Source organism: Stegostoma tigrinum, chromosome 5 (assembly GCF_030684315.1).
Source record: "Stegostoma tigrinum isolate sSteTig4 chromosome 5, sSteTig4.hap1, whole genome shotgun sequence".
Taxonomy (NCBI): Eukaryota; Metazoa; Chordata; class Chondrichthyes; order Orectolobiformes; family Stegostomatidae; genus Stegostoma; species Stegostoma tigrinum.
Genome location: NC_081358.1, coordinates 101,166,602 through 101,238,690, shown reverse-complemented (window position 1 = coordinate 101,238,690; position 72,089 = coordinate 101,166,602).

The following is a 72,089-nucleotide window of genomic DNA, read 5'->3' as shown; positions in this document are numbered from 1 at the left end:
ATCAACTTTTTTGCGCAGAGGGTGGTGCATGGATAGAATAAGCTGCCAGAGGAGGTGGTCAAGGCCGGTACAATTAAGACATTTAAAAGGCATCTGAATGTGTATATGAATAGATGAGCTTAGACAGATATGGGTCAAATGTTGGTAAATGGGAATAATTTAGGATATCTGGTCTGTGTGAGTAAAGGGTCTGTTTCTGTGCTGTACATGTGTATGACTCTATGACTCTAAGAAGGTGTAATATATTTGGATTTCCAAAAGTTATTTGATAAGATAATGCAAAACAGGTGCGTAATTTGGTAAGGGTTTATGATGTTGCAGTTAATATATTAGCATAGATAGAGATTTAGCAAACTAATAGAAGAAATGGAGTTGGGAAAAGCGAGGCATGTTCAGAATGGTAATCTGTAGTTAGTGGAGTGTGACAGGGATTAGCCCTGCAGTCACAATTATTTATAATATTTAATCATGACTGGACAATGGATGTGAATGTAATATTGCCATGTTTTCAGACGGATCGAAAATAGAACTGGTCTTTGATATGTGCAGCTGCTTGACAAAATGGTTATTGTGGCCTGGCAGAACAGAAAACATAGTTTAAATGAAAAAAACGTTGACATATAATCCATAGAAAAACTGACATTATAATAATTAATTTGGTCTTGGTGTAGTGGGGTAAGGTGAAATTTAAAGTAAAATGAATTTTGCTTTGGGACAATTGGAGAATGAGTGGGTAAATACTTAAGAAATTACCACATGATGTGTACGAGTAAAAGGAGAGCTGGAGAATATTTTCAATGCATGCCATTATATTTGAAGGTACTATAATCAGCTAAGCATGAGCTCTAAAGTCCTCAAAGGATAATAATATAATTTCAATGCAGAATGAGGGAAGAGATGGATGATTCAAACAATTCAATGAAAGATAAAGGAAAAACAGAAAAAAGGGTCCAAGGGGTGAGATATTTGCCCCATTTGGAAACCTAACTTCTGCTTCCACCTCACAGAGACAACAATGATAGGAGGTTCCATACATAACATTACAGTGCTGATGGTCTAAATCTCCATGCACTCTTCTCTAAATTTGTCACCCAATTTTCCTTTCATCTCTAAACCACAGATCAATCCTAGAAAAGGCCAGACCTTGGAAAAACATCTGGTAAAAATGGTCCAGCCAACTAAGAAACAGAAGAAATTCAAAATCGAGGACAGCCTGCCTAATATGAGCTAGTATGTAATACTTTTCAGATCACACAGTTGAGGATGCTGACCTTGTATTTATTAGCCATTTAAAGCTTGATACTAACATTTCTAGTAGCTTTATTATAAGTTATCTGCATTATATGATCAAGAAAATTGGGAACCAAACTTGTACCTCAGAAATAGATATAGTAGTTAAAAATTAGTTATGGTAAGTCAATAAGGACATTTCTTTTGTCTTTACGTATTCATGCGATGTGGGCATCGCTGGCTGGCCAGCATTTATTAACCATCCCTACTTGCCTTTGAGAAGGTGGTGATGAATTGCTTTCTTGAACCACTGCAATCCATGTGCTGTGGGTTGACCCCTAACATACTCAGGGAGGGAGCTCCAGGATTTTGACTCTGCAACGGTTAAGGAACATTGATACATTTCTGAGTCAGGATGGTGAATGGCTTGGAAGGAGCTTGAAGATGGTGGAGGTCCCATGTATCTGCTGCCATCTCCCCAACAGCTCTTGTCGCACCCTCACCTCTTTCTCCCTCAACTTCCTGACACATCACAATGGCTAATCTGCTTTTGTCTTCACTTCTCCCTGTTCTTTTAGATATATGGTTGAGATTATGTTTCATCAGTGGATCTGGTAATAATATTATTAAGAGGACCTGCTTGTTTTGTTGAGGAAACAGAGAGGCTTGGAAGAAACATTCTTCTGAACTTTCTGTGAAAGTCTGGTTTAGTAGATAGCATAAAAAATGAATTAAAAAGATCATTCACTTGCACGGATGCATCAGAAAGGAAAAAGTAGCTCAGGAAAAAATAAATAAAACATGGGAGGACAGCCCCCCTCAATGGACTACTTAGGGAGAGTTTATTTATCACTGTCGGCATTGAGCAAGTTTTTGAGCTGTCAGAGTGGGAGGGCAGACGATGAGATGCATTCATTGATGAATGAGGCACACTGAGGGGTCAGGCCCCTGGGACCTGGATCACAGCATGGGACATTCCATTTTATTGCTATCTTATCACGAACCTAAGAATGTTCTTTATTTCAGCACATGTCTACTGGAGAATCATATTGAAATCTGTGTCTGATTCAGCTTCAGCTGAAAGCTGACAAGCTCAATCCTATTTTCTTTTGTGCTATGGGACTCGACTGTGTTTCGGTACTGAGGCCACTATCCATTGACACCTAGTGCTGCATACTTGGCTTGACATTGTTTCTTGTGCAGCAGCACATCCAATCAATTGAGTGAGTTAAATACGACTGAAGAGCTGTTATTTGAATCACATAACCATACAGTACAGTGGAGGCCTTTTAGCCCATCATGTTAGCACTGATAAAAACATGCTAAATCTACACCAGTCCCATTTTCCAGTGCTTGGCTCATATCATTCGTTGTTATTTCACATCGAGTGCTCATCCAAGTAATTTTTAAATGTTGTGTGCTTACCTCCCTCAACTATCCTTCCAGACAGTACATTCCCAGAGCGACCACCTTCCGGATGAAAAACACATTCCTCAAGTCTACTATAAACCTTTTGCCTTTTTGTAATTTACATCCCCTGTTTTTGACCCCTCAACAAAGGGGGAACAACTGCTTTCTATTCACCCGTCATAATCTTACTTCTATCGGCTCCCCCCTCAACATTCTCCGCTCCAAAGAAAACAATTCAAGCATGTCCAGCCTCTCTTCATAGCTTGGATGCTCCATCCATTCAATATCCTGATGAATCTCCTCTACACACTCTCCCTGTCGTCACATCCTTTAAGAATCTGTAAATGGATGAGTGAATAGGACAAGCCATTGAGAATGGAGGTTTAATTTTTTATACTCAAACAGATACAGCAGTGATGATATTTCATGCAAGTACACCTCCCTTTATGAAATCTGAAAACAAGTGTGTTATCATACTAATATGAATGTCACATCAGTATTTTAGTACATTTTCTTTTAAAAGGGGCTTATAAGAAAGCTTGAGACAAGAAACAAGTATTAGGGCATCTGCAGATGATGTTGAGTTTGCTGAATTATTGGTTGTATCTAATCTATGTCATCAATAGGCTGCGATCACCTTCACAGAATGGTGCACATCATGGGCTCATCAGTTGTTTAAAGACTTCTTTTAAACTTGATGGGGAAAACTTTTAAACTAACTATTGCTACAATTTCTGGTTTGACTCTCCATCTTCCATGTTGCACAAATGTGAGTTTTCCAAAGCTCTTAATGAGCTTGCTCTGAGGAGGATTCGCCTATCCATTCACCCATTCCTCAACCGACTTAGACACAATCTGATGGACATCTGCACGACATTGGCTGCAGTGAGAAATATGGTATAACTGAGTGAGAAGTTAGACAAGGTCTTTCTTGGAAGCAACTTGTTTGCATTTTCAACCAGCATTCTGGATGTCAAGACAAGGCTCTTGTGAGAAAGCAAGTTGAGGGGATTATTAATTGTGAACAGCCTCATTAACAATGTATCTCACTTCATTAATGTACTGCATCTTATTTTGCTGTTGTCAAAACTTCCTGGTGTCTCTCCAATCCACATGCAGGACACTTCTGTACTTTAAATCTGCACTTCAGGGCTCACTGTAGTATCATTGGAGTGTTGCAACAGGGATGCTTTTCTGTCAGGGGCAGGCATGCAGCTCAGGATATAGACCAGGCTGTGACTCAGGGCTGTTTGCTTGTTCTCTTAATGTTCACTCAAATAACATCTACCTTCATGCAGACTGCAACCCTGCCTTGCCTTGCCTTTTAGCACAATAGTGTTTTGGTCAGATCCTAAAGATCATAAAATTGCATATTGACTTGCTGTTTAGTGCAGACACAGAGCCAAGCAGCTTGTCAGTAGTGATCACTCTGAAGAATGGGTGGATACGTTTCTGAATAGCGCAGCGATACGTCAATTTCACACCTACTGGATGTGCCAGCCACCTGCACTGCAAACACATTGTATGATTTTCCAACCAAATGGCAATGTCTCATGAGTAATGCTCCATCAAGTCAAGAGAGCTGCTGTCACTCAAAGGATTCAGGTACCACCACTCAAGGACAGGGTTCACACACAGTCAAGGGGCTGGTCGTGGTCAGTCATCAGTTTGGTGTAGTTAGATTCAGGGAAACATCAGGATACAGTCCAAGGCAGCAGGATTCAGAAACATGACTGGCCTCGGATGCCACTGACTGCACAGCATATTGACTGGAGAGGGCCGTATAACAATACAGTGGAGATCATCAATTCTATTAATGTGTAGGTGATCTGTGATCCCTGTTACCACTTCCTGCAGGTGTGTGTCCACTACCCTGCCAGCTGCCACCACCCCTACACCCAGGAGCTCTCTGATGTACCTGGTGCATTTGAGGGTCCAGGTGTCTTACATGGCTGATTACTCGGGGAGGGGCAAGGGGAGCCATAATGACCATGGCTAATAACATTGACCAATACACAGCACCCTAACTGATGCGAAGTGCAAGTACATGTTTTAGCTAGGGCTGTGATGGAGGAGCAGAAAATGGGGCCATTGAATTTATGGTTCCACTGTTTGGATAGGTCAGTGAGGCAGGGGGCAGCAGCAAAAACTCCAGACAGAATGTGCTGCATGTTCCTGGCAGTGCACTGTATAAAAAGAGTGAATAAACAGCAAATATTGACTGGGAGAAATATAGTTTGAGTACGATAGATGGATCAGTTTTTGTCCAGTGTGTGCAGCAGAGCTTCCTGACACAGTATGTAGACAGGCCAACATGGGATGATGCCACATTAGATTTGGTACAGGGTAATGAGCACGGCCAGGTGTTAGATTTGGAAGTAGGTGAACAGTTTGGTGATAGCGATCACAATTCTGTTATGTTTACTTTAGGGATGGAAAGGGATAGGTGTATACCACTGGGCAAGAGTTATAGCTGGGGGAAAGGCAATTACGATGAGATTAGGCAAGATTTAGGGAGCATAGGATGGGAAAGGAAACTGCAGGGGATGGGCACATTAGAAATGTGGAGCTTATTCAAGGAAAAGCTCCTGTGTGTCCTAGATAAGTATGTACCTGTCAGGCAGGGAGGAAGCTGTAGAGCAAGGGAGCCATGGTTTACGAAGGAAGTTGAATCTCTGGTCAAGAGGAAGAAGAAGGTTTATGTTAGGATGAGATGTGAAGGCTCAGTTAGGGCACTTGAGGGTTACAAGGTAGCCAGGAAAGACCTAAAGAGAAAGCTCAGAAGAGCCAGGAGGAGACATGAGAAGTTGTTGGCGGATAAGGCTTTCCATAGGTATATAAGGAATAAAAGAATGACGAGACTAAGATTAGGGCCAGTCAAGGATAGTAGCTGGAAGTTGTGTGTGGAGTCACAGGCAATAGGGGAAGCACTAAATGAATATTTTTGGACAGTATTCACTCTAGAAAATGACAATGTTGTCGAGGAGAATACTGAGATATAGGCTACTAGACTAGGTGGGATTGAGGTTCACAAGGAAGAGGTATTAGAAATCCTACAGAGTGTGAAAATAGATAAGTCCACTGGGCCAGATGGGATTTATCCTAGGATCCTCTGAAAAGCCTTTGACATTGATCTTTAACTCGTCATTGTCTACAGGAATAGTGCCAGACGACTGGAGGTTAGCAAATGTGGATCCCCTGTTCAAGAAGGGGAGTAGAGACAACCCTAGTAATTATAGACCAGTGAGCCTTACTTCAGTTGTTGGTAAAGTGTTGGAAAAGGTTATGAGAAATAGGATTTATAACCATCTAGAAAAGAATAATTTGATTAGGGATAGTCAGCACAGTTTTGTGAAGGGTAGGTCGTGCCTCACAAACCTTATTGAGTTCTTTGAGAAGGTGACCAAACAGGTAGATGACAGTAAACCGGTTGATGTGGTGTGTATGGATTTCAGCAAGGCCTTCGATAAGGTTCCCCACAGTAGGCTATTGCACAAAATGCGGAGGAATGGAATTGTGGGAGATATAGCAGTTTGGATCAGAAATTGGCTTGCTGAAAGAAGACAGAGGGTGGCGGTTGATGGGAAATGTTCATCCTGGAGTCCAGTTACTAGTGGTGTACTGCAAGGGACGGTGTTGGGTCCACTGCTATTTGTCATTTTTATAAATGACCTGGATGAGGGCGTAGAAGGATGGGTTAGTAAATTTGCAGACGACACTAAGGTCGGTGGAGTTGTGGATAGTGACGAAGGATGTTGTAGGTTACAGAGAGACATAGATAAGCCGCAGGGCTGGGCTGAGAGGTGGCAAATGGAGTTTAATGCGGACAAGTGTGAGGTGATTCACTTTCGTAGGAGTAACCAGAATGCAAAGTACTGGGCTAATGGTAAGATTCTTGGTAGTGTAGATGAGCAGAGAGATCTCGGTATCCATGTACACAGATCCTTGAAAGTTGCCAGCCAGGTTGACAGAGCTGTTAAGAAAGCATACAGTGTTTTAGCTTTTATTAATAGAGGGATTGAGTTCCGGAACCAAGAGGTTATGCTGCAGCTGTACAAAACTCTGGTGCGGCCGCACTTGGAGTATTGCGCACAGTTCTGGTCACCGCATTATAAGAAGGATGTGGAAGCTTTGGAAAGGGTGCAGGGGAGATTTACTAGGATGTTGCCTGGTATGGAGGGAAGGTCTTATGAGGAAAGGCTGAGGGACTTGAGGCTGTTTTTGTTAGAGAGAAGAAGGTTGAGAGGTGACTTAATTGAGACATATAAGATAATCAGAGGGTTAGATAGGGTGGATAGGGAGAGCCTTTTTCTTAGGATGGTGACGGCGAGCACGAGAGGGCATAGCTTTAAATTGAGGGGTGAAAGATATAGGACAGATGTCAGAGGTGGTTTCTTTACTCAGAGAGTAGTAAGGGAATGGAATGCTTTGCTTGCAACGGTAGTAGATTTGCTAACTTTAGGTAGATTTAAGTCGTCATTGGATAAGCATATGGACGTACATGGAATAGTGTAGGTTAGATGGGCTTCAGATTGGTATGGCAGGTCGGCACAACACCGAGGGCTGAAAGGCCTGTACTGTGCTGTAATGTTCTTTGTTCTATGTTCTCTGGACAATAAGGCAGTGTGATGGATGTTGAGGAATTGGGTGCATGGGGAATAGTATTCAGAAGATGAGGACATGGAGCTGGAGGATACACTTCTGGTATATACCAGAACTAGACAGGACAAGATTGACACCAGTTCTGAGGAAGGGTCACCAGACCCGAAATGTTAACTCCGTTTTTTTACCTTCACAGGTGCTGCCAGACTGCTGAGTTTTTCTAGCAACTTTGTTTTCACTCCTGATTTACAGCATTCGCAGTTCTTTCAGTTTTTTTTTGTTCCAGTATAGGTAGGCTGTGTTTAGCAGGCAATTGGGTTATATGAAATACTGTTGGTCATCCTGCCAACTTTTCATTTTCATTGTAGAGGTGAACTCTATAAGCTTTATGTTCACTTTTGATGACAGTAAATAAAAGCTCATTTTGGAAATGTCCAAATTCTTGCCTGTCTGTTGTAGTCCCACACTGGGCAATAGCAAGGTGCAGTCTCTGTTGGACATTGGGGATATAGTAGCAGTGTATTAGGGGTTGGTGGAATGCTACATAGTAAAGGTCAAGTAAACTGTATGGCCTGGTGGTTAGGCAGCACATGGGACCAGAAAGTAGAGATGCAAGTGCCAGGAAGTGACAGCCATGACAGCAGGTATTTGTGGCTGCAGTGCCATTACATTGTCTGTAAAGGGCAGAATGCCAATGCTTGACCAGGTGTTTGGCTGGGATTTGAAAATGGCACTGGCATTCCAGGATATCCAGCTGGTGAGTGATGAGTTCTCTGCCTGTGATGATATGGTAGAATGAGGCCAGAAATGGACAAGAGTGGCATAGTAGGCAGTTAATGAAGCACATTTGAGATCCAATGGTGAGACATCCTGCCATGCCTCTTGGAGAAAAATCAACCAGAGGAAACCTCAATGAAACACAATGAAATTGTTACTGAGACTAAAGGTTCTGGACTTTGATTTAAAAATTTCTCATCCTTATGTTCAAATACATTCACTGCCTTGGCACTCTGTCATCTCCTCCAGCCCTTAACTTCCAAGCTGAACTCCACTAATTGATTCCTTGTCAATCTCCCATTTCATTTCCATTCCCTTTGGCGATGAGACCTACACTTTCATTCTTAAATTCATTTGCTCTTAAATTCTAGTATTCTTCAGGGAAGCATCAATAAATAGATAATAAAATGTGAGGCTGGATGAACACAGCAGGCCAAGCAGCATCTCAGGAGCACAAAAGTTGACGTTTCGGGCCTAGACCCTTCATCAGAGAGGGGGATGGGGAGAGGGAACTGGAATAAATAGGGAGAGAGGGGGAGGCGGACCGAAGATGGAGAGAAAAGAAGATAGGTGGAGAGGAGAGTATAGGTGGGGAGGTAGGGAGGGGATAGGTCAGTCCAGGGAAGACGGACAGGTCAAGGAGGTGGGATGAGGTTAGTAGGTAGATGGGGGTGTGGCTTGGGGTGGGAGGAAGGGATGGGTGAGAGGAAGAACCGGTTAGGGAGGCAGAGACAGGTTGGACTGGTTTTGGGATGCAGTGGGTTGGGGGGAAGAGCTGGGCTGGTTGTGTGGTGCAGTGGGGGGAGGGGATGAACTGGGCTGGTTTAGGGATGCAGTTGGGGAAGGGGAGATTTTGAAACTGGTGAAGTCCACATTGATACCATTAGGCTGCAGGGTTCCCAGGCGGAATATGAGTTGCTGTTCCTGCAACCTTCGTTTGGCATCATTGTGGCAGTGCAGGAGGCCCATGATGGACATGTCATCTAAAGAATGGGAGGGGGATTGGAAATGGTTTGCGACTGGGAGGTGCAGTTGTTTGTTGCGAACTGAGCGGAGGTGTTCTGAAAAGCGGTCTCCAAGCCTCCGCTTGGTTTCCCCAATGTAGAGGAAGCCGCACCGGGTACAATGGATGCAGTATACCACATTGGCAGATGTGCAGGTGAACCTCTGCTTAATGTGGAATGTCATCTTGGGGCCTGGGATAGGGGTGAGGGAGGAGGTGTGGGGGCAAGTGTAGCATTTCCTGCGGTTGCAGGGGAAGGTGCCGGGTGTGGTGGAGTTGGAGGGCAGTGTGGAGCGAACAAGGGAGTCACGGAGAGAGTGGTCTCTCCGGAAAGCAGACAGGGGTGGGGATGGAAAAATGTCTTGGATAGTGGGGTCGGATTGTAAATGGCGGAAGTGTCGGAGGATAATGCGTTGTATCCGGAGGTTGGTAGGGTGGTGTGTGAGAACGAGGGGGATCCTCTTTGGGCGGTTGTGGCGGGGGCGGGGTGTGACGGATGTGTTGCGGGAAATACGGGAGACGCGGTCAAGGGCGTTCTCGATCACTGTGGGGGGAAAGTTGCGGTCCTTGAAGAACTTGGACATCTGGGATGTGAGGGAGTGGAATGTCTTATCGTGGGAGCAGATGCGGCGGAGGCGGAGGAATTGGGAATAGGGGATGGAATTTTTGCAGGAGGGTGGGTGGGAGGAGGTGTATTCTAGGTAGCTGTGGGAGTCGGTGGGCTTGAAATGGACATCAGTTACAAGCTGGTTGCCTGAGATGGAGACTGAGAGGTCCAGGAAGGTGAGGGATGTGCTGGAGATGGCCCAGGTGAACTGAAGGTTGGGGTGGAAGGTGTTGGTGAAGTGGATGAACTGTTCGAGCTCCTCTGGGGAGCAAGAGGCGGCGCCGATACAGTCATCAATGTACCGGAGGAAGAGGTGGGGTTTGGGGCCTTTGTAGGTGCAGAAGAGGGACTGTGCAACGTAACCTACAAAGAGGCAGGCATAGCTGGGGCCCATGAGGGTGCCCATGGCCACCCACTTAGTCTGTAAGAAGTGGGAGGAGTCAAAAGAGAAGTTGTTGAGTGTGAGGACGAGTTCAGCTAGGTGGATGAGGGTGTCGGTGGAGGGGGACTGGTCGGGCCTGCGGGACAGGTAGAAGCGGAGGGCCTTGAGGCCATCTGCATGCGGAATGCAGGTGTATAGGGACTGGACGTCCATGGTGAAAATGAGGTGTTGGGGGCCAGGGAATTGGAAGTCCTGGAGGAGGTGGAGGACGTGGGTGGTATCACGGACGTAGGTGGGGAGTTCCTGGACCAAAGGGGAGAAAATGGAGTCCAGATAGGTGGAGATGAGTTCGGTGGGGCAGGAGCAGGCTGAGACGATGGGTCGACCAGGGCAGGCAGGTTTGTGGATTTTGGGAAGGAGATAGAAACGGGCCGTGCGGGGTTGGGGAACAATGAAGTTGGAGGCTGTGGGTGGGAGGTCCCCTTAGGTGATGAGGTCATGAATGGTGTTGGAGATGATGGTTTGGTGCTCGGGTGTGGGGTCATGATCGAGGAGGCGGTAGGAGGTGGTGTCGGAGAGTTGGCGTCTGGCCTCGGCGATCTAGAGGTCAGTGCGCCATACTACCACTGCGCCACTCTTGTCTGCGGGTTTGATGGTGAGGTTGGGGTTGGAGCGGAGGGAGCGGAGGGCTGCCCGTTCTGCGGGGGAGAGGTTGGAGTGGGTGAGAGGGGTGGAGAGGTTGAGGCGGTTAATGTCTCGACGGCAGTTGGAGATGAAGAGGCCGAGGGAGGGTAGGAGGCCTGGGGGTGGTGTCCAGGAGGAGGACTTGTGTTGGAAGCGGGTGAAGGGGTCAGTGGAAGGAGGGTTAAGTTCCCGGTTGAAGAAGTAGGCATGGAGGCGAAGACGGCGGAAAAACTGCTCTATGTCCAACCGTGACTAGTATTCGTTGATGTGTGGTTGTAGGGGGACAAAGGTGAGCCCCTTACTAAGGACTGACCGTTCGTCCTCAGTCAGTGGGACGTCTGGGGGGATGGTGAAGATGCGGCAGGGTTCAGTGTGGCTGTCTGCTCTGGGGTTGCAGGCTGTGGAGGTAAATCAATAAATACATTGGAGGCCGATCCCTGCTCATCGTTTGCTCTTACAAGCGTTATTACCAGAGATAGTTAATACCAACTCCGTTACTGGCATGTGCCAGTTTACAACCATAAGCAGAGGTACCATTAACAGCATACTATTTGATACAAATGCAGTAAACACAATCCATGGGATTAATGTTGTTGAATAAAAATAGTTAATAAAAAGTAGTGTGAATTATTAATCTAAAGTGTTTACATTTGTGGCCCTTATTCACACCTCAGCAATTTGTTGCCACACTTCTTAATAGTGCACATTAAAAAAAAGAGAATAAAAGTACTTACTTTGGGTTGTAGGCCCCACAGGAACCATTAGTTTATCGACTATTTCACTTTATTAAAATAGTGATGCAACAGGACCCCTGGCAAATGAGCAATTGCTGGGTTTTCTACCGCTGAGATTTCCTTGCACGCTTTTCAGAGTTTCCCAGCAACATATCACCCTGTGTCAGTTCTTTTGTTTGCTGTTTTTAATTCCTTGACACAGTCTTCACTTATTCCCAACTGCACACGTGTAGCTGGATGTTAACAACCGAGGTGGGAAAGCCAGAGCAAAAAAATTGGAAGTATAAAATAACAAGAGCACTTCCATTGCATGAGCTATGATGTAAAATCACAAAATTATGTGAACAGGTGGACAGCTGACAGATAATAGGGAAATCAAATGGTCAAAATAAATGAACTAATGGCATAATAGGGGGTAATTTATATGATCTTATAGTCATTATATAGACATGGTTACAAGGAGATCAAAACTAGGAGCTAAATATTCATGAATATGTGAGTTTTTGAAAAGACAAGCAGAAGGGAAGGATGGAGGGCAGTTTTACTAGTACGAGATAGCGGTATGGTGGCAGGAAATGATCTAGGATTGGACAATGTAAAATCCATATGGGTGGAGATAAGAAATAACAAAGGGAAGGGGTCATTAGCTGACAGCAACCGTTGTGTAGAACAGAGAATAAATCATCGGGTAATGAGAAAGACGGTATACTTATCATGTGGGATGAATCTTCAGCTAAATTTGGCCAATCAAGTTGGCAAAAATGACAATTATGAAGAATTAATATCGTGCATGTGGGACAGTTTCCTGGAACAATATGTGTGGATCCAAACAAGGTTAAGGTTACATTGGAGGTTTGGTGCCACCTTGTGCTCCCAAGAGGAGCTCGAACAGTTCATCCATTTCACCAACACCTTCCACCCCAACCTTAAGCACACCTGGACCATCTCCAACACATGCCTCACTTTCCCGGACCTTTCTGTCTCCATCTCAAGCAACCACTTACAAACCAATGTCCATTTCAAGCCCACCGACTCCCACAGTCACCTGGAATACACCTCCTCTCACCCACCTTCCTGCAAAAATTCCATCCCATATTCCCAATTCCTTCGCCTTCGCCGTATCTGCTCCCAGGATGAGGCATTTCACTCCCGCTCATCCCAGATGTTCTTGTTCCTCATGGACCGCCACATTCCCCCCCCACCCCGCAGAGACTTAGAACGCCCTCAACCATGTCTCCCGCATTTCTGCATCTCATCCCTCACACCCCGCCCTCGCAATAACCGCCAGAACAGAATCCCCCGAGTCTTCACATACCACCCCACCAACCTCCGGATGCAACGTATCATCCTCCGACACTTCCGCCATCTACAATCCGACCCCACCACTAAAGGCATTTTTCCATCCCTACCCTTGTCTGCCTCCCGGAGAGACCACTCTCTCCGCGACTCCCTTGTCCGCTCCACACTCCACTCCAACCCCACCACACCCGGCACCTTCCGCTGCAATCGCAGGAAATGCTACACTTGCCCCCACACCTCCTCCCTCTCCCCTGTCCCAGGCCCCAAGATGACTTTCCACATCAAGCAGATGTTCACCTGCACATCCGCCAATGTGGTTTACTGCATCCACTGTACCCGGTGCGGCTTCCTCTACATTGGGGAAACCAAGCGGAGGCTTGGGGACCGCTTTGCAGAACACCTCCGCTCAGTTTGCAACAAACAACTGCACCTCCCAGTCGCAAACCATTTCCACTCCCCCTCCCATTCTCTATATGACATGTCCATCATGGGCCTCTTGCAATGCCACAATGATGCCACCCGAAGGTTGCAGGAACAGCAACTCATATTCCGCCTGGGAACCCTGCAGCCTAATGGTATCAATGTGGACTTCACCAGTTTCAAAATCTCCCCTTCCCCTACTGCATCCCTAAACTAGCCCAGTTCGTCCCCTCCCCCCACTGCACCACACAACCAGCCCAGCTCTTCCCCCCAACCCACTGCATCCCAAAACCAGTCCAACCTGTCTCTGCCTCCCTAACCGGTTCTTCCTCTCACCCATTCCTTCCTCCCACCCCAAGCCGCACCCCCATCTACCTACTAACCTCATCCCACCTCCTTGACCTGTCCGTCTTCCCTGGACTGACCTATCCCCTCCCTACCTCCCCACCTATACTCTCCTCTCCACCTATCTTCTTTACTCTCCATCTTCGGTCCGCCTCCCCCTCTCTCCCTATTTATTCCAGTTCCCTCTCCCCATCCCCCTCTCTGATGAAGGGTCTAGGCCCGAAACGTGAGCTATTGTGCTCCTGAGATGCTGCTTGGCCTGCTGTGTTCATCCAGCCTCACATTTTATCATCTTGGAATTCTCCAGCATCTGCAGTTCCCATTATCTCTGTACATCCTGGGCCTCCTGCAGGGCCATAATGATGCCACCCGTAGGTTGCAGGAACAGCAACTCAGGAACCCTGCAGCCCAATGGTATCAATGTTCACCAGTTTCAAAACCTCCCCTCTCCCCACTGCATCCCAAAGCCAGCCCAGCTCGTCTAGGTTCTAGGCCCGAAATGTCAGCTTTTATGCTCCTAAAATGCTGCTTGGCCTGCTGTGTTCATCCAACCCCACACTTTGTTATCTTGGATTCTCCAGCATCTGCAGTTCCCATTATCTCTGATCACAACAAGCCCCTTAGAAAATGAGGTTGGAGAAATAAATAATGGGGAACCGAGAAGTGACAGAAGAGTGAAGTAAATACATTGCATCAGTCTTCATGATAGACAATATGAATAGCTTTCCAAATATACTAAATAATTAAGGCAGCTAAAAGGTGATTGGGATGGGTGAGGAAATCAACAATAATTTAAAGGCTGATAAGCCCTCTGCACCTAATAGTCAAATCCTGGAGGATAATGCATTGGTAGGAATGATAGCATCAGACAGTACAGAGGAGACCCTTCGGCCCATCAAGTTTGAACCCAAATGAACTACTTTAAATCTATACTAGTCCAGCATTAACCCATAGCCTTGAACATTATGACACTACAAGTGCTCATCCAACTACTTTTTAAAGGCTTTAAAGTTTCCCGCTTCAACCAACCTCTCTGGCAATGCATTCCAGGAATTGAGCACTTTCCAGGTGATCATTTTTTCTTCAAATCTCTTCTAAACCTCTTATCTTTCATCTTAAAATTACACCCCCTTGTTATTGACTCTTCAAGAAAGGAGAGCAGCTCCTTTCTATGTGTCCTGTGCGTGCCCTTCATAAAACTGTACACCATTATCAGGACTGGCCTCAGCTTCCTCCGCTCTACAGAACATAACATGAGGTTATTTAATAAAAATCTGCCTTCACTCAATTCACAACGCTGTTTTGCTACTCATATTTTCCCTTTTTAGTAACAAACTGAAAATGTATGATATTGTGGTCAGTATTGCTGAAGTGCTCTCTGACTGCCTCCTCAAACACCTGATCTTTTTCCTTTCCCAGAATTTGGTTAAGCACTACCTCTTGTTCGTCCTTCCACTTTTCAAGATATCAGCCCCTCTAAACTTTTTACACTATGATTATTCTAATAAAGGTTGGGAAGTTAAAGTCCCCTCATATAATTACCTTTTTTTTTACACCTCTCAGTGAATAATTTATATAACTGCTCCTCTGTGGCCTGCTGATTGTTTGGGGCTCTACAATGCACATTTCAAGCAATGTGTTAGGCCACATTTTATTTCCTAAAATCTACCCACAAGGCCTCATTTGAAGACCCGTCCAAGATAACATTCCCTCCTCACTGTAGTTACTGACTCCTTAATTAGTAATGCAACACCACATCTTTTTCACCTGCCCCTCTCCTGCCTGAAGATTCTATATCCCAGAATGTTGAGTTGCCAGTCCTGCCCCTCCTTCAACCACATCTTTGTGATGGCAATAACGTTGCAATTCCACATCTAAATCCATGCCCTTAACTCATCTGTCTTAACTGTATTACTTCAAGCATTAACATCGAGGCCTTGATTTACTCCCTTGAAACTCAACATGCTGAACTCCCTCTGCCTTGGCTTCTTTACTAATCTATGCTGTGCCCCTACTGCACGATCACGCTGTGTCTCATCACTCTGTTGACCTGGTTTAAGCTTTTCTCAAGAGCAATGGCAAATGTATCCACAGTGATATTGATTCCATACTGGCACAGGTGCAGGATAGCAAACCTCGCCCCACCCCGCCATTTTATAGGTCCCACCTTCCCCCAAAATTTTCTGGGAATCTAAAACTCTCCCTCGCTAACCAATTCTTGAACCATGCCTTCATCTGACCTATTTTGCTATTTCGGTACTTGCTAGCACTAGGAATAATCCAAAGATTACAACCTTTGAGATCCTGCTCTTTAGCTAGAGCCAAGCTCCACAAATTTTTGATGTAAAACCCCATCCCTCATTCTACCTACACTGTTGATACCAACGTGTACCACTATCTCTGTCATGGCATCCTGCCGCTTCGGAATGCCCTGCCAATCACTTAGTGACATCCTTCATCCTGGCTCCAAGGAGGCCACAGACCATCCAGGAGTCACGTCTGCAGTTGCAGAAACCCCTGCCTGTTCCCCTAAACAATAAATCTGCTCCTAAGATGCTGCTTGGCCTGCTGTGTTCATCCAGCTCACACGTTGATATCTCGGATTCTCCAGCATCTGCAGTTCCCATTATCTCTCATTACTATTGCTCCTGCGTTCTTCTTCCTCCCTCATTTACAGTCTGACTGTCTTGAGGAACCAGCACCTCATCTTTCAAAATGAAAAAAAAAGCTGTGTGAATAGGACCCTGGGAAACTCCTGCCCGACCTTCCTGATTCCCTTTAACCACCTAGTTGCCACCCATTTCCTCCTTTCCTCCAGTCCCTTAAGCTATGGAGTGATTGCCTCTTGAAATATGTTATCCATGTTTCTCTAAGCCTTGTATATACGCAACAGTGCCTCCAGCTGCCACTCAGATTTTGAAACATGGAGCTCAGATTTCTGTACTTAGGAGCATTTCTAATATATGTGGTCATCTAGGATCTGGTAAGGTCCATGACTTCATACATTTCGCTTGACCTGCCATGACTTTGACTTGAACTTACTTAGTCTTACTCGCTGACTTTTCTAATTACTTAATCTTAACGATTTACCTGAACTTTAGTCTCTGCCTCTTATTGTCTGACTTTTATTTTTGCCTGTAGCTTCTCAGTTAACCTGTTATTAATTTTCTATCTCTTAGACATTGGTCTGCTCCTGCTTCCATTGATCTGTGAAAACAAGGCAGCAGAAAAAAAACAAACCTTCCTCCCGCACTTCACCGAACCCCAACACTTACCAAGCTGCCACACTCCACTCTCTGCAAATTACAATCTGCCTGTAATCTATAATCTAGTCACTCTCTGCAATCTTCCAATGATCCACTTGTTCTGGAAATGTCCAAGAGAATTGGGAAACTACCCATGGAGCACACTTATTCAAACATGGAAGAAGACAAGTATAAAATAGCTAACTCGGGGCCAATGTGTTTAATACCTGTTATTGGGAATACATTAGAGTTTATTTTAGAAGTTGTAAGAGCAGACAATGTAGAAATAGATAAGCGAAAGGTGGGAAAAGCGTAGAATGTGGCCTGGGTGAGGCTTCAAATGTTCTTCACTTACGTGATAGCTAAAATGAGCTGGCAGATTCCTGAAAGGCAAAGTTCCAATCTGAGTTTATAAAGGGTTTCAGGAAAGGAACACAAGAAAAGAAAAATGTACTTGACTTCATTGTCACCAATCTACATGGCATCTGTCCATGGGAATATTGGTAGCTCACAGACATTGTAGAGTTAGAGGCCTCTCTTCACACTGCATTTAATGAGCTATATTAAGAACAAATGTAACAAGTTAAAATTTGACATTTATAAAGTATTGTGAACCATCAACAGCTGAATCATAATCCACCCACAATCTGTAATCTCATGACCCAGTTTATCCCACACTCTACCACAAAACCGATGTGGTGAATGTTCTGCCAGTATAGTAAAACTGCAAATACAGACATGTTAAACAAAAATAGTAGCATGCAATATGGTCACACAATCAACCCATCAAAACAAAGATCCAGTGTCCTACCACATCCGCTTGTGAGTGGCAGTGAACAACTGATGTGATGACACAGCTGCCTGGAAATCTTAGCCCTAACAATGGCACAGCTCAACATATAAGTGCAAAAGACAAAGCTAATGTAATCAGAACCATCATCAGACAGAAGTGGCAATTGAATGATTCACTTTGGATTTCTCCAGAGGTTTCCCGTTATATAGATGCCAGTCTTTCACAAATTTGATTTACTCCACATATTATCAAAAAAGATTTCAATGCATTGGCTACAGGAAAGGCTGCAGTGTTTGGATACTTGTACTGAAGAACTGCAAGTGTATCTCTAACCAAGCTGTTCGAGGACATCAGCAACACTGGCATCACACCAGTGGAAATGAAAATTTTCTGTAAAGTATGTCCAACCCAGAAATCAAAAGGAAAATCCAATCCAATCAATTATACTCAGTCGGTTGTTTCTTAATCATCAACAAAGTGATCGATAGTACACTGACAATCAGCACTCACCAATATCAGCTCACTAATGCTTAGCCTGGCTTGGGCTCTTGTGGTGCAGCTGTAATGTTCCAACCTCTGAACCAGGAGGCCTAAGTTCAAGCCCCACATGCTCCAGAAGTGTATGATAACTTGAATGAACAGCTTGATTAAAATATCTGCTTAGTCTGGGTTCTGTCAAGACCACTCGGTTCCAGAAATTATTATAATCATAGTCCAAACATATAGCAATACTGAATTCCAGAAATGAAGTGGAAGTGGGGACCCATAATGTGAATGCAGAATTTGACAAGTGCGGTTTCAAGGGGTCCTAGCAGTGTAAAAACACATAGGATTTAGAGGTTAAATTCTTTACTGATTTAAGTAATAAATAATACAAAGGATGATTGTTGAGGTTATTGGTGGCCAATAACATCAGAATAGGTCATTACTGTATGGGCCCTGAGTTCAACCACTACCAGCTGCTTCATGATTGACTATCTATCCTTGGTAGGCTCAGAAGTGGGATGTTCACTTGTGATAACACAGTTCCATTCACGAATCCTCAGATAATTATTTAGTTGGTGCCCACATTAAGATACTATGGAGGCTTAGGCTGATAAGTAAAATTCTTGCTGGGCAATGACAATCTTTAACAGAAGAAAATCTAAACATTTCCTCCTCACGTTCAGCACCATTAGCACCATTGAATACCCCCCCCCCACCATCAATATCCTGGAGGCCACCATAGTTCAAAAATTTAATTGACCCATCTCATATACGCTTCTTCTACAAGAACAGATCAGAGGTTTGAAGCTCAGTGATTGCTAACTAACCTCCTTGTCTTTCCAAAGCCATTATATCCCAACCAGGTTTAGGTTCCATTGTAGTGGAATTTTATTTTAATTTCATGGATGAGTGTATCTCTAACAACACTAAGGAAGCCCAACAGCATCTTGGATAAAGATACTTAATTGACAGCGTATGCACCACCTTCAATATTTAAGATCTCCTCCAGTTCCAGCCAACAATCAATGTAGCATTTACCAAGTATATGCTCCACTTTAGCAACTTAATAAGGTTCTTTGACATCCAGGCTTCATTCATTTAGCATTGGACAGGTTTTCTACATTGAAGATATCATATAAGTGAAAATGATTGCTGTAATTTTGTAACATTTCAAAACGAGATGCAAGGTAAAGAAAACGTCACAAAAAAAACACAGGAAGATTGGTAATCACAGGCCTGAATAAAGAAAATCAACAAAACTCTTGTTAATTTGAATGGACAGATTTTCTTTGTACCTTATTCTGGTCATGGCCCATAGAGGGTGTTGTTGCATAACAAATATGGGTTACCAATCTCTGTTACAAAAAGTAATTCGGTGAACCCGGAACTTCCCGTGAGGAGATGAACGTACTGGTAACTAGGAATACAAGTAACCCGACTACTTCTCACTATTCTGGCACACTTCCAAAATGTCCCAGAAACTCAGTTTTCATCTTGTCCAGAATAATGGGCGCTCAGTCCAGATGTAAATACGTATAAGTCAGGAATGACCACTGAAAGAACCTGAATTTTGAAAAGATCCTAGATATTTTGATTGTCATCTATTAAACATTCAAGCATGCAATGTTATACTTAGAAAATAATTAGGAGCAACCAAGGCATTATTCACATGACAATATTCTCCCTCCATTGATGGATGGCATATGGATTGCATGGTATGGTGCAGAATGCTGCACTGCTCCAGTGAATCACAGCGCAAACTGGAGGAACAGTATCTCATCTTCAGATTAGCCACTTACAATGTTACTGAACTTAATATTGAGTTCAACACCTTCAAATTGTGAACCACCTCCCATTCCTTTTCTTTCTTTTAGTTTTCCTTATTGAGTTCTCTGTTACCATGTCCTGTCGCCAATCACCACCCCCCCACACCACCCCACCCGCCAGCGTCCCCACCATCACCGTCCCCCCCACCCAAAAACAGGCCTGTCTGTCCTTTCCACTCTGGCAGTTAGACACACTATTGCTCTGTCATTCTCACATTCCGATCACTTAATCTGCATGATAAGCATCCTTTAACCCTTGTACTCCAACAACCACTCCCACACACCACTCCCACACACCACTCCCACACACCAAACCCTCCCCCCCGCCACACACACACACACACACACACACACACAATTGAATAAGTGCGGTCCCTTCCACACTTTGGTGAAGACCTTTCGTGAAGAGTCATCTCGACTTGAAACACTAGCATGCTTTCTCTCCATGGATGCTGCCTGATCTGCTGTGATCTCCGTTATTTTTTGTTAGAGTACAGATTCCAGCTTTCGCAATAATTTGTTCCCACATGGTCTGAACCAGTCAGATTAGTTAACTAAGATAACAAGTGTGGAGCTGGATGAACACAGCAGGCCAAGAAGCATCTCAAGAGCACAAAAGCTGACGTTTCGGGCCTAGACCCTTCATCAGAGAGGGGGATGGGGTGAGGGTTCTGGAATAAATAGGGAGAGGGGGGAGGCGGACCGAAGATGGAGATTACAAGAGAGTTGCAGTGGGATAGAGATTCCCTGAGGTTGGTCCGGAGGGTAACTTCTTCAGGTTAGGCATCCCTGGAAGAGGCTTCGCAGTGAGGTTAAAATTGTATCAGTGATAATGGGAACTGCAGATGCTGGAGAATCCAAGATAATAAAGTGTGGAGCTGGATGAACACAGCAGGCCAAGCAGAATCTCAGGAGCACAAAAGCTGACGTTTCGGGCCTAGACCCTTCATCAGAGAGGGGGATGGGGAGAGGGTTCTGGAATAAATAGGAAGCGGGGGGGAGACGGACCGAAGATGGAGAGAAAAGAAGATAGGTGGAGAGGAGCGTATAGGTGGGAAGGTAGGGAGGGGATAGGTCAGTCCAGGGAAGACGGAGAGGTCAAGGAGGCAGGGTGAGGTTAGTAGTTAGGAAATGGAGGTGCGGCTTGAGGTGGGAGGAAGGGATAGGCAAGAGGAAGAACAGGTTAGGGAGGCGGGGACAAGCTGGGCTGGTTTTGCGATGCAGTGGGGGGAGGGGACGAGCTGGGCTGGTTTTGGGGTGCAGTGGGGGTAGGGGAGATTTTGAAGCTAGTGAAGTCCACATTGATACCATTGGGCTGCAGGGTTCCCAAGCGGAATATGAGTTGCTGTTCCTGCAACGTTTGGGTGGCATCATTGTTGCACTGCAGGAGGCCCATGATGGACATGTCGTCTGAGGAATGGGAGGGGGAGTTGAAATGGTTCGTGACTGGGAGGTGCAGTTGTTTATCGCAAACCAATCAGAGGTATTCTTCAAAGCAGTCCCCAAGCCTCCGCTTGGTTTCCCCAATGTAGAGGAAGCCACCCCGGGTACAGTGGATACAGTATACTACATTGGCAGATGTGCAGGTGAACATCTGCTTAATATGGAAAGTCATCTTGGGGCCTGGGATGGGGCGAGGGAGGCGGTGTGGGGGCAAATATAGCACTTCCTGCGGTTGCAGGGGATGGTGCCGGGTGTAGTGGGGTTGGAGTGGAGTGTGAAGCGAACAAGGGAGTCACGGAGAGAGTGGTCTCTCCGGAAGGCAGACAAGGGTAGGGATGGAAAAATGTCTTGGGTGGTGGGGTCGGATTGTATATGGCGGAAGTGTCGGAGGATGATGCGTTGTAACCGGAGATTGGTGGGGTGGTATGTGAGAACGAGGGGCATCCTCTTGGGGCGGTTGTGGCGGGGGCGGGGTGTGAGGGATGTGTTGCGAGAAATGTGGGAGACACGGTTGAGGGCATTCTCGACAACTGCAGGGGGAAAGTTGTGGTCCTTGAAGAACATGGACATCTGGGATGTGTGGTAGTGGAATGCCTCATCCTGGGAGCAGATGCGGTGGAGGCGGAGGAATTGGGATTAGGGGATGGAATTTTTGCAGGAGGGTGGGTGGGAGGAGGTCTATTCTAGATACTGCAGGAAGGTGGGTGGGAGGAGGTGTATTCTAGGTATTCCACTCCTGAGATGCTGCCTGGCCTGCTGTGTTCATCCAGCTCCACACTTTGTTATCTTGGATTCTCCAGCATCTGCAGTTCCCATTATCTCAGATTAGTTAACTACACTGCCTCAGTTTGATCTTTGAATGCATTGAGCCAGTCAATCACAAGCAGGGGTGTTTGTACTACAGTGTTTACAGATAGGAGAAGGACAGTTTAAAAAATAGGATTCACATTCAATCACTCAGAGATTTCTACCAGAAGTTAGAACATAGAACATAGAACATAGAACAGTACAGCACAGAACAGGCCCTTCAGCCCACAATGTTGTGCCGACCATTGATCCTCATGTATGCACCCTCAAATTTCTGTGACCATATGCATGTCCAGCAGTCTCTTAAATGACCCCAATGACCTTGCTTCCACAACTGCTGCTGGCAACGCATTCCATGCTCTCACAACTCTCTGCGTAAAGAACCTGCCTCTGACATCCCCTCTATACTTTCCACCAACCAGCTTAAAACTATGACCCCTCGTGCTAGCCATTTCTGCCCTGGGAAATAGTCTCTGGCTATCAACTCTATCCATGCCTCTCATTATCTTGTATACCTCAATTAGGTCACCTCTCCTCCTCCTTTTCTCCAATGAAAAGAGACCGAGCTCAGTCAACCTCTCTTCATAAGATAAGCCCTCCAGTCCAGGCAGCATCCTGGTAAACCTCCTCTGAACCCTCTCCAAAGCATCCACATCTTTCCTATAATAGGGCGCCCAGAACTGGACGCAGTATTCCAAGTGCGGTCTAACCAAAGTTTTATAGAGCTGCAACAAGATCTCACGACCCTTAAACTCAATCCCCCTGTTAATGAAAGCCAAAACACCATATGCTTTCTTAACAACCCTGTCCACTTGGGTGGCCATTTTAAGGGATCTATGTATCTGCACACCAAGATCCCTCTGTTCCTCCACGCTGCCAAGAATCCTATCCTTAATCCTGTACTCAGCTTTCAAATTCGACCTTCCAAAATGCATCACCTCGCATTTATCCAGGTTGAACTCCATCTGCCACCTCTCAGCCCATCTCTGCATCCTGTCAATGTCCCGCTGCAGCCTACAACAGCCCTCTACACTGTCAACGACACCTCCGACCTTTGTGTCGTCTGCAAACTTGCTGACCCATCCTTCAATTCCCTCGTCCAAGTCATTAATAAAAATTACAAACAGTAGAGGCCCAAGGACAGAGCCCTGTGGAACCCCACTCACCACTGACTTCCAGGCAGAATATTTTCCTTCTACTACCACTCGCTGTCTTCTGTTGGCCAGCCAATTCTGTATCCAAGCAGCTAAGTTCCCCTGTATCCCATTCCTCCTGACCTTCTGAATGAGTTGTGCATATGTGAATGTCAATTAATGGATTACTGTCCCCAATCAATTAGGCAGATAAAACCCTCTAATATTTACTAAGAATGGAAGAATAAAAGGGAAGTTTACAAATTCAACATCACATTATTAACTCCATTTCACTTGTCCAAAGCACTGTATGACGTTGGGTCAAAATTCTTTCTAAAAATGCATTCCTGTACAAAGCAAAATGTAATTCAGCAAGTTGCATATATACTGCTGATACATATGGAAATATCTGGGCATGTGGTATATAGATGTAACTGGAGCTAATATACAGCTTCTTGCTTCAATATCCCTACAGAAGATATATGTAGGATATCATTTAAATTGATGCTACTATGCTGTGAATACATTATTTCAATTAAGCAGTCAGTAATGTGCTATATAGTTGGCCTTATCCTTCTCGCTTGACAAATGTTAGCTCCTGATGACAAATATTAATCCACCTGCCCACTATTTTTCACTGGAGGTCTATGACATTGAAGAGATTTAACTTCTGGAATCAGAGTTGAACCAATTCAAGCAGACACGATGAAAATACTCTATGTCATATATGAAATATACAAGAGAAGTTTCAATGTGGGAGACACACCATCTCAGCACAAGTGCCACATGTGCAATGCTAGTTCACACTGAGGATATGGAAAGCAACATATGGTGTATTATGCTTTGAACTTTGGACTAGAGAAACAAACTCTCAACAATCCACTACATTCTCCTGCTTCTACATTAATTCTCAATCTCAATCTTCCTTAGACAAGCTACAAGGTAACTGATGGAAAATGGACATGTTGGATTAGGAACTGTTTCTATGACGATACCGATGGTATTTTGAAAAAGTCAGAGGTCTTTACACAGGGCATGGGCTGTATGGACTTGGCTGAGTTGAGTGTTGAGATCAAGTACATTCTAAATAAGATCTCCAGCACTTGCACATCTCTGGCAGGAAGTTAAAGAATCATCCCCTTTAAAAAAAAGCCTTTCTTAATCTGGTTACTTCATTTGAGGTGGCGCGGTGGCTCAGTGATTAGCACTGCAGCCTCACAACACCAGGGACCTGGGTTCGATTCCAGCCTTGGGTGACTGTGTGGAGTTTGCACATTCTCCATGTGTCTGCATGGGTTTCCTGCGGGTGCTCCGGTTTCCTCCCACAGTCCAAAGATGTGCTAGCTAGGTGGATCGGCCATGCTAAATTGCCCATAGTGTTCAGGGATGTGTGGGTTATAGGGGGATGGGTCTGGGTGGGATGCTTCAAGGAGTGGTGTGGACTTGTTGGGCCAAAGGTCCTGTTTCCACACTGTAGGTAATCTAATCTAATCTAATTATTTTGGCCGTTTTGAGGAGGAATCTGCCAGTCTTTAGACAGACATCTGATGGGAGAAACCCCTCCCTCCTTGCTGAATTTCAGAGGCTGACTTTCTGGAGTGTGATGTGTTCCCTTCCCCAGCATAACAATTTGACCAAAATGAAAGGATATTATGGATGATAATGATTTAGCATTTCAGATCAGATCTTCACAAGTTAGGGAAATTAATGGAGGTTAGCACTTTATTATCATAAGGATCATATAATCAGATATAGGAGCAGGAAAAGGCAATTAAGCTGCCTAAGGTGGCGCCACCATTCAATAAGATCATGGATCCTCTGATTGCAGCCTTAATTTCGTAGAATATACAACAGAGAGCACAGAACATAGAACATAGAACAGTACAGCACAGTACAGGCCCTTCGGCCCACGATGTTGCGCCAACCTATTATCCTACTAAGATCAAACTACCCTGCATACCCTACATTTCACTATCCTCCATCTGCCTATCCAACAGTCGCTTAAAAGTCTCTTCACTTTTCTGCTAGTCCTTGACTCTGATGTCAATCAAAGTCTGTTTAACCCAACCTTGATGCTTAAAAATGGCTCAACCCCCATTGCTCATTGTGAAAGAAAATTCCAAAGACTATCTAACCTCTGAGAAATAAAATTCATCCTCATCTCAGTCTTACATGGAGCCTCATTCTTTGCGAACTGTGCACCCTGGTTCTAATTTCTCCCGCAAGGGAAACATCCTGCCCCTTCCATCCTGTCAAGGTTCCTCAGAATCTTCCATCTTTCAATAAGATCATTCCTTAATTGAGAAGATTAAAACTGCGCACAATTCTCTTGATGGGTCTCGCCTATGTCCTGATAGTTGCAGCAAGACTTTGGCATAATGAGAATGGAAATGATAATGAGAGGATGACGTGGTATAACAGTAGCATCAGGAGCCATTTGAAGAGACTGTGAAGGGATGGAATAATCTGGACTAGCGAGGGATGTACTTGCAATAATGTAATTAGTAGAATTTGCAGAAATCTGCCAGAGTTAGACAGTGCTCACTCATGCATATAGGGTTACAAAGTACCACGAGACAAGGTTGGCTATTCGCCAAAGCACAGACTAGGAACTTGTGCCACATGCCTTGTGGCAACACAAAACATACTAGCAGCTTTGGAGACTCCAATTCAGTCACACAGTAGTGCCATACGCCAAAATCTATGAGGTAAAAGTCATCAGAAAACTTCTAAATAAGACCTCACATTTGAAGAGAATGACCCACATGCTAAGACCAGAGCAGAAATTTGGGCCATAATATGGGAAAATACTCAGGCTTGGGATGAATTAATCAGTTGGGTAGGTTAAAAGAAGGCAGCCCTGTCCACTTAAAGGCCCACAAAAATATGGCGAGAGTGGGCAAACTGTGTGGCAAACGGTTTAAAGTGTAAATGGAGCAACAACTTAATGTAGCAGTTGGCAAGAGTCCATCAAGATAAGCAGAGTACTTCCAATACAAGAAGGCAGGACTCTTCACGCAGTGAAGGAAACAGCAAAAGGAAATAAAAACTAGAAAATGTCTCTGAAAAATTGCACATTTCAAGAAATTGGAAACAATGAAACAGAAGGGAAACAGACTTTTAGGGGAATTCAATAAAGAATAACAGGGACCGTAGTCAGTCATACAAGAAGTAGAAGGCTTCAAAACAGGATGCTGGCACAGGAGTTATAATCTTGGAAGACCAATTGCAATAAGGTCAAAGCGGTTGATGTTAAGCCATCAAGAAATAAATTAATAGGTCGAAGGAGCATGGATCTTCAACTAAAAGGTCAGACCACTATCTCATTTAGCTTTAAGTAGTATAAGATCAATGATACACCACATTTTAAAGAATCAAAAAACCTTTTTATTGAATAGAAATGCATATATATAACTAGGCCTTCTGGAAAAAGTAGATAAAGTCCTGCAGTAAGATAATGGAACAGAATTCCTTAGAGAATTCATATTCCTGTTTCAAAGTATAGGTAGGTTGTAGAATAAAATGTCATATCATGTTATTCTAAGATACTAAGCCAAAATGTCTATACACTCCCAGGAATGAAGCACACCCATTGTTGGAGAAAGTTAGAAAGAACTTCATGATATGCCAGACAGAGGTATAATATGACCTTTTACAGAGCCAGATAGTTAGTGCTTAGGGCTTGTAATAGATCTTAAGCTTGATAGTAAGTTCAGACTCTGTGTAGACATGACATAATGAAATAAAGCAGAAGATGTCCATCCATTGACTGCAGTGCATGTCAGTCTAGCAAGTCAGTCTTCCAATTGTGTGCTTTTCAATATGCTTGACACTAAAATTTTTAGGCAAAGACCCCTAGACTGTGAGTCAAAGTTATTAATGAGACTTATACTTTCAGGCAATTCTATTTTAATTACATTTCTTGTGGGATATCTTCAGCTCCAGAGATATTTCAATGCACAATGTCACGGTGAAAAAAGAAGAAATTTTTCATATGAATTACATACTTACACACAACACCACAAAGCAGGAACACAACTAGAGAGTTAATGAAAAGTGGGGACAAGGAGATAGTGAGAATGCAGATAGTTTATAAAGAAACTGTTAAATAATGCTGTTTCAGAGATCATAGATATTGCAGATGCCAGAGAAGGGTCTAGGCCTGAAACGTCAGCCTTCCTGCTCCTCTGGCGCTGCTTGGCCTGCTGTGTTCATCCAGCTCCACAACTTGTTATGTCAGTTAAATACTGCTCATGTGACAGTTCAGAGAAACACAAGGGAGGTATAGTATAATGACAATAGATATGATAAGGAGTCAGCGATGCATATCGTGATGTAACAGTGACATCAGTCATGTGAAGAAAGGATGGAATAGTCCGTACCAGTGAGAGATGTAAACTTAATTTAAGTAAAAGAGGTTGCAGAAACCTACCAGAGACAGCTGACATTCAAAAGTGGAAGTGATTATGGAGTAAAACCTACCAGGAGAGAAAATAGTAGTTATCTCTCCAATGTGCAGAATAAATACAAAACAAATACCTCCTTACATTTTGATTCCATTCCTATTCCAACAAAGACGTTTAACCATTAATTGTATTTGATCCCTACTTTCACTAAGTTCTTCATTTCAACCAATGATCCATCCTCCAAGCTTTCCGATGCTCTTGATTTGCATTGGCAGAGCTCAGAAAGATGTGCAACCTCACACTGAGGTGTATCAGCTTTCTGAAGATTGTGCACTATTCTGTAATTTGTGTATGTATATGATCTTCATTAAAATGCTGCTTCAGCAAAGAATGTGAAAACAGATGCTATGTTTTTTTATAAACCTGGTGGAAGCAGATATGCAAAGTAATGCTATTAATAGGTCTGTCCTTAGGCTGCAAGATTTGCATAAACACCATTAGAAAGCAGAGAATAGATGAAGGCAGGGAAGATAGAAATGTCCTGGAAAGTAAACAGAGAAATGAGAGACACTTCTGAGACAAAAAACAGCAAATGACATCAATTGTAAATTAGAAAACAACAGCAGTCAGAAGGAGCAGCTAGTCAATTGCAAATATCTGGACCTAAGGGCCTGTAAGTAGTGGCAAAGTCTAATAACTGCATGTGGGATCCAAACTGATATGTATCTTCACATGACATCCTCTGTTCACCACTCATGCTGCTCAATGCAGCACACATCCATCACTCACCCAACTCTAAGACCTGGGGTTCAGGGTGCTCACTTAACTCCAAACACTCTGTAGTGTATGGCTAAGGCAAAATTCATGGCATCTGGTGTTGCTTGAAATATTGAGAATGGCAGTATTGTCCTGCCTTATACTCTCTTCACAACTCCCAACTCAATATCCTGTTTAGTGTGATGAGCATGCAGCAGATAGTGTGACCATAGTCTTCTTTTTTCTCTTTGCAACTCAAAAACTGCGATGAGTCAGATAAAGTTGGAGATTACTTGTGGGAACATAAAAACCAGCTCAGGCTAGTTGGGCTAAATGCCATTTTTCTGTGCAGTACATTCTGCATGGTATGTGAATATCATAGCCACTATTTGATAAATGAGCAGTTCTGAAAAACAGCCTCAGTAAGAGTGAAACAAAAAAATGAAATTTCCAATCTTTGTTTTTGTCTTTGTTTTTGTTTTCATAGATTTGTAAATGCCTTTTCTTATTCACTTTAAACTCTAAACCTGCCTCAAGGTAATGCCTCACCTTGCACAAGTTTATGTTTTTCTCAACTCCACGTGGTCTTTCTACAAGGCTATGTTGATCCATGTGTTCAGCACTGCTTCCAAATTTTGGAAGCCTCTTCTGGCATTTGAATCTTACACTTAGTAGAATGCCAGGTAGACATACAGGTCCTTGGGTCCAGATATTGGCAATTGACTAGCTGCTCCTTCTGACTGCTGTTGTTTTCTAAATTACAAGTGATGTAATCTGCTGTTTTTTGTCTCAGAAGTGTCTCTCATTTCTCTGTTTACTTTCCATTTGGTTAATACCCAAACCTTATCATAACTGGTAATGTTTCTGCCCATAGGAAGCTTCCCTGTCTTTTTTTATTCATATTAAAATGGTCAGTTCTGCTCTTTACTCTTTTTCATTGCTTATCCTACTGATTCAAGTCAGTAGAGTATGCAATCACCCTCCTTTCTGCCTCTCTCCTGAATAGGATATAAGAATTATAGTACAATTTTGTATTCAGTTTCATTTATTTAAACAATCTGAAGAGCATGGTTTACCTCATTCCCTCCGTAACTTTTTTCTTCCAGACTCTTGAATACTTTAAATTTTAAGCTGTCATTGTTGTTAATAAACCTTGATTGATCTGGTCCCTTTATTTTAATATTTGCTTTACTTCATTATTGACCATAATCCTTGTGTGGCTTTTTATTGCATAAAGAGGAATTGGCTTCTCCGAAACACCTTGGTGTTTGGTTATATGTTTGCATGCCAATATCATTGAAGGGTCTGATCATGATAACGATAATGTGTGCTCTTTTATAGGTTCACGTTCTTTCCCATTACTCATCCTGCTAAAAAGAAAACATCTTTCTAATAAAATAATGTCTCTAAAATTTTGACTCGCTTATTTGAGGCTTGCATTATCTCAGTTCATTAAAGACAGGAATGCAAATGCTCTAGAAATATTCTTTTAGAAGTCCCTGAAAAACATTTGATTGAGACCTGTAGTGCAAAAACATGAACTGTTTAGGGAGATGGTCGAGTTAGATTGGTATATCCGCATTGCATTTGCTATTGATTGAAGTGACATGGGGGAGGAGCAGAAAGAAGATGCTTCTTCTTGGGGGAGAGGTGAGAAACGCCAGATGTAGTGAAACGTAACGACTGCATGAAACAGTAAATCTGTCAGCAAACCCAAATATTGTGAGCTTCTAAAGTACCAGAAAAAAACTAAAACTTGGAATTTCAATACCAGCTTGACTTGGATCGTCAAATTATCTTTATATATGAGGATAACCATAGCTTTGGAGAGGATGACAGGAGTCCTTCTAGTCACAGGAAGTCCTGGCACCCACAAGACAGATTACACACTAGCCTTGAAGTTCACAAAACATTCACTTCTGTTCCTCTTTCCCCAAATGCTTCCAGACCTGCTAAGTTTCTCCTGTAATTCCTATAATTTTGTTTCAGCATTGGACAAGTGTTATGTTTGGGATTGCAGTATTTTCTTTTTCTATACCGTTCTAGGCAAGGTTTAACAGCCCATAGTGCAGAACACCACAAAGGTTGAAGGCAGTACTAATTAGGCAGTGACAAGATTACTGTTTGCAAGACTGATACCTGTAGCAAAGACAATGGAGTGAAGGGGAACAGACAGATGGAACAAGAGATTGTGCAAATCAGTCTTAGTTTCACGATAATAAGTTGAAGGCAACATCTGCAATTAGAGTGAGTCTCACATAAGCTGTCTTGTTAAGGGCAAGGTAAAAGGTTGTGTTCAGTTAAAAGTATTAAATACTCAAAATAAATGTTACAATAAATGTAATTTAAGATGATAGGGTTTAGTTCTGGTTCAGAGCTGAGACAGATAATTAATTAACGGTGATTTAAACTGAGGTTAGGTTTGGTGTTAGGTTGTTATGTAAGTGAGTGAGTTAGTATAATAAGTGATGTGTATATGGCATTTGATTAGGTATTAAGGAAGGAGTTAGGTTGGATTTAAAACAATACTAATGCGAATGTTAGAGGAAGTGTCATGGACAGCAACGGAATCTAGAATGCTTTCAGTGTTAAGGGTGATATGGTAATAAGTGACAATGGGCTGAATTTTATCAGATTCGGCTAGGCGTTAATTAATGCAAGTTTAATGCAAGGTTTCACGTTATGAGGCCTAGTGAGATTAGTCATGCTATTTTCCAAAGCTTGCCTCATTAGCTATGCACCACATCACCTACTTATCTTTCTTCTTACCACGGATGCAAGAATTCACAACTGATGGGACTTTCTAGGATCCCTAGCACCAGTGCCATTGTTAAAGACCAATCATACACCTGGCCAAGTAGTCCTCACTGTGCATTTAGTGAATGGGGAACCTAAAACAAAAGCTTCTCAGGGCACATAGGCGGCATGGCTGACAATTCATTGCAAACACATTCATAAATATATTACTATTTAAGAGCCAAGCTACATAGATTATCTATCCTTAACCACATCCAATCTTAGATCTCTAACTAAAGGAGTGCTATTGTTTTCTAAATGCAGCCCAACACCTTTCCATTATTTAATGTAGGACTGTTACATACAGAAAACCCTTCATTGAGTTAAAAGCTCCCATTTTTATTCAGCAATGGCAATAGTGGAAAATTAACAAACGAGCTGCATTTGCCTCTGGGAAGGGAGGTGAGTCGGTTGCCTTTTGTACAGTAGAAAATTTAAGTCAATGAGTGAGCTTTACACCCAGCCGTCATCGACTAGAACTGGGTGTCAGTAAATCCTGTCTGACTTGTTATGAATGAGATGTAGTATTCTAATACACAGAAGGTAATGTTCCTTCTGCTCAATTACTTTACTTTCCTCTTTGGAAGAATGCTGCCTCTCTCCAAGCTCTTCAGAGTCTATCACATTTTCTTGTTGCATCATCCAGATGTGTAGAGCATAAATCGGTCAGATTATGCAACGCACTCTGTGTGGAGTGTATTGCAAGGCCCCACCACCCTAGAGTACCCCATGCAGCAGAACCTCACTTTAAGCTTCCTATCATCTGCAACTTGATAGCCCTGGTTGAAGTATGGAGAGCATTGTATCTACTTTTGGTCTTAGTCAAGGTGTTGCATATCAGAGTTATCAACTCTGCATCTGAGGGGATGTTGGCAAACACCTAATGGCCGGGCTGATCATCACAGGGAAAAAAGATTAAGACATGTGATCTGGTACAAATTGCAACAGTTACAGTTTGATACATTTACAGCTGAAGGTTGTGAAATCCCACATGGCTTCCCACTGACTCCACGCTGGCTGCCAGTTATTTAAGACCTTTATGCCACTATCACCTTGACTACCACTGTGACAGGATGGCCAATAAATGCAGCACAACTCATGCTGTGTGAAGGCAGTAGGAGATCATAATTGTGGTCTGATTATAATATCTTATTCGCCCAAGTTACCCATGAAATACAGCATTCTATATAAGACAGTGTTGTCAAACACTAACAGTTCAAGGCAAGAGGAAATTAGCTCCGCGCTCTTTGGCAACCTGGTAGATCATTAGCTTTGCCCATTGTGACCCAGAGGTGTCATTTTTGAGATCACCTGTGATAACTTCTGCTTCACAGAGACGACTAGCTTTAATCTGTAACGAACATTAACATGGTCGAGATTGCTTGCAATCGGTATTTGCACCCCACACAGTTCACATGCAGGATGCTAAGTATAAAAGAATAATTCAACCTGGACTGTTGAATGAATTGTCCCTTAAAGAGTCTCACAACACCCTTAAGCAGAGCCTGTGTGCTCAGTCAGATATAAAAAAGCAGTGTGAGTAAAGTGAGTGCTCGTGGTCACAGGCATTTTCATTTCCAGCCCACATTTACACATTGCATCAGAATGGAAGATAATGCAAGTTGCATTTGGAATAGTGAGTCTCAGGCTCAGACAGCCCAAATCTCTATGTTCCTTTCTTATTGTCAGGGTTGCCTGTAGTCTATTGTCTAAACTATAGTGATATGGACCCCTGACCCTCCCTAAGTGGCTAACTGACCATTCCCAAGCTCCTGGACTGACAGTGAATGCTGGGTGCCAGGGCCACTAACTGAAGGCTATCTCCCTTGACATGATTGAGCACAACTTTTCCTAGGCATGATTCAATGTGCCACCAAATGACCATGTGTGTGTTTGCCAAGCAAGCTGCTGGCACATGGTGCACACGTGGGATTGACATAGCATGGTGCCACGCAACAAAACATCTACTCCATTGATTGCTGACAATCATGACAAGCTGCATGGCCTTGTGTCTGTGTTAAAAAGTATGTCAAGACAGAAGTACTATGAGTCATTATGCATTGGCTGAGGGGATAAAATCCAAAAAGACAAGGCAAAGATGTGTGAACACCCAGGCTGGCACAAAGTGAATGAGAGCTAAGAGAGTAAGCAAGGAGCCCTGAGATGCAGTCTGGTTCAATCCAACTGGGTGCCTCTCCGTACAAGTGTCCTGACAGAAGCACTCCAATGAAATTCTGTGCTGGATGGGTTAAAAACTACAGTAAATTCTGATTAATTAATGTAAACATTCAGAGTAAATATGTAATTGAAATTATAGGCCCAGAGTTTCCGATAGCCATACTGTCTTTTATTCCAGAGAGGATGAGAGGTTGCACCTGGGGTCCCTGTGGAATTCCGTCCTAACAGGCAAAATTATAGAATTGTTCCAGTGCAGAGGGAATAAATTCACCCAATCAGCACCGGGTATCAATCTGCAGCAAATCTACAGTGCCATTCTCTCACCTTCTCCCTCTAACCCTGCATATTCTTCCATTTCAAATAACAACCTAAATTCCATTTTGAATGCCTCATTTGAACTTTCACCACACTCTCAGGCAGTGCATTCCAGACTCTAACCATTCACTTCATGAAAATGCTTTTCCTTATTTTGCATGACTTGTTTTTAACCATTACATTATACTTGTGAGCTCTGATTTTCAATCCTTCACAAACCACATGTTTTTCCCTCTCTACTTTATTCAGAGTCCTCATGATTATGAGCATCTCAATCAGATCTCCTCACACCCAAAACATTCTTATAAATTTCTTTTGACACTCTCTAAGGCCTCACTTGCTTCCTGAAATGTAATGCCCAGAAGTAGACAATATTCCAGCTGAGGCTGGGCACATGCAAATTCAACGTAACGTTCTTGGTCTTGTAATTTTTTTTTACTAAACTTAGCACACACACAGGTCTCTCTGCCTTCACCCCTTTTGTGCCAAATTATTTATTTTATGAGGGTGGCACAGTGGCTCAGTCGCTAGCACTGCTGCACCACAGCACCAGAGATGTGGGTTCCATCCCCAGCCTTGGGAAAGCTGTCTGTGTGGAGTTTGCACATTCTCCCTGAGACTGCATGAGTTTCCTCCGGGTGCTCCCGTTTCCTCCCACAGTCCAGAGATGTGCAGGTTGGGTGGATTGGCCATGCTAATTTGCCCATAGTGTCTAGGGTGGGAAATGCAGGGACGGGGTGAGTTTCGGTGGGATAGCCTTCAGAGGGTCAGTGTGGACTCAAGAGGGATTCTATATGGCCTATGTACCTTTTCTGAAAACATTACATGCCCAGTTATCACAACATCTATGCCACCTTTTCATTATTATCGCATATCATATTCCCCCTCCTTAACTGTGCATGTTGTTCGCCAAATTTTATCATCACAATTAAGTTTTGATCTATATGCATTCTAAACCTGGCTCTGAATTACATGTGGTCTTTCATTGTCTGTTTCTCTTGAATATACTACTATCCATCTTAGGTACTATCCAACACTTATTCTACACACCTAGCACTCCTTGTTCTACTCTCTGATTCCAATTCCAATCCCCCTACTGATATAATAAAATGTGAGGCTGGATGAACACAGCAGGCCCAGCAGCATCTCAGGAGCACAAAAGCTGACGTTACGGGCCTAGACCCTTCATCAGAGAGGGGGATGGGGAGAGGGTTCTGGAATAAATAGGGAGAGAGGGGGAGGCGGACCGAAGATGGAGAGAAAAGAAGATAGGTGGAGAGGAGAGTATAGGTGGGGAGGTAGGGAGGGGATAGGTCAGTCCAGGGAAGATGGACAGGTCAAGGAGGTGGGATGATGTTAGTAAGTAAGAGATGGAGGTGCGGCTTGGGGTAGGAGGAAGGGATGGGTGAGAGGAAGAACAGGTTAGGGAGGCAGAGACAGGTTGGGCTGGTTTTGGGATGCAGTGGGTGGAGGGGAAGAGCTGGGCTGGTTGTGTGATGCAGTGGGGGGAGGGGATGAACTGGGCTGGTCTTGGGATGCGGTGGGGGAAGGGGAGATTTTGAAGCTGGTGAAGTCCACATTGATACCATTGGGCTGCAGGGTTCCCAAGCAGAATATGAGTTGCTGGTCCTGCATGTCATCTAAAGAATGGGAGGGGGAGTGGAAATGATTTGCGACTGGGAGGTGCAGTTGCTTATTGCGAACCGAGCGGAGGTGTTCTGCAAAGCGGTCCCCAAGCCTCCGCTTGGTTTCCCCAATTTAGAGGAAGCCACACCGGGTACAATGGATGCAGTATACCACATTGGCAGATGTGCAGGTGAACATCTGCTTAATATGGGAAGTCATCTTGGGGCCTGGGATAGGGGTGAGGGAGGAGGTGTGGGGCAAGTGTAGCATTTCCTGCGGTTGCAGGGGAAGGTGCCGGGTGTGATGGGGTTGGAAGGCATTGTGGAGCGAACAAGGGAGTCACGGAGAGAGTGGTCTCTCCGGAAAGCAGACAAGGGTGGGGGTGGAAAAATGTCTTGGGTGGTGGGGTCGGATTGTAGATGGCGGAAGTGTCGGAGGATGATGCGTTGTATCCGGAGGTTGGTGGGGTGGTGTGTGAGAACAAGGGGGATCCTCTTTGGGCGGTTGTGGCGGGGGCGGGGTGTGACGGATGTGTTGCGGGAAATGCGGGAGACGCGGTCAAGGGCGTTCTCGGCCACTGTAGGGGCAAAGTTGCGGTCCTTGAAGAACTTGGACATCTGGGATGTGCGGGAGTGGAATGCCTCATCGTGGGAGCAGATGCGGCGGAGGTGGAGGAATTGGGAATAGGGGATGGAATTTTTGCAGGAGGGTGGGTGGGGGGAGGTGTATTCTAGGTAGCTGTGGGAGTCGGTGGGCTTGAAATGGACATCAGTTACAAGCTGGTTGCCTGAGATGGAGACTGAGAGGTCCAGGAAGGTAAGGGATGTGCTGGAGATGGCCCAGGTGAACTGAAGGTTGGGATGGAAGGTGTTGGTGAAGTGGATGAACTGTTCGAGCTCCTCTGGGGAGGCTCTCTCCCCCTACTAATATAGTTTAACTCCTTTTCAACTACTTTCCTCAGAGATAATTGGTCTTATTCTTAATGGGTTGCAACTTCTGAATAGGTGCAATCTGTCCCAGAACTGATTTAGGTATCTCAGAAATCTGAAGACCTTTTCCCTGCACCCTTGATGTTCTGCATCTTCCTATTTCTACTGTTGCTAGCATGTTGTGCTGACAGTAATCCAGAGATAAGAACCTTTTAAAGTATTACTTTCTAACTTCTTTGATACCCCCGAAAGCTGATTATAGGCTTCCAAAATCTGTCCTCTTTGTGTCATTGGTTCTGATGCATACCACAACATTCGGCCCACTCTCTTCACCAGGACAATATTTTGCACTCTGTCTCTGATGTCCTTTAACCTAACACTATAGAGGCATCACGTGTGAGTAATGATGTCTGCCTATCCCCCCAACAATTGAATGTGCTATAACAACTGCAATTCTACTCTTTATTGTTCATCCACGGAGAGGTGAGAGATTTCCTAAACCCCTGTACATTACACAACGGATGTTAAGTCAGTTCCCTGAGGTGAAAAGAATTTATTAACAATGACGCCTACAACTTCCAAAGATGCTATTTTCTTAACATGAAGGGACTGTTATGCTGACAAATCACTGTTAGAGCCACTTTTGGTGGAATGGAGTGATTTTTTTTTGTGTGCAATTCTGTGGTAATGATTTGAAGTTCTTCAGAAGCCCAAGCCTGTGACAATGCACTAATCCAGCAGAGGAGGCTTTGAGTGGCTGTTTGTTCACATCCAGGAGAGCCGACAGTGAAAATATTGTCTAAGTGAGTGGTCTGCAGTGCTTCAGTTTGATGAGTAATTGGGTTGGCAGGCATGGGTGCTCTGATCTACTCAGAGCTGTTAGTGCCTTTTTACCAGCCTTGCCTCTTCTAATCCCCTCTTCAATCCCTTCTCCCTTCCTCTTTCACTCCCACTTCCCTTGAATCTCTTTAAAACTGTATAACATGATTTGGAATCAAGTTTAATATCTCCCCGTGTCTTTCTGCCTCTCAACTTTGAATCTGAAGAGAACTGACAGAGTCGACCAATTTACCTGTCAGATGGCGTCAGCATCACTCTGGAGGTGTAAGGAATAAAAGACAGAGGCCAACGGAAATGTATGAGCATTGACTTTCACACAGGTACATCAGGTCAGGAGACCAGCCCTCAGTAAAACTGACTCGAAGATCAGTTCATGAGTTTAATTTCAACAACATTAAAATTAAACACTGCGGGCATGTTATAAAAGATTGTTGAAATAACTTTGACTGGACAATATAAACTCAGCTCTCTGTTGTGCTTCTTTACTGTGATTTTTGAATGAAAGCATGGAAAAGAAAAACAGGACAGTTGTACAGCAACAAAAGACAGAGACTGCTGGAAAGGCTCAGCAGGTTTGGCGGCATCTGGGGAGAGTAATCAGAGTCAACGTTTCAGGCTCAATCACCCTTCCTCAGAACAGTTGTACAACATGTAGCTCATGACTTAAACATCTTATTTCCCCAAGTGAAAATTAGACGCAAAATCTTATTTTTTTACTACAACAACAACTTCCAACTGTACAGTACCTTTAATATAGTATAACATTGCATTTGGCTTGATAAGCAAAAATCTAAAAGAAGGAAGAACCTACAGAAATGGCCTCATGGAAATGGTAAAAGGAAGAAGGTTTAAGTTAAACTTTGAAGATGATGAGAGAAATAACTAAATGGTGGTGGGTGGGAATGGATTCACGCAAGTGTGTTGGCAAGATGGTGAATGTTAATGACCCTACCTTTGAATGAAATGAGAGATATGTGTAGAATTAGAAATAAGGAGTAATATCATGGTGGCATTGAAACATGAAGATAATAATGTTCAAACTGATATACTGAAGATAAGGCATATTGGACATTAGCAAATGCCAAAAGTCAAAATTGAATGGAACCTTGCGCAAAAATAGGCTGTGTTAGTTATGTTGAGTAACGGTTTATGTAGGATTAAGTCAGGAGATCAACAGGGAAAAAAACTTTGGAAAAGTCAAACCCACAGACAGTAAAAGATGAATGAGATGTGCTGCGTGTTGTAACTTGCACAGATCTCAGAAAGACACTAAATGTTTAAGAGCTAGACAACATCTCAACATGTGTGCTTTAGTATAAGAGGTTTTGGTCTTCCTTCCTGTTCAAACAGTTAGTCAACAATGCGTATACTATAATAACAATCTAAGTGCATAACCCAGACTGTATGCTTTATTTTTGTATTTGCTGATGGAAGCAAGCAATTCAATTTGGATTTTGGATTGGGGAAAACTGACGAGAAGATTTGCTGTAGCTCGCAGCTAGTGAGAGAAATCTGCAGTGGTCCTCACAGAGCCTTGTGGTATAAAGCAGCTAGCAGAGTTAAAGCTGCAAGAAAGCTGGTAAGTAACTGTTGGCAACCTGAGCACGGGGCAGAAACATCTCTAGATGAAAGACACTACAAAAGGAAAGTCAATGGTAGTCAAAAAGCTAATGGAATCACTCTCCACCCCAAGTTTATAAAATCCAAACTAGGAGGATAGCTGGAACATTAATGAGAAGTAACTAAATTCCTGAGAGTGTGGCATATTTTCAGACTGACCCCTAAAGATGTTCATAAACCTTAAATACTTTTATAATATTGAATGGATTTCTAGAGCTGGAAAATTAAAAAGACAAACTGGGTAAAATTTATAAGTAATTATGAATAAAAGTATCAATTTGATAGTGCTTAATTTGGTTAATTCATTTCAATATACAATAAAGTGAAGAAGCATTAGGTGATACACTTTTGTAGAAAGAATATGAAGATACAATATAAAATTAAAAGTGCTACCTTAAGGAATGTGTAGGAGCAAGGAGAAATGCTTATAGAACATAGAACACAGAACATAGAACAGTACAGCACAGTAAAAGCCCTTTGGCCCACGATTTTGTGCTGAAATGCTACCCTAATCCTAAGGTCTATCTAACCCCCACCCCTATCTTATAATATTATCCACATGCCAATCTAATAGCCACTTAAATGCCCCTAATGAGGCCGCCTCCACTACCCTCTCTGGCAATGCATTCCACGCCCCGACCACTCTCTGAGTAAAGAACCTACCTCTGACGTCTCCCCTATATCTACCTCCACTCACTTTAAAATTATGTCCCCTGGAAATAGCTACCTCCACCCTAGGAAAAGGTCTCTGGCTGTCTACTCTATCTATACCTCTGATCATTTTGTACACCTCTATCAAATCGCCTCTCATCCTTCGTCGTTTTAAAGAGAAAAGCCCTAGCTCTCTCAAGCTTTCCTCGTAAGACCTTCCTTCCATCCCAGGCAACATCCTGGTAAATCTCCGCTGCACCTTTTCCAATGCTTCCACATCTTTCCTGACCAGAATTGGACACAATACTCCAGATGTGGCCAAACCAGGCTTTTGTATAGCTAGAGCATAACTTCATGGCTCTTGAGCTCAACCCCTCCATTAATGAAAGTTGACACACCATATGCCTTTTTAATAACTCTGTCCCCTGGGTAGCAGCTTTCAGGGAACTGTGGACATGGACCCAAGATCCCTCTGCTCCTCCACACTGCCAAGAATCTTTCCGATAACCCTATATTCAGCTTTCAAGCTTTTCCATCCAAAATGAATCGCCTCACACTTTTCAGGGTTAAACTCCATCTGCCACTTCTCAGCCCAGATCTGCATCCTGTGAGTGTCCCTTTGTAACCTAGAACAGCCGTCCACACTGTCCACAACACAACCCACCTTTGTATCATCTGCGAGCTTATTAATCCACCCTTCCACTCCTTCATCCAAATCATTTACAAAAACCACAAATAGAAGAGGACCCAGAGCAGATCCTTGAGGTAAACCACTCATAACTGAGCACCATGTTGAATATTTTCCATCCACTACCACCCTTTATCTTGTTATGTATGCGCATAAGGGACGAAAGGTATTAGGACAACTAACATACTAGATTTTATGATCAGAGGCACAGCCTTCAGACTAGAAGGCTATACAGAACTTGTACAGGATATTAGTTGGTCCTCAGTTGGAGAACTGTGTACAATAGGAAGAATGTGAAAACATTGGACAGAGTGCAGGAGATTTTTAGGGTAATCATTCTAGGGATGAGAAGCTTGAAGATAGAATGGAGAAGTTGGGGCTGTTTTCCTTGGAGAGTAAAAAGCTAAGAGGAGATTTGATAGAGGATTTCAAAATCATGAGGGGCCAAAAAGCATAGATAGGGAGAAAAGATTTCCACTCATGACAAGATCAAAAAGGAAATGACATAGATATAAGGTCACTTCCAAAAAAATATATATCTGACGTGAGATTTTTCTCTGAGCAAGTGGCTAGGCTCTAAAATATACAGTACGGAACTGTGGTGGAGGTAGGTTCAAGAGGGCATTGGATGATCATTTAAATCTGCAGTGTTGCACAGAAATGGCTGGAGAATAGCAGTAAGTGATAATGACAAGTTGCTGTAGAAATGATGAGCCATTTGGTCTCTTTTTGCACCTCAACATTTCTGTGATTTTGTGAAGATTGCTTTTGTTTAAAATCATGAGATCTTGCGGCATTTCCCTATCAATTAATTGTTGAATGCTCTGGTTTCCTTTTTAGATGCTATTGGCTCCTGGCAGGATTAGAACAATTGGCAGGGTCTGTGTACAACCTCACTTTGAGCCCAGAGACCCCATGAATGAGGAGGTTCTCTTCCATCACTTTGACTTGCCAAACATAGTAAATTATAATACTTTAAACTTGCTTCAGAAATTTTTTATAGAATTTGTTGGCTTATCTAGATACATATCTAGCCTACTTCAGCTTGATTTAAATGTGTTTAGAGCAGGCATTCAATTCAGCTCAGATATAATATGTTCTGAGGAAGGGTCACCGGATACAAAACATTAACTCTGATTTTTTCTGCACAGTTGCTTCCAGACCTGCTGAGCTGTTCCAGCAACTTCTGTTTTTGTTCATAATATGTTGGCACATGGTTATGTATAAATTTCAATAGAACTGCTCAATATTTATACCTAAATTTTTTTTAATGTGAAAGCAGTAGTCCCCTGCACAGACATGATCCTGATTAGTAATGATTTGGTACAGCATCAGCAACGTGTCCTTTGTTGAGCCAATAAACCTTATAAAGGGAAAACAAGTTGAGGAGGGGAATTTGAGAGTATGAGGAAGAAATGAGCTACCCCTGACCTGGAAACATCACTCAGTTCCGAGATTTGTAATGGATCACAAAATGTCTTCATCAGATATCCACTTTCTTGCTTCTTAACAAACCTCATCAAAATCCAACCAGCTGACACTAATCCTTTCTGCTTGAAGGCTTTCTGAAAGGGTAAATGAGCTGCCAAACTTGGATAATGGAATTGTAATTGCCAATTAAAACCTGTGCTGTTAATTGTGTTGGTTAATCATTTGAATGCTCTGTCTTGCTCTTTGTTTTTGCAATTGATTCATAGCATAAATGAAAGGCAGACAAACCGAGAAAATGATCTATTGATATACACAGGGAAAAAGAGAAAAATAATCAAAAACAAAAAAAAACAAAAAAATGCTGAAGATGCCCAGTCGGTCTGTGGAGAGAGAAGCAAAGTTAATGTTTCTTGTCAGAACTAGGACATTAGAGGCATATTTGGACAAAGTGTGGCTTGAACTCAATGTTGGTGTGAGGGATAATTTGTACATGGTGAGGACAGTTGTATTGTAACATTTTATTTACATCAATCTCTGTCTCTCCATCCATTAAAAATGTTTTGCTTTATTAAGTGAGAGGCTTGCTGGAAAGGAGGCTGAGCTGTTTCACAAAGTGATACTTTTCAGGCAACACAGGATGGATTCATTTCTTTTATCTTAAAAATGCTATACTACATCCTTTTCCCATGTACTGAGTGCATTGTCATCTGAATTATCATCATCCTCCATCAACCAACATCATCAAAGAAAGCTGATAAATGAGCCATTCATTATATTGCTGTTATAGGGCCTTGATGATGCAGATTGACAGTTGTGGGTACCGAACATAGAAGTGGGAGTTTTGTGGTATATTGCTAGTTAGCGATGACATTCCGGGTTTAAATCTCACCTGATCCAGAGCTATATCAAAACAAATTTAAACAGTTTGATTAAAATATTTACTTAAATTAGAAGTACCTTCACTTCATCGACGACTGCAATAATGCAAATCTCATCCTTATGATTTGGATGAAAATATAGGAGGCATGGTCGGTAAACTTGCAGATGACTCCAAAATTAGTGGTGTAGTGGATAATAAAGCAGGTTATTTAGGAGTACAATGGGATCTTGATTAACTGAACCAGTGGACCAAGGAATGGTAGATGGACTTTAACTCAGATAAAATTGAGGTATTGCATGTTGGTAAGACAACTTGTAGGGCCCTCGGCAATGTTTTCAAACAGAGAGACCTAGGTGCGTATGTACATTGTTCGCTGAAAGTGATGTCAGAGGTAGACAAGTTGGTAAAGAAGGCATTTGATCCATTTGACTTCATCAGTTAGAGCATTGAGCTCAGGAGTTGGGATGTCATGTTACAGCTGTATGAGATATTGGTAAGGCCACACTTGGAATACTGCATTCCAGTCTGTTTGCACCATTGTAGGAAGGATGTTATTAAACTGGAAAGGATGCAAAAAGAGATTTACAAGGATGTTACTAAGACTGGAATGTTTGAGTTGGTTAGGAAAGGCTGGGTAAACTGGGACTTTTAACCCTGGATTATAGGAGGCTGAACAGTGACCTTATAAAGATGTATAAAATCATGAGGGGCATAAAGAAGGTGAATGACCAAGTCTCTTCTCCAGAGTAGATTCCAAAACTAGAGGGCATTGATTTAAGATAAGATAGAAAAGAATTAAAAGAGGTCTGAGAGCAAATTTTTCACGCAGAAGTTGGTGCGAAATGGAATGAGCTGCCAGAGGAAGTGGTAGAGGTTGGTGCAATTATAACTTTTCAAAGATTTTTGGACAGGTTCATTTGTAGGAAAAGTTTGGAGGGATATAGGCTAAATGCAGGCAAATGGGACTAGTTCAATTAGAAAACCTGGTGGGCATTGATGAGTCGGGCTGAAGGGCCTGTTTCCATGCTGTATAACTCTATGACTTTAAGACCCTTAAAGCCGATGAGCTTGGAATGAAAAAAACAAACATTTTGGAAATAATCAGAACGTTAGTATCATTGACAACATATGCAGACAGAAAAATAAAGTACACAGTTTGAAAATTGAAATTTACAGAGATATAATCTTTTTTTGGAGAAGAAGAGAACTTTGGAAAAAGCAAAGGGAGAAAAGGTAGAAGTTGAGGTCTGCTTTAGGGTAGAAGGCAGGAGGTATTAAAGGACAAAATAGATCATAGTGCAGCGCTCAATTTTATCTTTAATAATCAAGACACAAATGTTGGAGTAGAACACATTTACACACCAGTAGTTTAGTTTTGCAACATAGCAATAGGAGTAGGCCATTCAGCCTATTGAGTCTGCAAAAAGCATCCCACCCAGACCCAGGCCTCCGCCATATCCCTGTAACCCCGATTTAATCATGGCTAAGCTACCTAGCCTACACATCCTTGATCACTACAAACAATTTAGCAAGGCCAATCCACTTAAACTGTGTATCTTTGGACCTTGGAATGAAACTGAGCAACTGGAAAAAAATCACAAGAGGCACAAGGAGAACACGCATACTCCATACAGAGAGTCACCCAAGGCTGGAATTGAATCCAGGTCCCTGATGCAGTTGGGCAGCAGGTGCTAACCACTGAGCCACTGTGCCACCATGATGAATGATCTTCCATGATAAATTCTGCTGAATCTGATTGTAATAAATCCACATTTGTTTCAGCCAAATTGTACCTTTGTTACATAGGGTTTCACAGTTCAATTTTGTTTTAACTAAATTGCTTTAATAGTCTATTCTTCATTTCCTTAGTAGCTCCTCACCCTTCTAATTGTCAGAAATATTACTGTTTCTGGCAAATGTTAAAGGTTTTTTCTTTTAATTTTCTTCCATCCTGAACTTTCTTTCTTAGCCATGGTTGACTGACCTTGTTTTAAAAAAAAATTATATCTTGAAGAAATGTTTACTTCCCTTAAATTATGCAATAGTTATTTATGTTTTACCTACTGTCTATGTATAGTATGGTTTTTAATGCTTTTTTCCAGTCCACCTCAGCCAGGTTGTGCCTCATGCCTTCATAATTTGTTCCCTACTGATCAAGAATTGATCTCTGCAGCAAGGAATTCCATAGTCTCACAATCTACTGAGGAAAGAAATTCCTCCTCACCTCAGTCTTAAGTTGGTGCCCCTTAATTGTTAGTCTATGCTCGGTGCTCCTAGATTCTTCCATGAGGGGAAACATTCTCTCAGCATTTACCCTGTAAAGCCCCTTTAGTCTCCTATATGTTTCAATGAGATCACTTCTGATTCTTCTAAATTCCAATGAGTGGAGTCCCAACCTGTTTAACCTTTGTTCATAAGACAATCCCTCTACATCAGGATCATCCTAGTGAACCTTCTCTGAGCTGTCTCTAATGGCATTATATTTTTTATTAAAGAAGGGATGAAAACTGCCCACAGTACTCTAGACGTAATCTCACCAGAATCTTGTACCGTTGCAGTAGAACTTCCCTGCTCTTATATTTGTCTGTTATCAGTCCAAGCCTAAATGTTATCTAGCTCTTGCTGCATATTATTGTGGACTGCTTCCTTATCTGAGGAAATGCAAATAGTACTTTCAATGAGGAATCATAACTGAGCCTCCCCTTCACCATGTTTCACCACTGGATGAAAAGGAAGTCATTGACCAATGCCAATGATGACCGCTGCTAGTGCTCCCTCAACTCCTTAGGTGTCAAAGTTGGAACAATGGGCTGCTTTTGGTTTCCTGGCATTTTCGCGAGGCAATGACAAGGGAAGGGGAAGAACCTGCTAGGAAATTGCTGCAAGTATGTAAACTCATTTATCCTGTAAAATCATCTGGAGTTAAGAGAACAACCAGATTTTTGCTAGGTTAATGCCTATTCATGGCCTTGGAGATGGCAATATATCGCCCTTCCAACTTCCTAATAATGATCACTGTATTTTTTAAATTATTCTTTGTGTGAATGACTTTGAGGCATTTTGACAGTATGATGAGTCCCTATATGTATGCAAATAGCAGTATTTATTCCTCTCCACTCATTAACACAAAGTAGAATGGGCTCCTTTAATCTAATTTTTTGATTGCATCAATGTGTTTAATTTACAATTGCTCAATAGTCCTTCACAGTTGCTTGGTATTCTGTGAATAAGATGATAATAAAACAAGTATAATTTAATAGGAAATTGAACAGAATAATGCCCAACATTATGGATGGTCAGGAGTAAGTAATAAGGCTGTAATTTAATCAAGGGTTTCAGATCACATTTCCAACAGCAGTAATGCACCTCAAGTGATTTACGATTGGTACTTGAACTCATACAGAAAGTACTTACTTTGTGCGCAGAGTTTGTTTAGCCATGATATATCCTAACTTGGGTTTTTAACTTGAATACCTTTTTAGTTCTCTTCCCCCAAGCTGTTCCTGAGGATCTAGTTTCTGTAGTCCAGTAGCATTTCTCTAAGTGTTTGAATGGTTTGTCTCATATTTACACACTATGGGATGCTTTGACGCTGGCAGAGTCACAGTTTTCCATTATAAATTTTAAAAATCATTGGTTCGAGTTGCACTCTAGACTTAGATAATCAAGACTAACATTCCTGTATAGCACTGAAGGTATGCTACGTAGTTCCATAAATAAATCATCCAGTCCTTGGCCCTTCACTTTGGCACATGTGTAAGATGCCATGGTATCATTGAAGAAAAAGCACATGAGGCCTATCCAGTGTTCATTGCTCATCAGTACCACAAGGATGGGTTATTTCCTTATTGTTGTTTGCTTTGTTGTTTGTGGAACTTATATGCAAATTGCTTGTCCCATTTCCAATATTGCAATAGTGATTAGACTTCAAAAGGATTTCATTGGTTGTAAATCAAATTAGGACATCCTGATTTATGAAAGGAGCTACATAAATGCTGGGTTTATAAAATAACCAGACCTTGAATTTTCTCTCTCTGCATCAGAGCAGAGTGAAAATTCCGTCGGATCATAATTATGAGCGTATATATTCTTTAAAAAAAGTCCAAAATTCTTCCTCTGTGGAAGCCGAAACATTTTGGATCATTTACAAAAATCCCGAAAAGCCAGCAAAAAATGAGGGCTAAAACAACAGCGACTGAGAAAAAGAAGAGCTTTATTATACAGGAGCCTTTTGTTCATTAAAGGGTCATAACTACAATATGAAAGAATTGGCTCTTTTACTTTGTCTGTGTTTAAATACGTGACATAATGCAAACTATATCAATATCTGCATCAGGCCACTTGTGCAAGGCTCAGCTACAACAAAATGTAACTGACAACTTTTCTTTCGCATCGCTCAATGTTACTAAGTGTCTGTAGCAGTTTCTCTCTTTATATTTTTTTCCTTCACTAATAATATGAAATCAGTATCCTACTGAAATGAACAGAAATACATGAGTACAGAATAATGCAGTAGTCCAGATATGGCTGGCAGAATGTCCACACTCTTCCAAAAGGTGCACTGCAAAGACTCCCACACACTACAATTTCCCTTGCAATCATGAATTGATGAAAACTTCCACTCTTCAGTGCAAATGGTCTGGATAAAGGTGCACATTGTTGATTGTGATGGAACTGGGCTGTTAGTGGCATTCTTATTTCATAATTACAGGTAAACAGACCCTGAGACATAATTCTGTATTTTTGGAGTTCTTCACATGATAAAAAAATTCTCATATCTTTTAAAAAGCGGAAAGGTGTTTTTGTTTTAACTGAAAGCTGGTTTATTTTTGTTCATCTTCAATTTTAGTATGTTTATCTCACACCCTGTGAGATTAAATGTAAAATGAAAGATTCAAAGGATAGAATTTGATAGGTGAAAGGCTTCCAACCTCACCACTTGACAGAGCATGCAGCTTCACCTATAGCAGCCTCCCTGTAATAAGTTTAGTAAGGGAAGTAACGGCCAGATGTACCACATTCTGCTATTAAGCTCTGGAAACCATTTTTTAATTGGATTGGGTATTTTTAAGTATACAGATAACTGGAAAGGATGTTGCTAATGGAATTTCAACAATGCATAATGCCATTGAATGTCAAGGTACAATTCTCTGTTGCTAGAGATGGTTACTATTGCCATTTGTTTGGCATGAATGTTACTAGCCACTTTTCAGCCCAAACCTGGATATTTAGGGGTTTAGAAAGTCATACAGATTGAATCAGATCCTTCAGCCCACCATATATGCTGATCAACAAACATCAAACTACACTAAGCCTATTGACCTGCATTTGATCCATAGTCTATTATGCCCTGGCATTTTAAGTATTCAAATAGATGCTTCTTAATTATTGTCCAGGACTACCATCTGAACAAACCTTATGCCGGTCTGAAAACATAACTCTATTTCTCTCTCCACAGATGGTGCCAGACCTGCTGAATTTCACCAGCATTTTCTACTCTCATTTGAGTTTTCAGTATCTGCAGTATTTGGCTTTCTATTGTAATAACATTAGCTTGATAACACAGCATGTTACAAGGTAACAATAATATCAAGAGGATAAAATATTGCCATAAACTCATGTTCAAACCTTCTCTGTCTCAGTTCAGGAACTTATAATGGTTATTTGTTGACTGTTGTGCATTGAACAATATGCTTATTGTCACAGTGGAGGTAATAGCTGAAACAGCAAAACATTAATTCATGATCTCCACTGATACTTATCAACTCCCTTATACTGACAATATCATTTAACAGAAGATTACATGAGAAAGTCTAGAAAAAAAATTAAAATTGAAAAAGGTGTATGGGTTTTGACAAATAACGGTCTTTAAAAGAATGCTTAAATTAATCATACTATTTTTGCTTCAACTTCTAAAATGAAGTATTTGCCCACATTTTAGTTTTCAAGAGTAACATTAATGAATCTGTACATATGTAACCTATGTAATTAATCATAATTGTGTCATCTGTAAAGCAAAGGAAACATCAGGGCTAGATTTAAACAGACTCTAAATGTTTTGTATATATGTGAGCATGTGTGTAATATGTGGATGCATATTTGCTTGAATCAGTGTGGATCTGGTTGTGTGCATTGTTATATGTATGTATGCGTGTATATTTCTGCATTTTGGGTATATTTTTTACTGAATGTGTGTATGTTTGTTGCTTCCATCTAAATATGTCACAGCTTTCCTCTGTGTTGGATTGTGCATGAGTGACTCTTTATGAGTTTGTAGATGTGTGTAGATGATTGTTTTTGTGTGTGAGATTGTATTTGTGAATGTGTTTGCATTTAATTGAAATTTGTATATGAGATAGAAGCAGATTTTCCATCACAGTGCCACTAGAAGGTGCCCAAGTTATCATCAAGATGTGTCAACAGATGTCAAGTGCTGTGAAGTATTTTGACTTGCAGCCAAAACTTGGTACCAAATTCTCCAGTCAATGAGACTGACACCTCATACTCATTGTTCTGGTTATGATGCCATACTTGAATTAAAACAGGCATTAAGATTTAATGAGGAATTGATCAGAGCATCAATAAGGAAATTTAACTGCTCAGAGGAGCATCTCTACTACACATTATCCCTGTCAGCTGGGCGTGCTTTGGAATTCAGCTGCGCGTGCTTTGGAATTTTCTGAGCAAGGCAGAGGATGATCAAAATCCTTATACTTAGGGACCAAAACATCTGAAACTATTTTTTACATTTTTTTAGGATAAAAGCATTGAATCCATTTATGCATATATTTACAGTTATAAGGTAATTATTTAGCAAAAATGTTAAAGATTTTATCCTTTTTCTTCTTCTCCTTTCCTTTGAAATCTCATTCAGACCATTCCTGTTAAATTATGACTGCATTTAATAGCCAGCAGCAATGCTGTGTGTTTGCTTCAGTTATTAACACTTTCTCACTGTTGTCATCGCCTGGAGGATAAATGCACTTGGACCCAGCAGTAAGAGCAGTAAATCACTTTGTTTCAATCATTTTAGATTTGTCCTTGATCATCCAGTGAATAACATTGGAAAACATATAAATTATAGCTTGAAACTTCACCCAATCAATCCACATTGGCTTTTCTCAGTCATCCCAACCTTATAACCTTTTCTCACAGAATCACAGTAATTTTATTACAAGTCTCCATCATATCTTTGCCGACTCTACAAATAAGCATTGCACCTAGTACAATTCCCCCGGATTCTGCCCACAGCCCTGCACATTGTTCTTTGTCAGATAACAGTCTAACTTCCTTTTAAGTTCCTCAATAGAATCTACCTCCATCAAACTCATAGGTAGGTGAATTCCAGACCTTAACCATCACTGTGTGCAAAAGGTTTTTCTCATGTCTTCTTTCCTTCTTTTGCCAATTACTTTAAACTTTAAGGCTCTTGTTCTTGATGGTTTTATTAGTGGAAACAATTTTCTCCTATCTATTCTGTCCAGATTCTTAATACCTCTTTCAAATATTGTCTCATCTCTTTCTTCCCAACGGAGAGAAATTCCCATCTTTTTGAATAAAATAAAGAACTGGGGATAATGGAATTCTGAAACAAAAACAAATTACTGGAGAAATTCAGCGGTTCTGGAAGCATGCGTGGAGAGAAAGCAGAGTGAACATTTCAGATCCCGTGTTCTGACCAAGGGTCACTGACCTGTAACATAAACTCTGCTTTCTCTCCACAGATGCTGCCAAACCCATTCTTTTGAATCCTTTTACATATTGTGAGTTCCTCATTCCTGAAACCATTCTTTTGAGTCTTCCCTGCACCCTCTTTCTGATGCCTTCACATCTTTCCAAAAGTGTGATGATCAGAACTGCATGGAACACTCTAGTTGAGGCTGAACAATTGTCCTATAAAGTATAACATTACTTTCTTACTTGTACTCAGTGCCTCTATTAATAAAGACTAGGATTCTGTACATTGTATTAGCTGCTTCCACAACCTTTTGAGGTAACAAGGTGTAGAGCTGGATGAACACAGCAGGCCAAGCAGCATCAGGGAAGCGGGAAAGTTGACATTTTGGGTCTCGCCCCTTCTTCAGAAATGGCTTGGCCTGCTGTGTTCATTCAGCTCTACACCTTGTTATCTCAGATTCTCCAGCATCTGCAGTTCCTACTATTTTGGGAGACAATGATCCAGCAGAATCAGAGGAGCAGGAAAACTGACATTTCAGGCCTAGACCCTTCTTCAGAAAATTGGTGATGGCCTCAGAACAAAAGCAAAACATGACAAAATCTGAAAGTAAAGCAGAAAATAGTGGAAAGTTTCAGTGGAATAGGCAGCACCTGTATAGAGAGAAACAAAACTAAATCTTAAGGTCAATAGCCTTTCATTAGAAGCTGAGTAAAGTCATCATGCTAAAATGCAATCTCTCCAGCACTGTGGCCAATATTTATCCCTCAAGCAACATCAACAAAGCAAATAATAAAGGCATTTATCTCATTGCAGACAAACAGGAGGCTGGAAGAATGCAGCAAGCCAGGCAGCATTAATCAGGACTGAAGAAGGGTAATAGCTGATATGTTGCCTGACCCTTTCCTTCTGATCTGCCTCGTTTGCTGCATTCTTCCAGCCTCCTGTTTGTTGACTAAGATTCCAGCATCTGCAGTTTCTTTTTGTCCCTAAACATGTTTTACCTCATTGCATCTTGTTTACTTCTGTGGTGCTAATATTGCCGGTTTATATTGAAACTGACTACACTGCAAAAGCACTTCAAACAGGATTACATGAGGTCAAGAAAGGCAATATATAAAAGATATTTTTTCTCTTCATGTTTTCTCGGTATAAGTGTAGAGTCTAACCAGCAAGTGCCAGCCAGAGCAACATTTCCTAGAGATCAAGGACTAATTTTAGCTTTAAAGCTTCTCACAAGCTCTTCACTTACTCTGCTAGATACAAGAATGGCAGGAAGATAGGAAAAAGAGACAATTGGGTGATGTGTGTTGAAGAAAGCTTGGGTCACTTCTGACAAAAGGAAGTTGTCACTCTCCCGACGTGAGTAAGCTAAGTTCAGGATCTTCATCGAATGTACTGACATGTGAATGGCAGATCCTTTCTGGTGAAGATCACTGACATGAGTCTGTTATCCATGGATCCAGTTGAGCATTTTAACCTCTGAGGAAAATACCTCAGTGTGTGGCACACGACCAGCAGCTGTTTTGTTTGGGTATCACTGGAGTGATGAGAAGCTGCTTCAAGCTGAGGCTGTGTTTTAGGATATCAATGAAAAGCTATCATTTTCCAAAATAAAAATTGGAAAGAGAAACAGAAGAATGTAAAGTCACTTACGTTAGATCAAAAACTGATTGAGTGTGTTGTTGAGTTGCTGATATGTGTCACGTCATTCTGATACCAAAGCTGGCAGACCATGTTTTGGGAATCCTTGCAAGAGCAGCTCTGTGTTTCCGCATCTCCTTTCTCTGGTGTTACAGTCAAACACTGAAGAGGATGGCCTCAGCTCCACTATGCTCTTCATCCTGTATAATAGTCAGCATATAAGTAGTGTGGTGAAATCCAAGGCCCTGCCTTGTTTCCTGTTGTGATCAGCAGAGCTGTATATTGAATGAGTATAGCAGGCAGGCAATGTGACATCACTCATATTATACTATCACTCAGGATGGATTGATATTCTTATGACTTTGTTTTTATTCTAACTTTAGATAGACAAGGCATACAAACTCTGGAAAGAACATTGGGTTTACTTGGTTACCTTAGGTTTGGAAGTGACTCCAGATTTTACATATAGTTTAAATGTTGGAAAAGGTAAAGAACAACTTCTTTAAATTTACGCAAGGTGGTCCATAATGTCTTGGAGTTATCATGAATGTGGGTTTGAGCAGGATTATGTTTTAACCTGTTTCCTTTCAATTAAAGTGAAAAAGAACAGTCTGGATAAGTGGGATAGCACTCATTCTAAACATTTGAGTTCAGCTCCAACAACACTGAAGAAGTTTGGCACCATCCAGGATAAGGCAGCCTGCTTTGATTGGCGATCCATCCTTAAACATTCATTCCCAAGCATTACCCACACACTGTAAAAGCATGTGTACTATCCACAAGATGCACTGCAGAAATTCACGAACACTCCTAACCACCCTCCAAATCCATGATCATCACCATTTAGAAAGGCACGGGCAGCAGATACATGGGACAATATCTGCCTATAAGGTTGCTCCAAGTCGCCCTCTATCCTGATTTGGAAATATATTGCTATTCCTTCAGTGCTGTTGTGTTAATGGGTCAGAACTCCATCCCTAACAGCATTATGGTTGTACCCAGACCACACGGATTGCAACAATTCAAAAACTCAGCTCACTTTTCTCTTCTCAAGGGCACCTAAGAATGGTAAATCAATGTTGTTCCAGCCAGTGAGGCCCATTTCAAGAACAAATTTAAAACATGCTAGAAATTAGCATCCTGCAGTGTGAAAAGCTGGAAGATTCTGACTCAAACCACCTTACCACTTTTCCACTGACTTCGTGTAGCCAATTAAAGTTCATTCAGTCAGTTTGTCTGAAATCACTCATTCATATCAGTAGAAAAGTGTTCAATTAATGTGCATAATGATCAGAACACAGATCCTGAGCTTAATTCCTGTCTTTGGACAGCTTTTGACTTTTAGAAGATGGAAATCTTACTAACCCCGTTGATCAATAACTCTTGAAATGGCTCTGAAGACAGCATCAGGTATGGCTATGGTGAGATTTGTTCTCCCTGCAGAGTGCAACGGGACAATCTTATCCAGATCTTATTCTAATCGTCCGTGTAGTCTTGTTTCATTCATTTAAACGTTTAAACGTTTACAGCCCCAGGCAAATCCCCAATCATTTATCATTATAGGATCAACTGTAGTGATTTTTCACTCTCTCTCTTCCTCTCAGTGCCTCGATGGTATGTTCAGTTATTAACCTTGCTTAGCCTGGAGGCACACTCCTAACTGTTTCAGCCAAATACAATTTGTTCAACATTATTCCCAGTCGTGCCTGGCTGACCTGATGTGTATTCCCAGCACTGCGGAGCAGTGGTAATTATTGTTTTTATTTATTTTTCTCTCCCTCCAAATCACCATTTGTCAGCACATGACCGGCTCACATAACAGTCCAGTCACCACTTTAAACTTTAACTCATTCCTCCCCACTGAAGAGGTTGAAGGAGAGAGACAAAAGGAAGAGGTGAGAATAAAAGAGAAATGAAAGGGGATGAAAGAAAAACTTTCTTTGAGCCATTAGGCAACTGCCCAGAAAACATTGTGACTCACAATTAATTGTTTCTTCCCCTAAGCATAGGGAGATGACATAGAGATTTAATTGTAACATTTTTGTGTCTATTTCATGGACCTACATAGATGCAGATTTACCAAATTTAATTCAGGAATTCTGAATTGAGAGGAAACATTTATTAATTGGCCCTGCAGGTGACTGACTGAATGACTGGGCGCCACCTTTCAATATTGAAAGAAGCTCCTCTATGCTTTCCTCTATGGTCTTTCCTTGTCAGTGCCAGCAGTTCTTAAAGGAGGCCACTCCAAAAATAACTAGCAACATGAAGAACATTTTTAATATTTTGCAGGATCCTGGCTGCAGAAAATAACGGTGAGCCTCTTTCACTCCTTTCAGAACATTTCCCCTGCTGCGCTGACTGCTGTTGGGAATAGACCCAGCCAATGTGAGTGCCCCCTTACTCCAGTGTAGGAGAGACTTCAAACTTAGCACCACCTGATTTGAGAGTGTTTAATGTGAACACAGGAGAGCCAATTGTTTCCTTTTGAGGTGGGAGCTGAGAGTTGGACTAATTCCAGATGTGATCCTGCCTCCTGAGTGGCTTTGCTCAATCATCATATTTCTGCTCCATTGACTAGCAGAGGCTGCTGCTGGATCATTGTCTCCCAAGATAGTAGGAACTGCAGGTGCTGGAGAATCTGAGATAACAAGGTATAGAGCTGGATGAGCACATCAGGCCAAGCCATTTCTGAGGAAGGGGCAAGACCTGAAACGTCAGCCTTCCTGCTCCTCTGATGCTGCTTGGCCTGCTGTGTTCATCCAGTTCTACACCTTGTTATCTCATTGTGTTCCACAGCAGGATGGGGTTAGAAACACAGGCAGCTCGCTATAATGAGGTAGGCATATTAGAAGTTCCACCTCCATTCCCTGTTTCAATGCTTTGTTCAGTAGACAAGTGCAAACACCCTGACTTGATCACCAACCTCATTCCACTAACAATTGCTGGGGATGGGAATAGGAGCATAATGTCCACATACAGGTCCCGCCCACCCCTTTTTCCCTCCACCTCATGTGGAAAAGTCAATGGATGGCATTTCCGCTTTTGAGGTTAAGTATCATGCAGGCAAAAAAAAACCAGCAGGAGTGACTTTCGCTTAGATGTGGGTCCAATTTTCTCATGTGATGACATCTTTTAAAACTCATGAAATATCTGCACGTGGATCCAACACCTGATATGACTAGTGGGTGGGCAGGAGGTTCTGCTCTCTGCTGTGACAAATACACCATCTCCCCAAAACCATATTTTAAAACACAGATGGACAGCACTTCACTCCTGGTATTCCCAGGACCACCAATGGATCTTGAATCCTGTCCCAACCAGCTCTAGACATTGCAGAGAAGAAGCAGAGGCAGCGCTGAAACATTGTGACTGATCCCTAGAGTGGGTCCTGAAGACAGTGTGTGAATGCAGGGACATCCTACTCCTCAGGAATAGCTACCAGAGGCCATACTACATGATGAAGGCAGTGTGGTGGATGTAGCCAAGGCGGTCAGTGCATTATTACCTGGAGGTGTAACTGCATGCAATTTTGGAAGAGTATCAAAGATTCCTGTGGTGTGCCAGAGTAAATACCGCTATCCATTAAATCCTTAAAGGCCTGTAATGTTGTCCTATCATTGTGAACCTGTCGCTGTAAAGAATGAAGGTTACACAACACCTTGAATGACAGATATCTCATGACTACTCAGTGTCTCTCATTTCATTGCACCACCCCATGCTGGACTAAGAGCAACACAGCAGTAGTAAATCTCAAAGGAGTACATATCTGGTTCACACTTTGAATGCAAGAGAGAACTGCAGCACTTAGCAGCTCACACATCGTCAGCTCATACACCATTCATCACTAACAGGAGAACCTACACATCAAAATGTTCTCACCCTAGGCTTGAGTGGGCCAAGGATGTCACCTCAAAGGTCATTGAGCGTCAACATCTGCACTTGTTATTAAATGCAAAGTGTCAATGTGATCAGGTTCCTCCAACTCAACTGAAGTTGTAAATGTCATAACCAGCTGGAATAGTCAGAGTCCAAAGATGAAAGAATATTGAAGTCACTTTGGGTGTATGGATGCCAACCTTTTCCAAATAACTTAATGCAACATTAATTTCTACATTCTTGTAGTCATATACAGTCTGCGTATACGTCTGACATTTGCTTTCCGTTTTGGCATATCTTGAGGATAATTATCCGGTAGACACTCATGCACTGGAGTGCAACGTTGCACTGAAAAGCTCATGTGTACAGGATAACAAGGTGCGGACTGGAGGAATACAGCAGGCCAGCCAGCATCAGAGGAGCAGGAAAGCTGATGTTTCGAGTCTGGACCTTCTTCTGGACCCTCTCCCCACTGCATCCCAAAAGCACCCAGCTTGTCCTCACCTCCCTAACCTGTTCTTCCTCTCACCTATCCCCTCCTCCCAGCTCAAGCCGCACCTCCATTTCCTACCTACTAACCTCATCCCGCTCCCTTGACCTGTCTGTCCTCCTCAGACTGACCTATCCCCTCCCTACCTCCCCACCTATACTCTCCTCTGCACCTATCTACTTCTCTATCTAGCTTCAGTCCGCCTCTCCCTCTCTCCTTATTTATTTCAGAATCCTCTCCCCATCGCCCTTTTCTGTTGAAGGGTCTAGGCCCGAAACATCAGCTTTTGTGCTCCTGAGATGCTGCTTGGCCTGCTGTGTTCATCCAGCCCCACACTTTGTTATCAGGGATGTCGTGGGAGATACTTTTTTGAATGGCGTGTATAATCAAACATGGTATAAATCATATGTATGAACCAAACCCACCACCACTTACACACCCCTCCGCGCTCCTACCACTTGCAAATGTTAAAATCAGCAAACAGTGATTTTTGTAGCTGACAAACACAGCAGGAATTATATTTAGAACCAGGTCTATTGTTGGGCACTGATTGTTATTTATGGCTGATTGGAGGGAAGTGTCACATTACCCTGATTGCTCTGGTTACTGACATCATAGCACCAGCATTGCTGTCTTTCGATATTAGATTATAAAAATGGGAATGCTGAGCTAGATAAAACACTTCCCCCTGTAAATATGATTTTTTGATAGTTACTCAATAGAGCTGTCAGGTGAAATTAAAAAGAGCTGAACAAATTGGTCAGTATGGATGGATTTTGGCGAATCTTTTCCAACACTTCTAATTATTATCCTTTGACCTTTTTTATCAACCCTTCTCATTCCCTGACTCTTTTCACATTAACCATCATGTACGTGATCCATTCCTTAAAGAACTAAACGTCGAAACTTATTAATGGTTGTTTTCACAAATGTAACAAAGTGAGAAGGTCCAGGATTCCTCTGAACATGGGTTCAAGCCCCTTTTCAAATAATTTGGATAAGCTGCTGTTTGCATTTCCATTTTGAACCCGTCTATTGTTGTCAATCTGGTTTCAGCTCAGGGCTGTCAGCAATGATAAAGGGCCACAGTTTGAGGAGGAGGACACCAGATACAGCAGGCGACAATCTGATATTCTGGAGGAGAAGCCTATTCTTTACATAAAGGCTTATTTAGATGGTAACTACTGCTGATTAGCAGGGAAGGCCTTGATTGGTGAATTGGTGGCACCATCCTGGGCAGGCTTTAGGTCCATCCTTTATTTTCAGTCACACACCCAGGTATTTGGGCAGCTGCCTCCAGCTCTGCAGGGATGGAGTCTATGCCCCTGATGTGGATTGTTGCTTCTTGATATTGTCACACGTTACATCCATTTTGTTGGGTACAATGAGCTTAAAGAGGTTTGATTCCCAAGTCATTGTTTCTTCAGAGAGAGCCTGGTATTAGTCTGTAGCATTTTAACGTTCTGAATTGTCATTGATAGGATAGAATAGGATGCTTTCCATGGTGCATTTATAAGGATTTTTAAGAATCATTGTGGATATGCTGAATTTCCTTAGTCCCCTGAGGAAGTGGAAGCATTGGTGTTCTTTCTTGACTGTAGTGTCGACATCTGAGAGCAAGGCACAAAGTTTCAATGCAGTAGAAGGAAATCAAGAATCCCTAATTAAATCACACCTTGCTTGGGCTGTACAAGCCTTTTCAGCAGAAAAAACAGTGAACAGGCATACATAGAGCAAGTAACCTTCCGGTGCGCCTGCCCTTCTGAGTCAAATGCTTATTATTTCCCAGCCTCTGTGTGCAAATTTCTTGGTGTCAAATGAAGTGGTCACCAATGTGTGGAGCAGGGAGGTATATAATCCACAGGGAGCCAGTTCATCACTATCACAAGAGATTAGAGATCTTACAGGTCTGTGGGCTCCTGGCCATAAGTATAAACCGATCCTCATTCTCATCCTAACAATAAGTAGTATATAATGACAGGCTGTGTGATAACAAAGCCTGGTGTGTGGTATAGGGAGCTAGGACATGAAAGAGTTTAGGGCCTAAAGTTTTTAAACTCGATATTGAGTCTGGAGGGCTGCAGGGTCCTCAAGTGAAAAATGAGGTTTTGTTCCTCTAGCTTGAGTTGAGCTTCACTGGAACACTGCAGCAAGCCTGACACAGAGATGTTGGCCAGGGAATAGGATGGTGCATTAAAATTGCAGGAAACAGGTTGCTCAGGCCTTTTTGTGAGCAGAGCATAGATGTTCTGTGAAGCAATCACCCAGTCTACGTTTTATTTCCCCAATATAGAGGAGACCCCATTGTGAGCAGCGAATGCAGTCGACCAGATTCTGGGAAGTGCAGGTGAAGTGTTGCTTCACCTGGAAGGTATGTTTGGGCCCTTGGATACTGGGGAGGGAGGAAGGAAATGGGCAAGTGTTGCACCTTCACTGGTTACAGGGGATGGAGCTGTAGGGCTGTGGGAGTGGTGGATGTTGGGGGTGAAGGAAGAGTGGACCAGGGTGTCCCGGAGGGAATGGTCTCTGCAGAAGGTAGACAGGGAGGGGAGGGGAACATGTGTCACGTAGTGGCATTTTGCAGGAGGAAGCAGAACTGGCATCAGATGATCTTCTAGATGTGAATGCCTTTGGGATGGTAGGTAGGGACAAGGGGAACCCTATCACTGTTGCAGGAGGTAAGAGATGGAGTGAGGGCGGAGATGCAGGAGATGGGTTGGATCCAGCTGAGGGCCCTACCAACAACAATTCCCTGCTGGGGAATCCTCAGAAGAGGAAGAAGGTGGGCATTTTGGAGGCTCCCTTGTTGAAGGTGGCCTCATTTGTACACATGTGACACATCCGCAGTTCTTTCGGTTTCTTAAAAAAAGGGCAGCTGGGCTATGCTCTGGAATACACAATCATACCTAAGACAACAACTTCAGTCATCTTGGAGCCTTCAGAGATACCAAGGTATTCAACTCCAATAATATTCATTCACAGAAAACACCAGGCATTCCATGCAATTGAAATACATTTACACTTACTCTAAACAATCAGAAAACCTATTTACCTCCGATTTACAACTACTCTAAGGATCAGGAAGTCACTTCACCTCCAGAAGGGCAACAGTAGTACTACTGCTGGAACTAGACATGGTGCCAATGTAGAAGACCTGCAATTTAGTGTAAATGCAGGTCCCAATCTCAGCTGAAGGAGAGAGAAAAGGAAAGATAGAAAAGTAGAGAAGAAAGGGGAGCCATCCCCTACATCTACCACACTGAGAAAGACCCTACAGCCATCTCCAACCACCAGTGACTGACCACAACCTGCAGACCAATGCCCTCTGAGAACCGCCAACCCAATCAACACCACAAGGCCTCAGATGCATCCTGAGGTGAAAACTCACTCACAAAACCCACCAAAGAGTTAGAAAACCCAAAATATTCAACAGATAAATCCACAAGACATCTCGCCGCATCAGCAGACTCAACCTGGACTGAAGGCCTACACCATCCAAAGTCTTCAGCAAAGCACTGGCTATGGCAAGTGGGAACAGCCAGCTGTAAGTCAAAACACATTCATTACCAGTGGTGAGCTTAATGATCCAAAGAATCCCACCTAGCTGACAGGGAGGGCAAGGTCGGCTGGTGACAGTGCAGGGCACCCCAGGGTCAGGAAATTTGATTAAAGTGGCTATGTTTGAAACTGTTTAGTTTATAATAGTAATTAGGCCATGTGAAGAGTTAATAACTGATAGTGTCAGTTTCACTGTTTTACATTTTGTTTTTATCTCTTGTAATTTATTCACCTTTGTATTATTTCCCTGTTTATTACGTTTGCCTTTTACTTCTTGTGAGATACCTTTGTGCCTTTGTATTTAATAATTGCATTTTGCCCTGAAACACCTGCCTCCTGATTTAATTACTCCACCTTCACTAGCCTAAGTCCAGTGTCAGAACCAGGGGCCTGGTGGGTGATCCAGGCTACCTGACAGTTCTGGCAGGGTTACCGATTGCATAGATCAGAACTCCCTACAATGCTTTCCCGTAATGAACCCCCAACGCTGACAAATCCACCCTTCACAATTGTCACCCTGTCTTCCATCCGGCCTGTAGCCCCCAATTCCCATGAACTCATTCTAAACCTCCTTCTCAAGACATGGCCTTTCCTGTACCACCATCTGTCTTTCCCCACATTTTCTTTACTGACCTGATGGACTGATTATGGTCCAACCCCGTAAATGACCTAACTGGACAGGCCTAGATAAGAAGTGTGCAGATCCATGATTGATGACACTACATTTCCTTGCGTACGTTAGCTTTGACCTCTGGACTAGACACAATGGACCTGCAGGAGAGACCATGACCCATTCCCCAGAATACAAAGGCATAACCCTCCTGATTACATAAGCCCTGACCAAGGAAACCTAACCCATAGCCAATCTTCTGCCCAGAAGATGTGCTTGACTTATTGTGCTGGAAGTAGGAAGCTAATTGTGATTGTCAAAAGTCCTTAGTCAAGGGGGATAGCTTTTGGTCTGGGACTGTTGGCACTTAACATCAAGGGCAGTCTTAGATAAGGGTCCAATTCCTGCTCAAGGTGGTCACAGCCAGGATTCTGTCATTATTAGGGGTAAGGAGGCAAATGATGGACAATACATGCACCCATCATGACTCTTTCTGACCTATTTTGGGCTGCTTTCCAGGGATGAGTGAGGCAGATATTACAGGAGATGTAAGTATGTGACATGGCAGTTACTGCTAATGTAGGTGTATAGACGGTGTGAGTCGGCGGCACAGAGTGTGTGCAAGGTTAGAGATGTCGGGAATTAGGGTGGGTGACAGTGAATGGGGAAATTATCACAGCTAATAGTGAGAGTGGTAAAGCATGACTCTTGGTGGCTGGTGGGTACAGTAGCAAAGATAGAGTAAGTGTGTGATATAAAAGAGAGAATGCTGGAATACATCCTGGCTAAGTGGAGAAAGATATTGATATGTTTCCTATTGCGCTGGGCATTCCTCCTGATAGCTGAGACTGCTGGAACCCAGGCAGCAACCTCACACCAGGCTGGCATGATCCTGTTTCTAGTTCGGACACCTTTACTGGTTTTTGAGGAAGAGAAAATTCTGTGTCAGCACCATCCCATCCAGCAGGATCTCCAGGACAGTGCCTGAGTGGGGCACCAATTTCTTGTAATTTGCCTGTAATGTTCAGGACAAATGTCAGGAACCATGTAGGACAGCTCCAGACTGACACTGCTTACCTGGATGTACAAAGAGCTTTCAAATCAGAGCCCTGTGCAAAGGGTGCTGGTGAACTCCGGGAATATCTGGTGAGTGACACTTTGTTCCGAGAATGGCATGCGGCAAGATGGTGTGGAAATTGGATGTCAGAGATGGCACAGTGACAGTTAATGATACAAATTTGGTGAAATATGATTTAGAAGGGGTGGACGCTAGGAAGTTGTTTCCATTAGGCGGGGAGACTAGGACCCGTGGGCACAGCCTTAAAAATAGAGGGGGTAAATTTAAAACTGAAATGAGACGACATTTCTTCAGCCAGAGAGTGGTGGGCTTGTGGAATTCATTGCCGCAGAGTGCAGTGGAGGCCTGGATGTTGGATGCCTTCAAAGCAGAGATCTACAAATTCTTGATCTCAAAAGGAATCAAGGGCTACGGGGAGAGTGCAGGGAAGTGGTATTGAAATGCCCATTAGCCATGATTTAAATGGCGGAGTGGATTTGATGGGCCGAATGGCCTTACTTCCACGCCTATGTCTTATGGTCTCATGGTCTAAATACAGTGGAAGACCTCACTAGACTACATGGCTACACGTCCTCCAAGAATTCAACACAACTCGGACTCAGCCAAAAACATGTAGATACAACCCAGGAGAGCAAAGATGGAAGGCTCATTTTCTCCAGTGGGCTGGTCACCAAGTACTTCAAACAATAGCTGAAGCAGAAACAGAAACCTGAAACATTCAGAAACACAGGCAGTTGATCGCCAGTGAACAAGCAGCTGTCTCAAAACATAGGAAATGCCTTGTCTAATAAAAATGTTCCATTGTCCTTTCATTAAACTCACTAAACAAAAACGCAGGTATCCACAATCCTTAAAATTTAAGTCCGCAAAAATGATTAAACATGAAGCTCTCGGGGGAATTAGCAAAAAGAGTACCATAAGTGTGCTGACCCTCAACTTTGATCCTTTGCTGTCGTTGATCTTTGCTTGATACCCAAGACCACTTGGTGAAGAATAGGCATAGGTAAATGACACAGTTTCAGGAGCACTACGCGTTGCTCCTGCCGAGCACGATACATTTCTTCTTCCACTGTCCATTGTTTGACAACATATCTACAGCACAGCTCATTTGAGACAATAAGTTGAGCTCTCAAAGATTTTCTTTGTATTTGGAATGTCAGGCAAGAGTCATCCATTTAATGAATCTATTTCTTTAGAACAGGACTTTTCAACAGTATACTTATAGGTTTAATGCTGGTGGAATAAAGGATCAATGATCCGGAACTTTGATGTATTCTGATGCATTTTTACTGCATTGTGTTAGTTAACTCAGCAGTCTGTGGATTGAACTTGAGACCTTCCTGTTCTGCATCAGTTTAACATTTTCTTTAAGAATTCAATAGTTGTGAAGAATTATGTTAAACTTTCCATCATCTGTTAATTACTTTTGATTTACTTACATTAGTGTCAATGATGGAATTAATTGAATACCTATAGATTTTCAGTCCCTAAGACCTAGGTGGGGTCAGTCCCTGGTAATCTTTATGTTTCAAGCATGCATGCTAATTCAGCAAAAGTTACAGGATTCCCAGAAGGCTGCTGGAAACAAATCAATGACCTAAATCAAATGGTCAAGCAAGAAAATTAGGTTTATAAATGGAAGAGTCCCTTTGATGGACCTAAACTTAGCAAAAGCTGAAAAAAATTGACCTTGGCAGACTTCAGAGGGCTACTTTTCTATAATTTGTTGTCAGGTTATGGGCAGTGCAAAGAAGATCATATTTATTGACTATTTTCTCTGACAAAACAATGCTGGCTCTTCTTTTAGAATTGCTATGTATTGTTGTGCTCATAGCGAATGATTAGATATTTTCTCATTAACCTGTTCAGTGATATAATTACACAGGCTTTTGGCTCAGAGATAAGAATGCTACCACTGGACCATAACAGCCTATATAGTGAATGCTTTATTTTCTGTTATAAACAACCACCAAATCACATGTCTTTAATTAAACAATTAACTTTTTACCATTGTGCATGCTTAAATATTTTCCAATCAACCTGTTCAACAATGCAATCATGAATGTTTATACAACTGAAAATAGTAATCAATGGAAGTCAGTAAGAGTCAATTGCATAATGAAGACTAAAGTCTTGTTTAGACCAGAATAATAAGAACCAGAATGTTCTCTTTCTGAGCACATCAGTGAACTAGTTAGCCTGGTTTCATTGCACAGAGAGTGTAGGCACTCTGTATTGACATGAAAAATCAGAAAACAGTAGGCTACATGGTTCCTCAAGCTTGCTACCCAATCCATTGGATCACAGCAAATCTTTGGTCTAAAGTGCACTTCCTATTTTACCTCCATAGCTATCATGCTCTTACAGCCCAAATCTTGGTCTTTTGTGGCAGTGGAAATAGCCTTTCAAAGTCTGATTTGTCAAGCCTTCTCAGAAGCTATTGTTTTTCAACTCGATCACTTCTAATTATTCTAAACTCTAGAGGCTATGCCTGAATATTTTGAACTTTCCCATGTGTCCTGCTATAACTTCTTTAAGGATAGCTTCTAGTATATTCCTAATGGCTGAGACTAAAATAATTGACCAAAGATTTCAGCCTTTGTCTTTCTTCACTTTTGAAGAAAAAAGTTACATTTGCTGTCATCCAATCTAATGGGACCATCCCAAATCAACAGAGAGTTGAAAAAATAAGGCTCATGCATCAAATGTCTTGTTAGACCAAATTGCATCTTTCACTGCTTTGAGGGTCCTCCAGGCATAGGCGATTTTGATCTCAGTGTGTGTCCCAGGAAACAGACCATGGAGCACAGAGACCTGCATTATGGAGCTGTTCAGGATGAACGTCGACAAAAACATTGCATTTCCCTCCAGATGACCTTTGCATAGGCACATTCCAGAAAGGAGTGTTTGACAGTCTCATCCACTCCACCGCCACTTTGAGGGCAGTGTGTGGTGGTGCAGAGAGTCTGAGCATGCATAAAGGATCTCACAGGCAGGGCCCTTCTCACCACCAACCAAGCAATGTCCTGGTGCTTGTCGGAAAGCTCTGGTGATGAAGCATTCTGCCAAATCACTCTGCACAGTGAACAGCTTGACAATATCCGCCCTCTCCTTTTTCAAAAGGGTCTTGAGGGTGCTATGTGCTGACCACTGCCTGATGGACTTGTGGTCAAAGGTGTTTTTCCTCACAAATTCCTCCATGAAGAATAGGTGGTATGGGACGGTCCAACTATCAGGAGTGTTCTGCGGCAACGAGGCCAAGGCTATCCTTCGCAACATAGGGACAGGTAGAACCTCAGTACTTGGTGACATTTAAAGCTTGCGTACTGACGATCTCTGCACAGTTTGATGCAGCCACACACAAGGGTGGCTATCAGGGAAATGGTAACATTGGGTATGTTTCTCTCTGCTTGTCAAGTTTGTTACACATAATGTCCCTTGGAAATCGGACCGTCTTCAAATGAAGTGAAAGGTGGCCCAGGTGACTGCAGTGGTACAAATTCGGGGAACAGGCCAGACCTGTGCCACGTACATCAACACTGACAGTACTTCACATTGGATGACCAGGTTTTTTTCCCACAGTGGAGAGGGACCAGCGTTCCCATTTGCCTAGTTTCTGCCTCACTTTGATGACAAGCTCCTCACAAGTTTCGGTGCACGCCCCTGCCCCTAAATACCCCGCACCTTCAGGTAGTCTGTCCTGGCAGAGAAGGGAATGAAGGATCGGTCAGCCCAGTTCCCAAAGAACATGGCCTCGCTCTTGCCCTATTGACCCTGGCACCAAAGGCTAGTTCAGACTGGTCACAGGTGCTCAAGAACCTGCTCACTGACTACAGATCTGAGCAGAAAGTGGAGAAGTCATCCATATACAGGGAGGCTTTGACCTGCAGGCCTCCACTTCCTGGAATAGTTATCCCTTTCAGTCTCACATCCTTCCTGATGGAATCGAGGAAGGGCTCGATGCAACAAACAAACAAAGCAGGAGAGAGTGGGCAGCCCTACCTGACTCCGGATCTGATTGGAAACCTTTCTGATTCCCACCCATTGATTGAGACTGCGCTAACAATGTTGGTGTAGAGCAGTCGGATCCAATTGCAGATCCCTTCCCCAAAGCCCCATTTGGAGAGAACATCTCTCATGTTGACATGCAGTATCCTGTCAAAGGTCTTCTCCTGGTGTAGGCTGATGAGGCAGCATCCACCTCTCTGTTCTGCACATAGACAATCATATCCCTGACAAGTGCGAGGCTCTCACTGATCTCCCAGCCCGGAACGGCACAGGTTTGGTCAGGGTGAATTATCAATCCCAGAGCAGACATGACCCAGTTGGCGATGACCTTAGGGAGGATTTTGTAATCAGCATTCAACAGCAAAATTGGTCACCAATATCTAATTTATTCCCTCTCCCCCTTCGGCTTGTAGATGATACCTTTCCTCATGGATTCGCACATTGTACCTGCCTGAAGCATACTGTTGTACATCTCCAGCAGACCTTGACCAATCAAATCCCACAGAGCTGAATACAACTCGGCCAGTAATCCATCACTTCCGGAATTTTTATTCTTTTCAAAGGACTCAAGAACTCATCCAGAGATATCGGTTGGTTCAGCCTCTCCCGCGTGCTGTCGTCTAAGAACTCTGTGTAGGAAGACAGGAATGGCTGGGAGGCCACACTGCCAGTAGGCTTCATGTCATACAGTCTGGAATAAATTAAAACAAAATGCTTATAATTCTTCAAAGACAATTGGTAAGTCAAAACATTGGATGGAAAATTAAATATAGTGAAGAGTGATCAAAAAATTAATAAGGATGGAAAATTAAAGCATTGCAGAAAACTAGCCAGGATATTTAAAACCTGAAAGTAAGAATTTATATAAATATTTAAAGAAGAATTTAAAGAGTTAACAAAGTGAGCATTTATCCACACTTCTGTTAAGAGCTTGGGATGAAGTCTACTATGATCCAGGCACTTGTCAGCCGCAGCTCCAATAATTTACTCACTACCATTTTTCTAGTGATTGTGATTTTCCTGAATTTCATCCACCCTTCCAATTCCTGATTTATTACTAATTTTGGAATGTTACTTGTATCTTCCATGGGAAAGACTGGTGCAAGATACTTATTTAATTTATCTACCATTTCATTAATTTGCATTATTGCTTATGCAGTTTTGTCGATAGGACAAGTGCTCACTTTGTTAACGTTTTAAATTTTTCTTTAAATAGTTATATAAATTCTTACTTTAGATTTTAAATAATTTGGCTAGTTTTCTGCAATGCTTTAATTTTCCATCCTTATTAATTTTTTGATCACTCTTCACTGTATTTAATATTCTATCCAATGTTTTGACTTACCAGTTGCCTGTGAAGAATTATATGCATTTTGTTTTAATTTGATAATATCTTTAACATTTCTTGTTAACCTTGTGCCTGATTGATACCACACAATAAACTACACCTTGTTAAGACAAGACACCCTTCTTGTTACGACACACTTGTCCCTGTTCCTCCGTCATCGAAAAGGGTGCAAAAAATGATGGAGAAGGCCATAATGCTACTATAAGTGGATACTAAAAAACATGGCTACAGCAAGAATATCAATTGCCATAGGACTTCTTTCTAATGAGTTTGCAAAACTGAAAATGCCGGAGAGAATAAAGGTGCCTAACCTAATCGATAAGTTGAAGTAAAGAGTTTGCTCTCTTCAATGCAAATGTGTCAACAGCTTAATGATGAAGAATTGATATGCGTAAATGAAGATGAGTTGCTTTGAACTCTGTAGAAAACAGATCAACATCCACAGATTCTGGACATGATCATAAAGAAAAGACTTTCTAGCTCAGAAATCCAGCTTAGACAAAGAAGAAGCGCAGCCAATGATGTATATTCGGGAACTTAAAGTGCCTCACTACAGCTATGAGATATTAACCTGATTCAACAGACAAATGTTCCTTTGCAAAAGGCATTCAGGTGAAGGGTCTGATGAAGGGTCTAGGCCCAAAACGTCAGCTTTTGTGCTCCTGAGATGCTGCTGGGCCTGCTGTGTTCATTCAGCCTCACATTTTATTATCTTGGATTCTCCAGCATCTGCAGTTCCCATTATCTCTGGTCAGAAAAGTAGGGTTTGTCCAGATAGGCTAATGGGACAAACACTGGACTGACAGAAACAACCTCCTTCACAAAGGGCAAGCAAGAGGTATATGATCCTCTGACAGAGTGACAGCTTACAGGCAACACACAATCAAGGTCAGAATAAAGGTGAACGTTCCTCAAGCTCCAAAGCTGTACCAATTTTCAAAGTTCAAAGAGAAGGAGGAACTGGAAACCTCCAGACTGCCGGAATATTTATAGGACAACAGTTACAATAAGTCTCTATGGTATAGTATTGGAATCAGTTGCTGGGGTTCCTCATTGCTGATACACTAAAATTAGCACTTAAAGTCAGATCCATCAGCTGTGATGGCTTCACTAGTTGAATAAATGGTGTTTTTTTGTACAGTTAGGTTTCACAGAACAACAGGTTTTGAGAGGGAAAGGGATAGTTCCATATTCTTCACAAGTTCTGTTGTTTCAGCACTTTCTGCCCGACCTTCATTGAACAGAACAGCATTCGGTTTTTCGTATAACTTTTCCTTTTGTCTTTCCCTTTGTCAGAACTCCCTTCTCTGCGTATTTTACTTGTAACTTGTTTCTTGGAGTTCTGGACCTTGATTAATATCAATTTTACACAGTTGCAACTGTAAGTTTCTGTTCCAGACTGAAAAATAATCTTTCCAACTGTGTGGGGGTTAATCTAGAATTTGGGACTAGCCTCAAATTTTTATCTATTAGCTGACACTATCATCTTTTCAAATGCAATGGTTATCATTTTGAAGGTCTCCCACTTTTATGTCTATTGAGGCAGGGAATATACTTTTGTACATTACAAGGACCCATTATGTTGCACAGGGATGACAGGTCTAGGCCTGAAATGTCAGCTTTTCTGCTCCTAAGATGCTGCTTGTCCTGCTGTGTTCATCTAGCTCTACACTTTGTCATCTCGGATTCTCCAGCATCTGCAGTTCCCATTATCTCTAGCATACTGAAAAGATCCCTTTTGTGATTTTGCACTGAGGGACATCTTTGCAACATTTCATTGTAACATACGTGTCATGACTTTTGTAGCTTTATGAAAGTGCGACCTTGACAGGAGTTGGTGGTGTAACAGCAATGTCACTAGACTAGCAATCATAAGCACCAGGCAAATTCTGCTTGGTTATGAGTTCAAATCCCACCATGGCCATTGGTGGGAAATTTGAATTCAACAAAAGTTTACAATAATATAAAGGAACGGTAGCCTAAATGATGAACTGGGGAAACAACTGTTGATTGTCTTAAAACCCCATCTAGTCCACTAATGTCATTTTGAAAGGGCTCTCTCCTCTCCTTATATGGTTTGACTTATATATGATTCCAGATTCACAGCAAGGTGCTCAACTCTTAACTTAAAGAGCAATAAATGCTGTCCGAGCCCATAATATCCACATATGTGAACAAATTCAGAAAAATGGCTTTTTAAAATGAGCTTCAACTATACAAATCTTTAAAGCAACTACTTCCTTTCAAAGATAATGGGAACTGCAGATGCTGGAGAATCCAAGATAATAAAATGTGAAGCTGGATGAACACAGCAGGCCAAGCAGCATCTCAGGAGCACAAAAGCTGATGTTTCGGGCCTAGACTCTTCATCTAGGCCCGATACATCAGCTTTTGTGCTCCTGAGATGCTGCTTGGCCTGCTGTGTTCATCCAGCTTCACACTTTATTATCTTACTTCCTTTCAACATGGTATTCTTAAAACCTATAATATCAGATAGCATGCTATTAGCAAAACTTTGGGATGTTCCAAAGTGCATTATATCTGATGAAGCACTTTTGAAGTTTAGGAAATGCAGCAGCCAATTTAGGCGCAGTAGTCTACTGTAATCTGTACTGTCACAAAGTATTTGTAGAACAGAAAATATTCTTTGAATGGTGATATTCTAGGCCACTGCAAAGTGCTCTCTGCTTATCTTTGGATTGCATGTTGAGATTCTTTGCATCTTTCTGAGATAAAAGACAAAGAACTTGAAAAGAGATATACTCGCACTGGAGGGGTGCAGAGGAGATTCACGTGGTTGATTCCGGAGTTGAGAGGGTTGGATTATGAGGACTGACTGAGTAGACTGGGATTATACTCATTGGAATTCAGAAGAATGAGGGGCGATCCTATAGAAATATGTAAGATTATGAAGGGAATAGATAAGGTGGAGGCAGGGAGGTTGTTTCCATTAGCAGGTGAAACTAGGACTAGGGGGCATTGCCTCCAAACAAAGGGAAGCAGATGTAGGACTGCAATCAGGAGGAACTTCTTCACTCAAAGGGTTGTGAATCTGTGGAATTCCCTGCCCAGTGAAGCTGTTGAAGCTACTTCACCGAATGTTTTTAAGGCAAAGCTAGATAAATTTTTGAAAAGTAAAGGAATTAAGGTTTATGGCAAGTCGTCAGGTAAGTGGTGCTGAGTCTCAAAGACCAGCCATGATCTTATCAAATGGCGGTGTAGGCTTCAGGGGCCAGATGGCTCCTAGTTCTTATGTTCTTAAGACTTTGGTTCAACATGTCATCCAAAAGGCAACAACTGGTTGTTGGGAACAATTCTGCCCGCCCCTACTCAGTACCTCAATGTTGGGGTCGTGCGTGGGTCAATGACTGGGACAGGCAAGTAGTTTTGCAATGACGACCAACATGCTGCTTTGGTGAGTCCTTCCTATATGCCATTTCAGGAAGAACAGATCTAGGCTGGAATGATTACATGCCGATAAACAGCACTTAGCTTGCTAATATTTAAGGGAACCTAAAGTTCAATTTAAGACAGTTGGATGAGAGGCCATCTGGAATTTTTAAGTTAGCCAGTGGTAGCACTCCCTGCTACATTGCTGAGAGAAAGGCAGCTGCCTGGAGGTGACCTGTCACAAGCAAACCAGGGGACGAGCTCCCCAGAATGAGTTTATCATCCCCTCCTGTCTATTTGGCAATTGCTGCAGGATACCTCTGGAATTGTTTCTGTCAGGACCTGAAGCCTTTTCTACTTACAAAAAAATTAACGGTTACGTGGAACAATCCCTCTTCCATACCTACATTGGCCCTAAACCACACCTCTTCTTCCGTTACATTGATGACTGTATCAGTGCCGCCTCATGCTCCCAAGAGGAGATCAAACAGCTCATCCACTTCACCAACACCTTCAATCCCAACCTCAAGTTCACCTGGACCATCTCAAACACAACTTCCATCTTCCTGGACCTCTCTATCTCCATCTCAGACAACCACCTAGAAATTGACATCCATTTCAAGCCCACCGACTCCCACAGCTACCTAGAATACACCTCCTCCCACCAACCTTCCTGCAAAAATTCCATCCCCTATTTCCAATACCTTCGCCTCTGCCGCATCTGCTCCAAGGATGAGGCATTCCACTCCCGCACATCTCAGATGTCCTCGTTCTTCAAGGACCGCAACTTCCCCCCCCACCCCCGCAGTGGTTGAGAACGCCCACGACCGTGTCTCTCGCATTTCCTGCAACTCATCTTTCACACCCCATCCCCGCAATAACCGCCAAAAGAGAATCCCCCTCGTCCTCACATACCACTCCCCAACCTCCGGATACAATGCATCATCATCCAACACTTCTGCCATCTACAATCCGACCCCACCACTGAAGGCATTTTTCCATCCCCACCCTTGTCTGCTTTCTGGAGAGACCAATCTCTCCGCTACTCCCTTGTCCTCTCCACACTCCCCCCTAACCCCACCACACCCGGCACAACCGCAGGAAGTGCTACACTTGCCCCCACACCTCCTCCATCACCCACGACTCAGGCCCCAAGAAGACTTTCCATATCAAGCAGATGTTCACCTGCACATCTGCCAATGTGGTATATTGCATCCGCTGTACCTGTTCTGGCTTCCTCTACATCAGGGAAACCAAGCGGAGGCTTGGGGGCTGCTTTGCAGAACACCTACGCTTGGTTTGCAGTAAACAACTGCACCTCCCAGTCGCGAACCATTTCAACTCCCCCTCCCATTCCTCAGACGACATGTCCATTCTGGGCCTCCTGCAGTAACATAATGATGCCACCCGAAGGTTGCAGGAACAGCAACTCATATTCTGCTTGGGAACCCCGCAGCCCAATGGCATCAATGTGGACTTCACCAGCTTCAAAATCTCCCCTCCCTCCACTGCATCCGAAAACTAGCCCAGCTCGCCCCACCTCCCTAATCTGTTCTTCTCACCTATCCCCTCCTCCCCTTCAAGCCTCGCCTCCATTTCCTACCTATTAACAGTAGCTGTCCCAGTAGTAACATCTCATAAACACATCCTTGGTAAAAACAAACTCAGTAAAATAGATTTTCTCACGTGCAATGTTTCTCCAGTCCAGGAGAAAAGAACTCCGAGAGAAAATTCTTACACAGAGAGATACAGCAGCTACCATAACCAATTTCCAAACCCTAAGGACTACTGAAAGCTAAACTAAAACCCTGGTCCTCTGGGAACCTGACTCTACCCAAAAATGCTGCTTCTATGTCCCAACTTTTAAAAAAACCCAAGGCCTAAAAAGCTGCTTATGTTAATGGTTTGGAACAGATAGCTTGGTACCTATAACTCAAAATCTCTCTTCAAAAAATAATTAAGGACAAAATATACCACTCAAAGCCTTAGTATCATCACAACTTACAAAGGCAGACTGTAGCTCCTTCCATATGGGGGGTCCTACAAGTCAATTAATTTCAAGATCTA